This window comes from Pelodiscus sinensis, chromosome 1 (genome assembly GCF_052426305.1).
Source record: "Pelodiscus sinensis isolate ZL-2025 chromosome 1, ASM5242630v1, whole genome shotgun sequence".
Classification (NCBI taxonomy): domain Eukaryota; kingdom Metazoa; phylum Chordata; order Testudines; family Trionychidae; genus Pelodiscus; species Pelodiscus sinensis.
The window spans coordinates 270,025,226-270,096,816 of NC_143052.1; the positions used below are offsets into that span (position 1 = coordinate 270,025,226).

General features: G+C 44.5%; 2 protein-coding genes across 3 annotated transcripts in view; both read left to right on the forward strand.

Moving 5' to 3' along the window:
* Positions 1-17,778: 17,778 nt before the first annotated feature.
* Positions 17,779-56,580, forward strand: OBI1 (ORC ubiquitin ligase 1). Of its 2 annotated transcripts, none has more exons than XM_075918838.2 (6): positions 17,779-18,206; positions 33,172-33,307; positions 34,161-34,252; positions 36,490-36,738; positions 40,020-40,108; positions 54,179-56,580. In XM_075918838.2, exons 1-6 carry the CDS (start codon positions 18,135-18,137, stop codon positions 55,734-55,736), a joined length of 2,196 nt encoding a protein of 731 aa, XP_075774953.1. In that variant the 5' UTR covers positions 17,779-18,134; the 3' UTR covers positions 55,737-56,580. The 2 variants fall into 2 exon arrangements, with proteins under 2 accessions (XP_075774953.1, XP_075774954.1); XM_075918839.2 differs by lacking the exon at positions 17,779-18,206 and adding an exon at positions 18,365-18,630.
* Positions 56,581-67,797: 11,217 nt separating this feature from the next.
* Positions 67,798-71,591, forward strand: part of POU4F1 (POU class 4 homeobox 1) — a 5,363-nt gene continuing 1,569 nt past the window's right edge. Inside the window, exons 1-2 of the mRNA XM_075918840.2 lie at positions 67,798-68,240; positions 69,060-71,591. The exon at positions 69,060-71,591 is cut by the window's right edge and continues 1,569 nt beyond it. Of these exons, the coding sequence (XP_075774955.2) occupies positions 68,118-68,240; positions 69,060-70,085 (1,149 nt within the window). The 5' untranslated portion in view covers positions 67,798-68,117 and the 3' untranslated portion in view covers positions 70,086-71,591. The remainder of the gene's footprint in view (positions 68,241-69,059) is intronic.

Sequence of the window (71,591 nt, forward strand, 5' to 3'; positions counted from 1 at the left end):
GGGACTGTTTGTTTGTTTTGCTGCCCTGCCCTGGACCAGAGCCTGCGCTACCAATTCTGCAACTGTTTGTTTGGGCTTCTGTGACTGTTTATTTGCTGCCCTGTCCTGAACCAGGGCTAGGGGCATTAACTGTCTGACTGTGTTTGCCATCCAGTCCTGAACCAGGGCCTGGGCCTTTCTAATTGACTCTTTGTTTACCGCCCACTCTGACCCCAAGCCGAAGCCTTTTAGATTTGGACTGTTGGCTCGGCCTGAGCATCAGCCCAAACCTGGGACTAAAGACTGCCAGCCCTGAAGAGGGCAACTGATTTATCAACCCCCTGTTCTGTTCTGCTCTGAGTATAGGCATGAGACTAAAGGTATGTCTACACTACAAAGTTAGTGTGAACTAACAGACGTTAGTTCGAACTAACTTTCATAGGTGCTACACTAGCGCTCCATTAGTTCGAATTTAATTCGAACTAACGGAGCGCTTAGTTTGAACTAGGTAATCCTCATTCCACGAGGATTAAGCCTAGTTCAAACATACTAGTTCGAATTAAGGGCTGTGTAGACCCTTAATTCGAACTAGTGGGAGGCTAGCCCTCCCCAGCTTTCCCTGATGGCCACTCTGGCCAACACCAGGGAAACTCGTCTGCCCCCCTCCCGGCCCCGGAGCCCTTAAAGGGCCACGGGCTGGCTACACAGTTTGTGCCAGTTGCAAGGCTGCCAGCACCCGTGCCAGCACACCCAGCAGCTGACACCCCATGAGCCAGCCACCCAATGACACCCAGCCCTCCCCCTCTTCCCGGGACCAGCCTGGCGGCTCCCAGGAGCCTGCCAGGGGCCACAAGAGGCGGGCGCCCGCGTGATCTAGTGCGGAGATCGTGGACCTCATCGAGGTTTGGGGGGAAGCCTCCAATGTCCATGATCTCCGCACTAGCCACAGGAACGCAGCCGTCTACGGCCGCATGGCTGCCAGCCTGGCCGCCAGTGGCCACCAGTGCAGCCGGGAGCAGGTGCGCTGCAAAATCAAGGACCTGTGGCAGTCCTACTCCCAGGCCTGCCTGCCAGGGCCCGACCCGGAGGTGTGCCCCCACTTCCAGGCTCTGGACCGCCTCCTGGGGGCTCATGCTGTCCCTGCCCCCCGGGACGTGATAGACCCCGGGGCAGAGGGACCGCTCCCAGAGATGGAGATGGAGGAGGAGGGCTCCGAGAGCCAGGAGCCTGCCAGCAGCCTGCCCAGGACCCGGGACCCCCGAGGCACCCCACAGAGCCGCTCGCCTGTGTCATCCGAGGCCGGGGAGGCGTCCACATGTGAGTACCATCGTGCTCCCCTTATGTGTACGGGAGGCTGGGGCGAGAGGGAGCCCAAGGAACGTGCGCCTGGGCCTTGCCCACCACGGAGCAGCAGCTGGGGATCCTGCAGGGGCCCTGGCCTTGCAGAGGGGAGCTGGGTTTCACACACCTGTGCCCCTGGGGTAATTGACCGCTGTTCTTGTTTCACCACAGCCGCAGAACCTGGGACTGCAGGGCGCACCACCCCGCCTGCAGCAGCCGTCCGCGTCCGGGCCAGCAGGAGAGCCAGGAACCAGGAGAAGTACCAGAGGCGGCACCTCCGGTTCCTAGAGCAACAGCTCCGTCTCCAGGACCACTGGGTCCACGAGGACCTGAGGCTGCGCCGGAGGAGCTTGGAGGCACTGGAGGAGCAGGGCCGTGCCCTGCGAGGCCACCTCCAGAGCTTGCTCGACCACTTCCCAATTCCTCCTGCTTCCCCTCCTGCTCCCGCTCCTGCTTCCCCTCCTGCTCCCGCTCCTGCTTCCCCTCCTGCTCCTGCTTCCTCCACACCCCCCGTCCCTCCTGCCCCACCCTCCACAACCATTCCCCACCAACGCCCCCAGACCCGCAGTGTTGAGAGACGGGAGAGGCAGCCAGATCCCCACCCCTGAGCTTTCCTTTCCCTTCCTCCCTTCCCTCCCCTTCCAGCTCCCTCGTCCCAGGTTTCCCCCTCCCCTCTCCCACCCTCCTTCCTCCCTCCCCCCACCCCAGTTATGTTAAATAAAAAGACGTTTTTGTTTGAAAAACAGGTGTCTTTATTTGACAGTAGGTAGGGAGGGGAAAGCAGAAGGGGGTAGGGTGGAAGAAGACCCCAGTGGGGCATGCAGGGAGAAGTCAGTACTCCTCCTCCACCAGGAAGCTCTCCCGCAGGGCTTCCCGGATCCGAACGGCCCCGCCCTGGGCTTCCAGGATGGCGGCAGTGCGGGGCTGACCGTAGTGGTCAGCCATGCGGTCAGCCTCAGCCATCCAGGCTGGCAGGAAAGCCTCCCCCTTTCACTCACATAAATTGTGGAGCACACAACATGCTGCCACCACGGGAGGGATGTTGTGCTCGGCCAGGTCCAGGCGGGTGAGGAGGCATCGAAAGTGGGCTTTCAGTCGCCCAAAGGCCCCCTCCACCACGATGCGGGCCCTGTTCAGCCTGGCATTGAAGGCATGGCGGGAGGGATTGAGGTGCCCTGTGTAGGGCTTCATCAGCCACGGCTGCAGTGGGTAGGCGGCATCCCACACCAGGCACACGGGCATGTCCGCGTCCCCGACCCTGATGTGGCGGTCGGGGAAGAAGGTCCCGTCCTGCAGCCGCTGGCACATGGAGGAGTTGCGGTACACCCGGGCGTCATGTGCTTTGCCGGACCAGCCCACATTAATGTCCGTGAACTGTCCCCGGTGGTCACACACGGCCTGCAGGAGGATGGAGAAGTACCCCTGGCGGTTCACGTAATGGGATGCCTGGTGTTCCGGGGCACGGATGGGGATGTGCGTCCCGTCGATGCCCACCTTCCCCCCGCAGTTGGGCGTCCGGGTCGGCGAGGCGGACCACCCTGCGGAGCAGCACCCGGTTGATGGCCTTGACCACCTGTGGAGAGAGACACAGCAAAGCACCAATCGGTGGGGCGCCCGGGTGTCTGGGAGCATTCGTGCCCTGGCAGTGCCCCGCGCCCTACTCCCGGAAGCAACCCCCCTGGCGGCATGTAGTACGGCCGGGACAGACCGACTCCTCCGGTGCGGGGCGCTTTCGCCTCCTCCCTCCCCCCCTTTGTCCCTGGGGCGGCCCATCCCCTCCTTGCAGCCCCCCTCCCCCCTCCCGGCGCAGTGGCCGACGAGTGCCATACCTGCATGAGCACTGCTCCGACGGTGGATCTCCCCACGCCGAACTGGTTCCCGACGGATCAGTAGCTGTCCGGAGGGCGATGGCCACCCACTTCTGGAGGGGGATGGCGGGCCTCATGCGAGTGTCCCTTCTGAGCAGAGCAGGGGCGAGCCACTCGCAGAGCTCCAGGAAGGTGTCCCTCCTCATCCTGAAGTTCTGGGTCCACTGTCAGTCTTCCCAGCGCTCCAGGACGATGCGGTCCCACCAGTCGCTGCTGGTGTCCAGACACCAGATGCGGCAGGGCACGCCGGTGCCGGGGCGCCGCCGCGGCTCCTCCACGGCCCCCAGGGCGGCCAGGTGGAGAGGAAGGGGGCTGACGTGCACCAGGTGGTGCCAGGCAGCCTCGAGCCATTGCTGGCAGGCTTGCAGCAGCAAGTCCAGAAAGTGCACCAGAAGGTGCAGGGCGAGCTGTGGCTCCATGTTGCCACCTGCGGCGGCGGCCCCGAAGGGAAGCACCGACACAGACGGGCACAGAGACCAACGCTTTGCTGTCCCTCTGCGAGGTTGGCAAGCGAGCAGGAAAAGCTGAGAACCGGCTGTCCGGGGGGGGGGTCCCTTTAAGCACGAGCCTCAGATAGCCTCAGACAGCAGCCACACAAAGCAACTACCGACCTGATGCCCTGCCAGAACCGGTTTCAGCCGCCCTTAAATGTGCCCCTGCGTCCAATCAGTGTGGACGCGCTAGTTCGAATTAGCAAAACGCTAATTCGAACTAGTTTTTAGTTCTAGATGCGTTAGTTCGAATTAGCTTAGTTCGAATTAACTAATTCGAACTGTTAGTTTGAATTAGTGCTGTAGTGTAGACATACCCTACAGGGACTCACATGGGCTTAGGCAGAGTGGCCGCCCATTGACTTGGATGAGGAAGAACCCCTCCACGAGCCCTAATGGGAACAGGTACTTCTTGAAACAACATGGAGAAACTAGTTCCCTTTGGCTATGTCTACACTACCAGGTTATTTTGAAATAAGTTATTTTGAAATAACGACTCCTGAAAAAACTATTGCAAAATAAGCTTATTCCTCTTCACAAGCAGGAAGATACTTTGAAATAACAAGCCCGTTATTTTGAAATAACAGGCTTAGTAGTGTGGATGCTTGCCTTGTTATTTTGGCAAGCCCTTTAAGATTAAGCTCTATCCATGGCAGTGTTTAGGGAAAAAACCCAAGTCTGAGCTCTACTGTAGCAGTGGTCTTCAACTTTTTGTTTTAAAAAATCAGGATTGCCATTATGCTGAATTTAGAAAGTTCTGCAGAGGCTTTTGGACAACATTTTAGAAACACAAATTTTAATCAGAAAATGATTCATTCTCTGTATTACACCCACCATTGCCACTGAGTAGTCTGTGACCCACTTTTATATTAAACAATGTGTGGGGCTCTAGGACAGATAGCATTTCAAATATTCTGCAATCTTAGTTTTTCTGGACAGAGGTTTGTGTCAAAATAAATATATCTTAATGTCATCAATGGGTAACTGATCTTTATTTCAGGTAATGTATGCAAGCCTAGTAATTTTTCAGAGATACAGAAGTGAAAGTCACTGCATGCTCAAGCTAATTTGTATTCACTGTTCAAGTCAGATTTCACAGAATCATGATTTGGTAGAATCTCATATTTTTAGATTCAAATAGATCATTAGGAATGATGGTCAGAAAGAACCATTATGATCATCTAGTGTGACCTTTTGTACAACACAGATCACACAATTTCCTCATAATAATTCCTAGAGCAGATCTTTTAGAAAAACATCCAACTACAGAGGATAAGAGCCAACCATACCAGGTAAGGGGTCTCAAATTCTCATCCATAAGTTTGGGGCTAGGACAGTATCCTCACTAGCTTGACACAAAACATGTGGTCTGTGACAGAAGATATAGATAAGAGTCCAGGCCAACAGGTACAGAGCTCAAATTGGTACCCTTCTATGGCCTTCAACCGACTTCTGTCCCAACTCTTTTAAGGTTTATTAAATTATGGTTAATCAACAACATACAAGGTGATTTAAATGCAATTGCTTGTGTTGCACCATCACTAAGAACTAGGAAGATATGCTATCAGCTGGCAATTTCACACTTTTTGCTAAAATATCTCTTCTCCTTATTGACGTGTAATCAATGGATAAAATAACAAAATAGCTCAACTGCCAGCTGTAAATTTAGACCCCCATATTTATGTGTATATTCCTTACCAATGCAAATATTGCATACACAAGCAGTGGGATCATTCACATGACGCAGGGCTGTAGGCTCAGACCCTACTTCTTTCACCTGAGAACAGTGTGATGAGAGCAGTCTCCGGTTTCTCATAAAATAGGCTCAGCCAGATTATAGGCTTCAGTTTCTTAACCTGATCAATCGAAATGGTGGCCAAGCATCTCTCAGGATTGGGTCAGAAGTCTGCCACAAGGTGGCACAGGGTAGTCTGACTGCATGACTGGCTAGCTACTCAAATTAATTTTAATAGAACTTTTAAAAATAATTTGAAGCATAAACCACAATGCATTGGAGTGAGTGTAAATTAATAGAAAACTGTCTTTCGGGAATGAAAAATAAATGTAAGCTGAGATCAATATTTATGAAGCTGTGATTAACTGACTGATGACCAAATGATTAGAAACATCTGTCTGAAACATCTACTCAAATGTATTAGCTTTGATGAAAAAACAGAAAAAATACAAACTGGGTCAATGAAAGAATGCATTCCTAATCAATTTTTAATAGCACTTAAGATTTTATGATTTTTTAAACTTTCCTTTTAATAATTAATCCAAAAAATGAATCTAATTTAAACAAGGTAGCAGAAGGTGTTCTGTATCTATTTGATGGTGTCCTTAATGAAGAAAATCAATTAGGGTTGGCTTTTCATTATAAAACTGCTTGGTTAGATGGAGCATTCTGATTGGCTGACAGACATTTGAGACAGCCCAAATAAGTGAGGTGAACCACATAGCAGGGCACAACGGTCTCTTTAAGATTCTATGCTGCTAACTTCACCCTCCTGTAGCTCGAAAAATGCACATGTTCTTCCTAACTTCTGCAGAAGTTTTCTGAGTGTCATGGTGCTTTGTCTTCTTCCTCAGTAAATCCTGAGGGGCAGACCTTCAGCTGCTGAAAAATGGCAACGCTTTATTGACTTCAGTAGAGGTCTGACAAGGTATTTCATGATAATCCTATATTCTCTAGGCTGAATTCTGATGCTCATACTCAGAAGCTATGTCTACACTGGCGGGTTCTTGCGCAAGACCATCTTGACCAACTTGCACAAAAACACGTCCACACTGCCATGTGCTTTTGCGCAAGAGCATCCATAGCAATGTGGACGCTCTCTTGCAAAAGAAAGCTCTGATGGCCATTTTCGCCATAGGGCTTTCTTGTGCAAGAAACCTCTGCTGCGCGTCCACACTGCTCTCTTCCGCAAGAGAGCTTACACTTGTTAGAAAAGAGCATAGCTCTTGCTCAAAAAGCCCTCTCTTACCATGCTTTACTGATAGCAAGGGTAAAAAACCAGGATGGGGAAGAGAGGAAAGATAAGAAGGTCCTATAGAAAACAAAGCCCCTAATATCAGGACAGTCCTGCTAAAATCAAGATGTCTGCTTACTCTATTGAGTAGATCCATTTTCTTTATATTGGTCTATTTCCTGCAAAATAATGGCCCCATCACTTGTAATTATTTCTGGGTCTTCCTTCTAATTACATAAGGATCTTATATCTCTCCTTTTAATGTAACATCTGCATCTAGGGAAGTGTTTGACATCTGTACAACACCAGATCTGATTAAAAAAACCAATTATTTGCCCCTTCATATTTTTAAAAAGCAGAAAAGAAAAAGAAATGCACTTGCAGCATTGGTTTGAGCTCTGACATCCACACATAGTCCAACTGACTTCACTCATAATCTTGTATCTTTTATTTTTTCTTGTTAAGCTACAATCTTATTTATAAGCAAGAAAAATGAAAATACATCACAAAGAGAAAAATCAAAATATCTAAAGGTCATAAAATGTAATCTAATTTGCATTTGTTTCCCTACTTTTTTTTCTCTTGCAGCTTCGGGTGAAATGCACCAAAACATACACACTATTACCAATCCTCAGCATGATCAACTCACATGTCAGTCCCCTCAAAAAAATGACAGGTTCTTATGGTCTTATTGTGGTCAGAAGTTGGCAGTGTGTGTTCTCTCTGTGTGCTTCGCTTACTTCAGACAGATAGCCTGTACAGTATCCAATCAACAGGCCAATTATCACAGTCTCACTCTGTAGTGGGTTTTAAGGGTGCGAGCTCCACACCCCGGATCCCCCGGGCTGGGCCAGCGGGGTGGGGTGGGGCTCCGCGAACCCACCGCCTTCGGAATGCCCAGTTGCCCTGCCCTCCGGGGTTCACGGGCGAGTCCGGGCCCGGGTGCGATCACCCCTCGCCCCGAGTAGGGCGAGGGGGCTCGGCGGACCCGGGCCGGTAACTTCCCGGGCGGCCCCCGGCCAGGGCCCAACCGGGGCTCTTGAGCCGTCCCTCTGGTCTTTGCCCCCTTGCCTTGCTGTCCCTCTCCGCGGGGAAGGGGAGGGATGGTGTGTGCGACCGTCGCCGCCTTGTGGACCTACACTGAGGTCGGGGCATGGGGGAGTGGGGGACCCGGGCCCGCCCTCACCACAGGGTCCCAGCCCGAGGCCCTAAGTGGGATGGGTGCTTTAAAGCGCTCCCCCCACGGCAGGCGGGGCAGCCGCCCGAAACTCGCCTGCCCACGGGCGCCAGAACGGTCCCGCTTCGGGCTCCTTCCACTCCCGCTGCGCCGATCCCTCGGGCCGGTGCAGAGTCAAATCACTTACCCCATCACAAACGCCGGGCTCGTCCCAAGGCAAGTCTCCAGTTGCCGGGGTCGTCCCCTTTCGTCGCCCGGAAGGCCGGGTGCTTGGGGTGCCGGGAAGCCAGGGTGGCTGCCCGCTCGCTTCCCCCTGCCTGGGCGTCTCGGAGCCCCTGTTATGGGCGCGGGCGGGTGACGTCAGGGGCATCAGCCCCGCCCCCTCCCGGGGGTTCCCGCGCGGCTCTCGCCGGAGCGCGCCCGCGGCTTCCACCCTGGGCGCAAACCGGGGCGCCCTCGCCAGACGTCTCCCGGGCTCCCGGGGCTTCCCCTGTTTCCTCCGGCGCGCGCCTGTCCCCGCCTTTGGCCGTGGCGAAGCCGGCGGCGCCGCGCCGAGCGGCTTCTGGCCGTCCCTGGCCGCCGCTTTCCGCTGAGGAGGGGGGGCCTCCCCCGCTCCTAGTGCGGACCCTGCTGGGTCCGTCACACACTCCATAGCAAAGGAACGTGGTCAGGTTTATTGTCAATGAAGCTTAGTACTGTTGCCTTATTCTCACTATAAGTACACTCAATGCATGTATGCCCGTGACAATGGACACAGGACTTTCCTCTATCCCCTTAGCTGGTTAAAGACATTCCAGCTTTGTACACCAATACAAACCAGTTGACTGTGTCTAGACTGGCCAGTTTTTCCAGAAAATCAGCCGCTTTTCCGGAAAAACTTGCCAGCTGTCTACACTGGCCGCTTGAATTTGTGCAAGAACACTGACGATCTAATGTAAGATTGTCAGTGTTCTTGAGCAAATACTATGCTGCTCCCGCTCGGGAAAAAGCCCTCTTGCGCAAATGTATTTGCGCAAGAGGGGCAGTGTAGACAGCTAAAAACTGTTTTGTGCAAAAAAGCCCCGATGGCAAAAATAGCAATTGGGGCTTTCTTGCGCAAAACCGCATTTAGATTGGCATGGACGCTTTTCCGCAAAAAGTGCTTTTGCACAAAAGCATCCGTGCCAATCTAGACGCTCTTTTCCGCAAATGCTTTTAACGGAAAAACTTTTCCGTTAAAAGCATATGCGGAAAATCATGCCAGTCTAGACGCAGCCATTATGTATTGCTCCCTGACATGATTAAGTGCTGCCCTTTGATGTATGTGGGTGCCATCCATTGCCTTGTGCCTGCTGGTTTAATGAAAACATCTCTATCTTTTATGCTGTCGTCCTGATCTTATCTTTAAAGTGGATTGACGTGTTCCTGTTAGCTTTGGGGAATGTACCAGTATCAAGGTGTTCTGATACCATTCTTTTGGAATGTGTTTGCATGTCTATTCCTGTACTTAGCACTACTTAGGACTATGTGTTTCTGTTCTTGCCAGATTCTGTAAGCGGGGCCTGGCTCTTGAGTGCAACTTAACTTTGTTTTAATAACAGCAAAACATACCCCAAGTATCAGGCCTGACAAGAGGCCTTTGCTACAAGGTCTTATGTCTTGAGTCTTCTTCCTACTACACTTATAAGATTTAAATAATAATGTGCTCAGGGACCTTTTTATTTGCCTGTTGGTGATTCAACATTTAGAGTTTATATTTTCAAGCGCTTCTCCATAGCAATAAAGTCTAGAAATCATAGAATATTTGAACTGGAAGAGAATTCAAGAAATCATCAAGTTCAATTCCCTGCCCTCATTACAGGACCAAGCACGGTCTAGAAGATCATCCCTAATAGATGTCTGTCTAACCTGCTCTTAAATATCTCCAGTGATGGAGATTCCATAACCTCCCTAGGCAATTTATTCCAGTGTTTAACCACCCTGACAGTTAGGAACTTTTTCCTCGTGTTCAACCTAAACCTCCCTTGCTGCAATTTAAGCCCATTGCTTCTTGTCCTATCATTTGAGGCCAAAGAAAACAATGTCCCCCCTCCTCCCTGTGTCACCCTTTTAGATACCTGAAAATCGCTATCGAATCCCCTCTCAGTCTTCTCTTTTCCAAACTAAACAAGCCCAATTCCTTCAGCCTTGCCTCATAGCTCATGTTTTCTAGACCTTTAATCATTTTTGTTGCTTGTCTCTGGACCTCCAATTTCTCCACATCTTTCTTGAAATGTGGTGCCCAGAACTGGACACAATACTCCAACTGTGGCCTAACCAGTGCAGAGTAGAGCAGAAGAATGACTTCTCGTGTCTTGCTCACAACACTCCTGTTAATGCATCCCAGAATCATGTTGGCTTTTTTTGCCACAATGTCACACTGTTGACTCATATTTAGTTTGTGGTCCACTATGACCCTTAGATCCTTTTCTGCCGTACTCTTTTCTAGACAGCCACTTCCCATTCTGTATGTGTGACACAGATTGTTCCTTCCTAAGTGGAGTATTCTGCATTTGTCTAGGATGTTAAATTTTGATGAATTAATTAATCGAATAGTCAATGGGATTTCCATCAACCATTTGATTAGTCGATAAGGACTAGTGCATTCCACCTTTGAAATGCACAAGAGCCCTAGCGGAGGCTCCATGCAGGCACTTCCACTTTGAAATGTAAAAGAGCCCCAGTAGGGTACATTTTTAAAAAGAAGCTGATAATTACAGGTAATAATCTTATCCCAGGAGCTATGTCTTTAAGAAAAACGCCGAAGAGTGTGAGATGCATGACCAAATCATAAGAGGTGGCAACACTACTGAGTTACATGCTATGTTTATGAAGGTAAGGACAAATTCTAAAGTCCTGACTTTTGGGCTTTGTGCTCACCTGTGACCATGGAAAAAGAAGTTCCACCTCCATAGACCTGGAAGAGGGAGGAACAGGAGGAATTGGGGCTCAGGAGATAGCAGGAGTCCTCTCATTTATCTCTGCCAAAAAAAAAAAAATTGTGAAAGAGACTATCACAAATAACCAAACCTGATACAAGCATCTCATGTTTATATGGCCCTAGGATTTGTCCATGTGTATTGATTCCCCCACCACGCTGCGGATCCCCCATTCATGGGCAGCTAGGAAGCTAACATAGCCAGGTGAACCACTGGATACTTGCTTTACAAATGGAAAATTAAAGACTCTCCAGTGTGTGTGACTTAGCCATCTGAAGGTAAAATTATAATTGTTGCTTTACATCTCCATGTGAAGAAATGAATTTAGTCATTTCTAGCAGTGCACAGTAATAAATCAATATCTGGCCACCACTTTGCACAGGTGTCAGGGCAGTGGATAATTAGGCCCTCTGTGTTGGGAAGCAGTCTTCTCATTCCAGGAGCCCTATCTTTGAAATACACTCGCTTTGGTGGCCCCTGAGAGCCTGACCCTAAACAGCTCTTAGGGCAGAAGACAAGATATATCTTTTTTGCTTAGTATTTGAATAATTGTTTCTGTTTTGATCCTGTTTTGTGTTTCAGTCTTCTGAAGCTAAGTGCCTGGCTATTACAGCAAGAAGCATGACAGAAAGAAATATTTAAAAAAAATCCTTGTAGAAAGCTGTGGCTGCTTAAGAGCTACAGATTCTACCAACTGAATTTGTCTAATTGCCTTGCACTTCTTAATTACCTCAATGTGAAAAGATTTAGTTGTTCCCACCTGAATGGCTGATAAGCACTTCTTTTCCTATCCTGACTTTTCTTAGAGCTTTCAACCCAAGAGGTAGGAATCATGGAATAAATAATACTTTTGACATTGTTGGGGAACGTGCCAAAAAGGCTTCTGGGACTCCAACTGCATGAAGTAAGTGATAAAATTAACAAGTAAGGCCCCAGTCCTGCAAGCTGATCCTTGCTTTTTTGATAACCCTCCTGCTTCATTTTTTAGCTGTAGGTTAATTAATGCCACTCTCTGAATCACATGAACTTTCATAGTATTCCTGAGTGTGTTTTCAACACCCAGAGTTCGCAAGCTGGAGTATTTCAAACATTCCTAGAACTTCTGTTTTCCTTCTTGCTGACCCTGTGCTCACTAACAAATCATTGTTCCAACCCCATTGATCCATGTTAACCAACTCTTCTGGATTTGGACTCTTTACATTCTTGTCACCTCCTGTAGTAGCACTATATTTCTCATCTCCCCTTTGCAGCGGCTGATTGTGAACCCTCCAGCTTCCTTCTTCTTTTCACTCTCTCACACTACAGAATTAAATATTTCCCATGCCCCAATAGAGTTGGTAACATCATCCATCCAATACATCTGAACTAAACCTCAGGCACTATGAGATCACAAATAATTTTTGAAGTATTTGTTCACTGTGTAAGCTTCCAACTGCAGCAGAAATCTGCTAACCAAATAACTTTAACCTCTTTGCACAGAAAATGTATTCATTTTAGCAGGCATTCAGAAAGAATAGCTTGCTTATTTTAGGAGCTATTTTTGGTTTAAAGATATGATTTTCATCTTAAAACTTAGATTAACTGATCAGTTTCCTCTTACATATATGTTTTGAAAGTGGAGGAATTTTATTCCTTTGAAAGATTTGTTGCATTATCAGGTATTCTTAAAAGGCTCTCGCATGTCAGTTGTAAGACATGGTTCTTTATATTTGATTTCATTTTCATAAATTTTGCACTTTTTGTTCTGTGTCATGTGTTAGCACTTTCACTAAGAAAAAAATATAAAAAATAAAAATATATAAATTTCACTGGTGGTCTGCATTTTTGTTTGGTACATGGTGAATTCAGTAATTTAACAGATCTCTTATTTTGTCTAAAACAACGAGTCCTATTGCAACTTAGGGTGTGTCTAGACTACATGGCTCCGTCGACGGAGCCATGTAAATTCGTTTATTCAGCATAGTCAAAGAAGCGGGGATTTAAATAATCCCCACTTCATTAAAATAAACATGGCCACCATGCTGTGCCGATGATCAGCTGATCCGGAACAGCGCGGCAGTCTAGACGCAGCGCGGTCGACAAAGGAAGCCTCCATTCACAAGGCTTACCGGAGCGGTCAACAAAGGCTTCCTTTGTCAACCGTGCCACTTCTAGACTGCCGCGCTGTTCCGGATCAGTTGATCATCGGCACAGCGTGGTGGCCATGTTTATTTGAATGAAGCGGGGATTATTTAAATCCCCGCTTCTTTGACTATGCTGAATAAACTAATTTACATGGCTCTGTCGATGGAGCCATGTAGTCTAGACACACCCTTAAAGACTAACAGATTTATTTGAGCATAAGCTTTTGTGAGTAAATGGTTTTTACCCACAAAAGCTTATGTCCAAATAAATCTGTTAGGGCACATCTACACAGCAGGGCTAAAGTCCAATTAAGCTACACAGCTTCAGTTATGTCAATTGTGCAGCTGAAATCAAAATAGCTTACTTCAGCTTTTGGCGCTGTTTACACAGTGGGAAGTCAAAGGAAGAACACTCTTCCTTTGACTTCCTTTACTCTTCGAGAAATGAGTTGAAGTAAGAAGTCCTCCAGTTCGACATTATTTCAAAATAATGGCTTGCTGTGTAGATGCACACTCTTATTATTTCAGAAAAGTTAGATGTCTGCAAGTCACCAGGGCCTGATGAAGTGCATCCTAGAATACTCAAGGAGCTGATAGAGGAGGTATCTGAGCCTTTAGCTATCATCTTTGGAAAATCATGGAAGATAGGAGAGATTCCAGAAGACTGGAAAAGGGGAAATATAGAGCCTATCTATAAAAAGGGAAATAAGAACAACCCAGGAAACTACAGACCAGTAAGTTTAACTTCTGTGCCAGGAAAAATAATGGAGCAAGTAATTAAGGAAATCATCTGTAAACACTTGGAAGACAATAAGGTGATAGGGAACAGCCAGCATATATTTGTAAAGAACAAATCATGTCAAACAAATCTGATATGTTTCTTTGATAGGACAACGAGTCTTGTGCATAAGGGAGAAGCAGTGGACATGGGATACCTAGACTTTAGTAAGGCATTTGATACAGTCTCACATGATATTCTTATCAATAAAATAGGCAAATACAGTTTAGATGGGGCTACCATAAGGTGGGTGCATAATTGGCTGGATAACCGTTCTCAGAGAATAGTTATTAATGGTTCACAATCCTGCTGGAAAGGTATAAAAAGTGGGGTTCTGCAGGGGTCTGTTTTGGAACTGGTTCTGTTCAATATCTTCATCAACGATTTAAATATTGACATAGAGATTACGCTTATTAAGTTTGCAGATCATATGATGCTGGGAGGGGTTGCAACTGCTTTGGAGGACAGGGTCACAATTCAAAATGATCTGGACAAATTGGAAAAATGGTCTGAGATAAACAGGACGAAGTTTAATAAGGACAAATGCAAAGTGCTCCACTTAGGAAGGAACAATCAGTTTCACACATACAGAATGGGAAGTGACTGTCTAGGAAGGAGTATGGCAGAAAGGGGTTTAGGGGTTATAGTGGACCACAAGCTAAATATGAGTCAACAGTGTGATGCTGTTGCAAAAAAAGCAAACATGATTCTAGGATGCATTAACGGGTGTGTTGTGAGCAAGACATGAGAAGTCATTCTTCTGTTCAATTCTGTGCTGATTGGGCCTCAGTTGGGCTACATCTAGACTGGCATGATTTTCTGCAAATGCTTTTAATGGAAAAGTTTTCCATTAAAATCATTTGCGGAAAAGAGCGTCTAGATTGGCATGGACGCTTTTCCGCAAAAGCACTTTTTGTGGAAAAGCGTCCAAGCCAATCTAGACACGCTTTTGCGCAAAAAAGCCCTGATTGCCATTTTTGCAATCGGGGCTTTTTTGCACAAAACAAATCTGAGCTGTCTACACTGGCCCTTTTGCGCAAAAGCTTTGCGCAAAAGGACTTTTGCCCGAACGGGAGCAGCATAGTATTTCCGCAAGAAGCACTGATTTCAGATAGTAGGAAGTCAGTGTTCTTGCAGAAATTAAAGTGGCCAGTGTAGACAGCTGGCAAGTTTTTCCGCAAAAGCAACTGCTTTTGCGGAAAAACTTGCCAGTCTAGACGCATCCTTGGAGTATATCTCCAGTTCTGGGTACCACATTTCAAGAAAGATGTGGAGAAATTGGAAAAGGTCCAGAGAAGAGCAACCAGAATAAGTAAAGGTCTAGAGAACATGACCTATGAAGGAAGACTGAAAGAACTGGGCTTGTTTAGTTTGGAAAAGAGAAGATTGAGAGAGGACATGATAGCAGTTTTCAGGTTTCTAAAAGGGTGTCACAAGGAAAAGGGAAAGAAATTGTTCTTCCTGGCCTCTAAGGATAGAACAAGAAGCAATGGAGGTTTAGGTTGGACATTAGCAAAACGTTCTTAACTGTCAGGGTGGTTAAACACTGGAATAAATTTTCTAGGGAGGTTGTGGAATCTCTATCTCTGGAGATATTTAAGAGTAGGTTAGATAAATATCTATCAGGGATGGTCTAGATAGTACTAGGTCCTGCCATGAGGGCAGGGGACTGGACTTGATGACCTTTCGAGGTCCCTTCTGGTCGTAGTATTCTATGATTCTAACATAAGTTATTCCAAAATAATGCTGCTGCATAAACGTACCCTTAGTTTTTAAAAGTGCCACAGGACTCCTCATTGTTTTTGAAGATACACGCTATCACAGCTTCCCATCAGAGACTTATTTTGGCTGTTACACTTAAAGCTGGTTTAATTGTAAAAATAATCTTTAGGTTGGCATAGTCTGTGTTATGATGATTATCAGAGACTTTCCCTTTTCCCCCCCAGGTCTTGGGTGTTCATGCCAGGGATAGCAGCAGTGTATTCTCCTAGAAGACAGCAACCTGCCTCAGTTAGTTATAATTAGAGATAAACTTACTCCAAAAAAAACCCTCACTTCTCAATAGCTGGGGAAAGTTTACATATAGATATGAAATTTATGGCTTGGCATATATATCTAGTAATGGGCCCAAAAAAGAACCCAAATCCAAGCAACCCTACTGCTGGAGGAAGTTGAGATTTTGTTCTGAACTTTGTTTCATAGGTCATTCTTCCTCTTTTGCAGAGTTGCTCCTACACTTTTTCTGGGAGGGAATCTGTATTTTGGAGATTGCGGGAAATATCTCTGAGTCCAGCTGTGCTGCACTTGAAGTAGAAACTGGCAGAGGAGGAATGTTGCTCTAGGCTACCCTTCTGTTCCTCTGATCCAGAAGCTGGCTGAGAGATGATTCATCCCCAAATGGAATTTAGAAGAGCCTAAGATTATTTCACCTTAATTTAGAGCATCCTGAAGTATGCTGGCATTAACAGTCCCATACACACCCTTAGATACCAAGGATCACCAGAGCACATGAAGCCCTGGCCACATTGCTGCTGCTCTTCGAAGCACACATCTTTTATTAGAGTGTGGACCCCAAATGGATAGTTTAGAACAGAGGTCTCCAATCTTTTTAAGCACAAGATCACTTTTTGAATTTAAGTTAGTCCAGGATCTACCTCAAAACCAAGTACGGTACCCCTGCTCCACCCCTTCACCGAGGTCCCACCCTCCTCACTCTGTGAAAATGGGGTACAGGGAAGGGGGACAGTGTGACATCAGTACTCCCCTGCCTCTGTGTCCCTAAATCTGCACAACAAGCAGGAGGCTCCCAGGAGGCAGCTCTGGGCAGAAGCAGCTGGACTGTGGGAGGAGGGGCAACTGAAGGGCAGGCACTTGATAGCCTCTCAGCCAAATCAGTCAGGATCACTTGTCAGAGGCTCCAAGATCTACTGGTAGATACTGATCTACTGGCTGGTGACCACTGGTTTAGAACCACCTGTGTTGACTCTGTGACACCTGGGGATTCTCTTTGGCCAGGAAACTTCCCTATTAAAGAAGCTTTCAAGGGAGCACCCCACTGAGCATTGCAAAATAACCACATACATGTGTGGGGGGGGGGGGGGATATCAAGAATCTGGCCCTGTTCATTTCTCTAAGGTCTAGTCTTGCATACACATATAGTAGTCATTACTGTTTACTAGTTTAAGGTCTGTTCTACACACAATATTTGTACCAGTATTCAATTGGGGGGGGGGGTGTCTTTATCAAAAAAGCTATATCAATACAAATTATAGTGTGGATGCAATTATAAAGGTGCCATATTTCAGTAGAACTTATTTCCCTTTCTGATGGGAATAGCTATACCAGCATAAAAAACCTCTATATTAATAGCTACACTGGTGTAAAGCATTTGTATTGCACACATAAGGATCGGTGAGGAGTGTAAAAAGAGAACCTGTACAAGTTTAATTTAACTAACCTTTTGTGTGTACACAAACCCTAAATTACCCCACTGATTATTCTTGGTAATATTTGTCAGATCAGATCCTTAAACTGTAAACCTTTCAGGGCAGGGATCATGTCCTCTTTTGTACCTTTCACAAAGCAGAGCAATCCCTGAGCAATTAATATTGATAACGAAAACAAAACAATAGTTGTTTAATACTATTATTACACTAATAATAGCAATAACAAAAAAGCATTGAATAACGATAGGGTGAAATGGGTCCTGTGCTACATTGCAACACTGTTCATTGGCTACAATCTTCATAGTCTTCTTGATCTTGGTTGTTCCACCTTCTGAGTTTTATGGAAATGAGGGGAAGGAACCTTTTGGAAAAGTTCATTACTTCAGCTCACCTCAAATAATAGGTTAAAGCCAGGCACTTTAGAGCTCACCACAGCAGAGTTCTGAGAGTGGGCCAGGAATGAGGTATGTACTTGGGAGGGCGGAAACTTCTCCTTCTCACTACCCTTCTGTGGGATTGGAAAGAGACTGGTGCCTCGCTCAATGTGTCTAATGCTCTGACTTTCTATACAGGCCTTGGCCAGGGGGCCAAGATACTGAGAGACTCCTGCACAGACAAAGCAAACATGCTTAAAAAACAATAAAGAGAAATGGATCCTCCCTAAGGGAAAGGAGAACAATGATCAGTGAATGCTGCTACGTTAACAGGTGGGACCTGCCTACAGCTTCCTAGCCCAATATACCAGCCCTAGTTTAAAGCTGCAGGAAGGGAGCTAACCCTCGGGACAGCAGCAACATGCAGCTGCGTGCGCGCAGAAGGCCCGAGTCCCCTACTCCGCCTCCCGGCCTCCTGCAGGGGAACATTTCAAAAGCGCGATTTCGGTTTCCTATTTTGCGTTGAGGATTGGACTCTTTGGCTTGCCGTACGCAGAGTAGAGCGTGGAGGGCTGCCGCTTGCTGTTACCGCTGGTGGAACTTCCGCGCTCGCGGGATTCGAAACGCCACAATGGCTCAGAACGTTCAGAATGTAACATTGTCTCTGACGCTGCCCATCACCTGCCACATTTGCCTGGGAAAGGTAATGGAGCTGCTGCTGCTACTGCTACTAAGCAGAGCGAGCGGGGGTAAGAGGAGCCGGCTTGTACCTCCTCCCGCGAATGTGCACGGGGGCTGGAGTGGGGAGGTTCATGGGGCGGAGGGGGGGTTGCTGCTCTAAGAAGCCTGGCAAGTGCAGCCATGATTAGGGATTGGGATTATGTGCCTGGATTTAGTGTTGTCCTTTTAAACAGGCTGTAGCTGTTAAAGTGGCGCCGGGGAAAGAGAGAGAAAAGTTGGGGATGGGTGATCAATGCAAGGCCAGGGGAAGGACCCACGCTCGGTGGTGATTGCCGAGCTGGGATCGTGACCAGTGGTGTTTTACTGCCAGCAAGTTTTTTTGCCATATTTCGGATTATGGGAAACGTGCGATGCGCTCCTTAAAAGAAATCTCTCCAGCGTTTCGGGTGAGTGCCCCCCAGAGGCTTTATTTCCCCCTTCCCCTTTATCCGTTGTTTCCGGATAAAGAGGCTTTTTTCCTGCATGCTTGTTGAGGTACTAGGGCACTTTCGAGTGGTGACTAGTAATGTGTTCGTTGAGGCTCGGTAGGAACTCTGTGCTAGCGAATGGCTGAACAAACATTTCAAATGCTGGGTGTGGGACAGAGTAGATCAGACAATATGAAGCCAAATTCTAGTCCATGCAGCAGAAAATAGTTCCATTTTCCTAACTCAAGTTTTCTTGAGACATCATCTCTTCTGTTGGAGGCTGGGGAAAGCTACCAAAAGCTGGTATATTTCTTCAAGAACCCATCTTTTCAAATTCCTTTTCTTTTCTGTCTTTTTCTCCCTTTTCCCTTCTCCCCCTCCACAACCCAATAGATTCTGTGAATAGAGACGACCACTAGGAAATAGCCTTTGTGCTAAGGACTCTGACACTTGTTCGAATTGACAGTGAGGTTTGGGGATAGGATTTCCAAGGGATCAGGAGATGCCTGACATACAAAGTAGATACAGCATGGGGCAGTAGTCTCCAACCTTTGGAAGCCAAAGATAATTTTTGGGGGGGATTAAGGGTAACCTGGATATACCCTGCCCCTTCTCCAAGCCCTAACCATTCTCCATTTTTCTAATGCTTGCTTTTTCCCCACTCTCACTCACTTTTACCAGATTGGGGTTTGGGAGGGATTGCAGGCTCTAGCCTGGAAAAGAGGGAACTTGGGGTACAGGAGTGGGTAATTGAGTGCAGGAGGGGGCTCTGGACAGGGGCCAAGTGGGGGGGAGGTAAGGGAGGGGCTATGGGGTTTCTGTCAGTCTGGAGGAGGGCTGAGGGTTGGGTTGTGGCCTCCTACCAGGCAGCACCCAGTTGCCAGCTCAGTGAGACTAAAGAAGGTTCACTGACTATCCCAGGCCCATGCTGCTCCCACAATCAGTGGAACTGGAATAGGTTTTGAGTGGGGGTGCTTAACTGCACCCCTCACCATGCTCTAGACCTGGGCCGGCAGCCAGGTAGGATCCCAGTGCTGGCAGTGGAGCCCCTGGGTGTGTGGCTGGACAGGACTGTCGGACCAGCAGCTGGGTGGGATCCTAGGCTTGTATGGCGACATACACTGCTACACCAGTAGTGGAGCTCCTGGGCCGGCAACAGGACCAGTGGGCAGGGCTCCTGCATGCAGGACCAGCGGTCATGACCCTGGGGCCAGCAGTGGAGCCCTGGGGCCTGTAGCCAAGTGGGATCCCAGGCACACAGAGAAGCCACTAGACAGCAGCTGGCCTGGTGGCTGGGACACTGGGTGGCCAAGATGCAGAGCTGGGACTTGAGATGCCAAACATGGGGGTTCTGCAGCACTCCCTGTGCTATTACTTTCTGTGTCCAGCCTTTTCCTGGTATAATGTGCCTCTGTGTCCTCTAGAGGAGGGGAGCAGGGAGCACATGATACTGTGTGCTGCCCCTTTCTGCATACAACATCCTCTCACCTCCCATTGGCCACAATTTCCTGTTTCTGGCCGATGGATGCTGCAAGAAGTAGTTCTTGCAGGCAGGATGAGTGCCAAGACATGCTGTGCATGCACATATGAGGGGCTGCATTGGATACTTCTGGGAACAGGCCAGCAGCATGTGCAGGAAAGAAGCCTGCCTTATTAGTAATCTAGCTCCACCATCGTAGATTGCAATCAACTGGAGACTCCCTAGGATCTACCAGTCAATCACGATTGACCAGTTAGTGACCATTGGCATGGGAGATGACCATACTCCAGCGGCTTGCAGTTTAATGTCTCAATTCTGGCCTAGGGGAGAGAGAGAGTAGTTCATTGACAGTGTGGCTATATTTACTGGGAGATCAGCATTGTGGTGATTGATCCCTTGGCGGTCGATATAGGGGGTCTAATGAAGACCCAATACATCAACCACTGATTGCTCTCTTGTTGACTGCGGAATTCCACTTTAAAGAGAAGAGTAAGGGAGTGGAGACCCTGCAGCAATTCAACCAAAGGTATGTTGATTCAGTAGTCACATAGCTGGAGTTGAGTAAATCAGATTGATGTTGCCCCATAATCTAGACCTGCCCTCAGTGTTCATAGCTATTCATTTCTCGGCCTTTCTGCTAGGACTCAACAAAGATGACAAATTATGGGTTTGTTTTTGATTCTATAGATACTTGCTTGCCATTAACTGGAGGAGACCATCAAAAAATCTGTAGCCATGGTACAGAATGGCTTTTCTCCAAAAATCTGTACTTTGCTCTTTAGAAACTTTCCTCAATTTTTTAAAATTCTGTACATCTTACATCAAGATCAATGTGCTGACATTTTCAATGGACCTGGTAGTCACACCGGTTGAGAACGCTTGACATTTGAGGTCATCTACAGTTGTTTGTAACTTTACCTAACTTTAGCCATTCTGGATGAAACTTTCTGTACTAAATCTTTCCTCCCAGCTGAAATTTTTTGGAAAGTTTTCAAGAAAAACAGTTCAAAACCAGGAACCAAGTTTAAGGAGAAAATATTTTTTGGCGAAGATAGAACAAATTGTTACAGCAGGTTGTTTTTGTTTTTGTTTCTGAAAAGTTCTGGTGCCTGCCTGCTTTTGAGCATGTGCTTGAAATTTCACAGGAGAGTCATTCAGGGGTCAGAATGGTTCTTTTTGCTGTCCAATGAAAATGAGTTCAAGATTTGGGTGGTATGTGGTAAATAAGGGTACATCCACACAGCAGCGTTATTTTGGAATAACGTCTGTTCTGAAATACCTATGTGAGTGTCTACACAGCTAGTCTGTTACTTTGAAATAATTTCAAAATAATGGGCAGCTTACTTTGGCCTTTGTAAACCTCATTCTACGAGGAATAATTCCTCTTCCGAAATAGCTATTTCGGAATAGCAATAGTGTGGATGCTTCATTGCTGCTATTTCAAAATACTCCTCCCCAGGCCATTCAGAGTAATTACTCCCCAGTGCTTCCAGGGGCTCTAAATTGAGGTAGCATGTCTTGGACTAATTTCCAGGCTTCCTTGTAGTGTAGATGCGCTATTTTGAAATAAGCTATTTTGGAGTATTTCTTCTGGAACACGTTATTCCAAAATAAGTGTGCAGTGTAAACGTAGCCTAAGACATGTAGCCACACATTTAGTGCTGAGGGTAAATTATATCTGTTGAATAGCTAACCATTAACAGAACTCCATCTGTCCTCTGCATAAGTGAAGCTGAAGTCCTGTGAGGAAATAGAATGTGACCAAGTAATTAAAGATTGAATCATAATATATATGCACAAGAGTTGGGTAGGAAACGAATTAAAGTTGTATGGCCTACCTTAACTCTAGAATTTCATCACTTTTAAATGCCTGACATTGCAACCTTGATGTTATAGCTCTTTGGGTCTCTTTGTTCTTTGTTTGTACCATGCCTCATGTAATGGGGAGTTAGGGCTCTTAGGTGCTACAGTCTAATGTATATTGGTGGTTCTTACATGTATTGTCAGCTGTCTGATTTTAGCTTTTTAAGACTTCCTACTGTTTTCTTAACCATCCTTTGTTTTTTTTTCAAAATGTCCAAACACACTCTGCTTTCTTACAGCAACACTGTAAGACAAACCTTAAACAAGCAACTACATAACTGATTACCTGTATGGTTTTCTTAAGATTCATTTTATTTCTGATAGCTTTAAGAAAAGAACCATTGCATTTAGTTTCACAAAGTTTTGTTAAATAACCTTAATAAAAACAACTAACAGGATATTTAAAAAATTGTATTTGACTATGACTTAGGTAACAAAAGCTAAAAATTTGGTGGCTCTGAACAATTCACATTTTCAAGATCAAATCACAATAGAAAATAACAATCACTAGCTTGAAAAGATGACTTTGTTTAGATTTTTGATTGAGTTCCTTAGATCGGAGCCTTATCTGTGCCGTTTGGTTATCAACGCTGATGTTGCTAATACCAGAGAAGAATGGTGGAGGACAATCCAAAGATAAAGCATAAGGCAGTTTGGTCAGTCACTTATAGGCCAATTCACCAACATCTCCTTCCCAACCCAACCGATCTGTAGTGGGCAACTACTTTCCCACCAATTATATTAGCCTTGGAATCTGACTAACCCTTCTAACTGTCCTGCATTTATAAACCGAGTGCTGTGTAAAAAGTTTGTATGCTTGGTCTGTTTATGTTGGTATGAAAAGATTAACTATTGTAGACACTTGAAGAGTATTCTGCAATCTCCGTTAACAAACTTGTTGAGATTGAAAGATACTCTACGAGTATCTTGACTGGAACCTGTTGCAAAAAAAGGACACACATGCTGTAACCCTGTGACAATCTTTAGAATACCTACACAAACATGTACTCTTTCTTACTAATTAGGTTTCCAGTTTCAGGAAGTAGTCAATTGATTTTGCTCATAAACCAAGAAAAAAAATCTGTGGGCTGCTTATCGCCAAATCTTTGCTGTGACCTCAGCTGTCAGCTCAGTTATTGTTCACAGTGGAAGATGCTGCTGCAAAGGCAGGTGAAGTACAGCAGTGGTTCCCAACCTTTTTCGTACCAAGGATCGGCAAACTCATTGAAAAACTGTTGACAAACTAGCACTGAACTATTTGTATATTCATTGTGGCAATGAATTTATTTGCATATTTGAGTATTCATTATGATAATTTTAAGAGGTTACATGTTGTTTTGAATTGCATCTGTATGCACACAATATGTGTCATTGTAACCAAGACTGTGGCTGTAAGTCACTGCCACAAGTGGCAGGGATGTGGATAAAACAGCCTTGTGAAGTTTCTGTTACGGATGTAAGAGACTGCTCAACTATTCGATCAGCTTTTGCTTATCGGATAGTCAACTAGTGATGCAACTAGTCGCTCTCCTCCTCCTCCCTTCCCTTGCTGCCTATCAGAGAGAGGCATCAAAGGGGGGAGCAGGAGCCAGTACTGGGAGGAGCGGGCTTAAAAGCCAGTTCCCTCCAGCACCATCTCTGTGAGAGGCAGGGAAGATAGAGGCACAGCAGGAAATGGTGCAAGTGGGGACTGAAGCCGTCTCTGCTTGCACTATTTCTGCTGCGATTCTGCTTTCGAAATCTACAAGAACCCCAGCTAGGCTCTTGTACATTTCAAAAAGCAGAACTCCTGGAGGAAGCACGGTCCCTGCACTCCCTGCGGGACTTCCTTTTGAAATGCACAAGAGCCCCCACCCCAGGGCTCGATGCTGCAGCAGAGCAAGTGATTCCGGCTGGCCTGCACTCCCTGAGTGGCTTCTGTTTTTGAAACGTACAAGAGCCCCACTGGGGCTTTTGCACATTTCAAAGGCTGAGCCACCACAGGGACTGCCCCGCTGGTCTAATTGAATAATCAGGGGAAATCTCTTCGATTATTCAATTTGTTAATTAATCTAAATGTAACATCCCTAGTTTCTGTGTTGGAAGCAGAAATGATGGGCATGATTAGCCATCCAGATCTTTGTAACTCAAGATTATCTTCAATTAATATGGTTTGATGAGTGAAATCAGAGGGGAAGATTACGTTCAGGAAAAAGATGTTTTCTTTTGAGATGAGAGGCTCAATGGGCCATGCTTTCAATTTTTTAGGCCCTATTTAGTTACCTGAGACCTCCTGCTGCCTCTTACCCATCATGTGGCTTCTGCAGGGGCTCAGGGCTTCTCATGGCTTCCTCTCCCCTCCCCCGCCCTGTGCAGCTACTTCTGGGACCAGGGCAGCTGCTGTACACACAATGTTTGGCCCCACTGGCTGGGCCGCGTACATCCTCACCATGGTCCTGGCTCTAGCCACAGTATACCCAGCTACCAGCTGCCCCACTCACCCTGTTGCTCCATGAGGTGAGGTAGGGAATTCCCTGGGAATCACAGGGGGTGGAACTAAATAAATGCTGGAGGTGTGGCCTGGCAACGCGTAGCAGCCTGTCAGGAGTTCGTGGCCTGCTGTCAGTCCACAGACCAGAAGTTGGGAACTGCTGAAGTACAGGCTGGACCCAGCTGTAGTCTTTTGCTCACACCGTGGAGGACAACCCAAATTATTAGAAAACAAAAAGTCAGTTATCCAAAACCATTACTTGATGTCACCAGAGGGTACCCATGTGGCCAGTGCAGGGTCTCCATCATCTCCATATTCAGCTTTTGGGAGGCAGTGTACTGCAGGAGATGGCCTTTTTCTCCCATTTCTGCTGGATGGTTCAGCTTGGTTCCTTTTCTTGGAAATGCTGCATGGACCAGGTGGATGTCGATCCTTTCCTCTGGACATTTTGAACCAAAATGGGAGAAATCCTCTTTTACTGTATAGTCCTCCTCTTTTGAATCATTGTAGCTGAAGCTGAAATTGTTCAGTCTCTTTGTACAGCACTTTTCACACAAGCTTGTGCAAGACAAGTTAGGCCAAAGCTGTTGCTACAATCATCTTGAGACATACTGTGAAATATCACCTAGATTGTTCCGGTCAGCAACTTACCTCTGTAAATTGCTTTTTCTGGGCCTATCTGCCTTCTGTGCATCCCTTGACCACCTTTGCAGTTATGCTTGTGCTAGTTGAAGGCTACATCAGTGCTCTACTAACTGCTCAAATGTTTTCTTTAAAGCTCCTATACAAAGAGTTTCCATATTGTTTAATGCTCTTTAAATTTGTTTTAACAGTCCCTTGCATAATGCAAAATCACTTCCAGAACTGTTGTTTTCCATCAGGCCAAAACAGTTGCATACATTTTCCATTTCTGTTCTTGTTTGAACATCAATGGTGGGATCTTTTTCATATGAATGAAATGACACCTGCAATATTAATCATTTAAGTTTCTGATAATTCCGCTCTGTGATCAAGTGTACTTATCAACACAATTTTTTGTCAGTTCTTTTTATTTGCTCCCTCATTCAGGGTGTGTATATTTCGCTAACTTGATAGCATAAAAATGCTTGAGCAGAGATATTAGCCTTTCTTGTTCACTTTGTCACTCAGTTTAGAAATCAGTACGAGTGCAACCTCTTTTTGAACAATTTGGGTTGTCCGGTAGGGTGCTAGAATTGCTCATGAGATAAACCCTATCATTACAGATTTGGGCAAAATATTGTAATCTTTATCCCTTATGGTCAACTTCCCTTTATGTGTATAATTTCTTTTTAATCATATTGGATTCCATCAGGTTCCCTGATTTTCATCTCAGTTATCTGGCAGCATTGTATGCATCTGATATTTTAATGTTTTGTATTAATTTTTGGTTCATTCACAGATCGCGGGGGGGAAGAGATCAGTTGGGGGGAATGTTTCAGTTGCATCAAGTAGGTTCTTGTGTAAAGCTGCAGCGACTCTGTTTCTTCAGGCAGTTTGAAGAAATCATGCCCATTAGACATGGATTTTTTTTTTTTTTTACTGATCCCTTTGTCCTGTTTCTTCTAAACAACCTTGTTGCCTGAGCAATTCATAGTAGTGACTCAGTTTGGGGTCTTAATTACTACGCTAGTTTCAGAGTGCCATGAATGTGCACAGGAGTCCAGTTTGCTGGGCAAAAAGCCTGTCTGATCGTATAATCCAGTGGTTCCCAACGTTTCTTATACTCTGGACCGGCAAGCCCATTCACAAACTTTTGGTGGACTGGTAATGTTTTACTTGCATATTCATTATGCAAACAATGGATATGCAAATATGTAAATAAATGTTACTGGTCCACCAGAAGCCCTGGTCCCTAGAGCCACCACGAACAGCCGGCTTCAGCTCCAGCAGTCACCACATGGCAGGCAGCTTCCGCAGCTGACGGCTGTTTGAGGCAGCTCTGGGGGTCAGGGCTGGGGTATACCCCAGCCTCTTGAGCCCCCTAACTACTAGAGCCCTCCCACCCATCCATTATCCCCCAGCCATCCATTATCCCCCAGAGTCACCTGCACCTGAGCCCCCCAGTGCCAGCCCTCCATCCCAAACCCCTCAATACCAGACCCCCTGTGCCAGCCTCCTGTTTCCAGAGCCCCAATATTAGCCCTGTCCCCAGTGCCCCCCAATGCCAGCCCCACTCCTAGATTCCCCCGCAGTGTTAGCTCCCCACCCTGGATACCTCAGTGTCAGCCCTCCACCTCTTAGAGCTCTCCACCCCTTAAAGCAGGGGTCTCCAACCTTTTTAAGCACAGATCACTTTTTGAATGCAATCCAGGATCTACCTCAGACCCAAATACCCTTGCCTTGCTTCCTTCTGGGTCCCTATCCCTGCTCACTCCCTCATTCTCTCTCCCTTTCATCAGGCAGGGGCAGGGACACAGGCTTTGGTCTTTGGCTAAGGGATTTAGAGTATGAGAGGGGCTCTAAGCTGAGCCTGGGGCAGGGAGTTGGGGTGCAGGAGGGGATTCAGGGTACAGGCTCTATAAGGGAGTGTGGGTCCAGAGGGCTCAGGACTAGGGCAGCGGTTTGGAGTGCAAGAGGGGGTTCATGACTGGGGCAGGGATTTAGGATTCTGGCTCCAGCTAGACACTGCTTACCTCAGGTGGCTCCTGGGTGGTGGTGCAGTTGGGCTAAAGCAGGCTTACCCCAGCCCTGAGCATGCACCATTCTCAAAAGCAGCCAGCAAACTCGCTCCATCCCAAGCCCTGTGCCCCCCGCATCCATTCTGTGGAGATAGAATACAGGGTGGGAGGGGGCATGCTGACATCAGCATCCCCTCCTCCCCCTTCCCTGCTCTGCATAGCAAACAGGAGGCTCCTGGTGGGGGGGAGGGGGGGGACTGCAGGGGCAACCTCTTGGCCAAACCAGTCAGGATCACCTGTCAGAGGCACCAAGATCTACCAGTAGATCCCGATTGACTGGTTGATGACCATGGCCTTAGCGCTCCCCAGTACTAGCCCTGTCCCCAGAGCCCCCAAGTATTGGTTTTGCCCCAGAACACCCTGTGCCAGCCTCCCACCCCAAGAGCCCCCCCAGCACTAACCCCACCCCCGGTGTCCCTAGTGCCTGCCCTGCCTCCCTCACCTAGCCCTGTGCTGCCTTCCAGCTGCCAGCTGAACACTGCTGCCTGGGTCCTGGCTGCTCTAAGGCTGCCATGTCAGGTTCCGCATGGCCCTACTGCCGCGCAGCTAACCTCTCTTCCATGTCCGGGAAGAGACCCCAACCCTGCCCAGCCCTGGTTGGCTGAGAGGCGGGGCAGGACATTCCTCTCTCAAAGCCGTGGCAGGATCGGAGGCACTGGGCAGTATATGCTAGCCCTGGCCCCCAGGCCTGCTGTGGCCTGGCAGCCAGTGGTTTGTGGACCATCGCCAGTCTGCAGACCAGCAGTTGAGAACCGCTGGTGTAATCCACACACGTTTTTCATGAAAGACAGGTAGGATCATCTAGCGCTCTCTCCTACCCAAGTATGCTTTATTTTAAAAGATCACTAGTACAGACTGAGGAACTGGACCTCTCCCTATCAAAGTTTAAGTTGCAAATTGTGTTTGAATGATACACTTTAGAAGGATCAGATAATGTTTTTAGATAACTGATCTACATATTGTAATGGACCTTTTATAGCACTTTGTTTAGATACCAAAATACTTCAAAATAAAACCCTAACTGGAAGCCATGTATATAAGGAGCACAATGCCCTAGATGATGCTAAATGTAATTTGCTATTTTGTTTAAGATGATGTGATTGTTCATTCTTTATAAGTGTGTTCCCCTTTCAGGTGTTTTGGTAACCTGAAGTCTTGAAATTGAATTTTGTTGTATGTAAGACGCAGGAGATCATTGTCCTGCTCTACTTGGCACTGGTGAGGCCTCAGCTGGAGTACTAAGTTCTAGGCACCACATGAAAGGAGAGGTGTGGATAAGTTAGGCTATGTCCACATTGGCAATTGAGCAACAAAGCTTTTGTCATTCACAGGTGTTTGTCTTTGGAGGAGAAGTGTCAAAGCCTTGCCATGGCAAGTACTAGTGTAAACAGTGCTTTGTCAGTAGCACTCTCCTGCTGACAAAGCTAACGCTGCTCATAGGGGATGCAGGTTTTTTGTTGGAAAAAGTGCCAACAAACAGTGTTTACGCTCCCTGACAAAGCTGTGTAGTGTAGACATATCCTTAGAGAGAGTCCAAAAGAGAGCAACACAACAAGTTTAGAATATCTGACCTTCCAGGAAAGCTTTTTGATTTTTTTTTTTTTTTAACATAAACTAGGCATATTTGGTCCTGAGAGAAGATGATTGAGGGTGAACCTGTTAAATCTTCAAATATGTTGTGAGCTGTTATAAAGAAGACTGTGATCAGTTGTTCTCTTTGTCCATGGAGTTAGGACAAGAAGTAATGGCCTAAGTATTACAAAAAGAAATTTTAGGATAGATAGTAGGAAAAACTTTCCAAGGGTAGTTTAGATCTGGAATAGGCTTCCAGGTTGTGGAAGCCCCATTATTGGCAGTTTTTAAGAATGGGTTGAATATACACCTCCCAGGGTTAATCTAGGGTTATTTGGTCTTGCCTCAATGCAAGGGACTAGAGATGATGTTGTTTTGCAGTCTTATGTTCCATGAGTCTATGAATGGGGGGGGGGGACCCCCAAACTCTTTTTCTGGCTGATGTGCGGGGAACTGAGGGATAACTGTTTGTAAAGAAAATATAGGGCTATGTAGCACTTTAAAGACTAACAAGATGGTTTATTAGATGATGAGCTTTCGTGGGCCAGACCCACCTCCTCAGATCAAATAGTGGAAGAAAATAGTCACAGCCATATATACCAAAGGATACAATTAAAAAAAATGAACACATATGAAAAGGACAAATCACATTTCAGAACAGAAGGGGGATGCGGGGGGGGGGGGGGGGGGAAGGAAGGTGAATGCCTGTGAGTTAATATTAGAGGTGGGGAAGGGTAGATGTCTGTGAGTTAATAGTATTAGAGGTGATAATTGGGGAAGAGACTACTCAGGAACCAGAGTACTTTAAGATTAAGTTCATTGATTTGAGAACTTCTGTTGTAAGGGAGTCCTAGGGTTAGTTTAAATACCGACTGGAAACAAAATAACTAAATTTGTTTGAAGACACAAGGTGGGTTAGGTAATAGAGATTGTGACTGATCTAGTTTTGGGCGCGAGCGCATAACCCTCTCCGCGGGGTCATAGCCCAGCGACCCCGCAATCTGGTTCATACGAATTCAATATTTTGATGGGTGCGAGCTCCCGACGCCCCCTGGGGGGGCGAAACGGGGCCCAGCGAGCCCGGCACTCCTGGTTCACCTCCCAGGCGCCTCAGTCCTTCCCCACGGTTCTTGGGGTGACGGGGCCTCCCATCTCCTTCTTACTCCCTTTTCGCCCGTGTTGTGCTGAACGGAGGAATCCAGGGGACTAGGGGGACCCGGGCCCACCCTCTCCACCAGGTCCCAGCCCGGTGCCCTAAGGGTTTGGGGCTGGCCCTTACCTGGCTGATGGGGTCCCACCCCGTAACGCGTCAGCCCACGAGCGCCAGAAGGGCCCTGCCCCGGGCTGCTTCCTAGCTGCCCTTGGGTCCGCGGTTCCCGCATCTGAGCTGCCGGTCCTTACCTCTTCGTTGGATGTACGCAGGATTCTGCCCTGCAGTTCCCCCAGTGTTCCGCCTTTCCGTCTCCACCGGGGGGAGGGATCGTCTCCCTGGCATCCTCCCCCGTGTCCTGGCTCGCGGCTGGCTTTTAAACCTCCCACCGGAGGTCACGTCGGCTCCCTTGGCTCCACCCCCGACATCGCTGGCGTTCCCTACGTCGGGACGCAGGGGGTGGAGTTGCTCCCCGGCATCCTCCGCCAGGGCCGTGCACATCCAGCCCGGCCCGCCAGCCAGCCCTGTTCCCCGTGGCCGCAGGGCTCCGCTCCTTGCAGCGTTCAGCAGGCGCATCCTCCCAGCGGCACACTGGCGAGGCAGCCCCTCCCGGGCACTCTGCCGGGGCCAGGGCTGCTGCCCGCCCCGTTCTAGTGTGGGCCGCTGCCGGCCTGTCACAGGGATGTTAGCGTATAGTTGTGTAAATGATTAACCAAAAAGCTTGGGCTTATCGGTGCATCCTAATGACTACTCCTCCCTCCTAGTGCGGAGAGTGAAGGGGGCAGGTGGGAGCCGGTAGGTGTGGGAAGCCAGCTGTCAAACCAGTTCACTGTGCAGTGCTGGCTCCTTGGAGCTACCTGCCTTCTCCCCCTTGCTGCCTCCCAGCGAGGCAGCAATGGGTTTGGGGGAGGCAGGCAGGAGCCAGTGCTCACAAGCACTGGTTTTGCAGAGCTGCCTCCCTCACCCCTGCCTGCTGTTGCCTCTGTATCAGAGGCAGTATCATGGGGGGGAGAAGCGATGAGGAGTCCTGTGGCACCTTATAGACTAACTGAAGTGTAGGAGCATAAGCTTTCGTGGGCAAAGACCCACTTCGACATGCATCTGACGAAGTGGGTCTTTGCCCACGAAAGCTTATGCTCAGTTAGTCTATAAGGTGCCACAGGACTCCTCATCGCTTCTGCAGATTCAGACTAACACGGCTACCCCTCTGATACATGGGGGGGAGAGAGGACTAGAGGCTGTGCCAGCATCCAGCCTGTCTGTGGTGGGCCTGGGCTAGCTGCAGACAGAAGCTGCTCTGTGAGATGGTGGAGCAGCCTCTGTCTGCGGGTAACTCAGGCCCCCCATGGACAGGCTGCTGCCATCCCACGCTGCTGCCTCTGTATCAGAGACAGCAGCACAGAGTGGCAGGGGGCTCCCCAGGAATAATGCCGGGAGCTCACTGTGGCAGCTGCCCCCAGGGACCATTGAATAATAACCGATAAGATTTGGTGCAGTTACACGATCATTCAATTAAACAGTATCTAGCATCCCTTTTAGGTAATATCTTAAATTGGACCAAATTCATTTGGAGACAGAGGCAGGCTTTTAAGCTATACAGAGCTCTTGTTTAGTCCTGAGCTAATAAATTGGTCTAATGGAAAAATATTTATCCCTCACCCATTTTGTGTCTCTAATAGCCTGTGACCAATATGACTACAACAGCACCGAAAACATTGGATTAAATCAGTTGATCACTTCTTAGGTATATTGGTGCAAGTGAGGATGGACACACAAATCAAATAATTCATTTTGAAATAACTTATACTCATTATTCAGTTAAGTTAGGTTAAATGGCCCAAGGATCCTATTAATTTGTAATCTTTAAAGTTGTAAATTAAAATAGATTTAAATATTTGGATTCCACTTTGTTTATAGACAGAGTTTTCAGGAATGACATTTTGGAAATTCTTAAGCCAATGTTGTCCTCCTATACAGTAGGGACATGGGAGGTAAATTGATGGATGGGGCTCACTGTAGTGGGTCTTGATTCTATTCCATCTGTGTTCCTTCTTGAAACACCCATTATTTTCCATTTGTGCAGGACTGAGTTTGTAAGTATGATTCCTACAAAACATTTAGAGTAGCTTTCAGATAAATTACTTGCTCTCCTCGTCATTCTTTTTTCTTTGCATTCCTGCCCTCTCATTTCTGTCTTTATGAATTGCTTCTTAATACGGCAAAAGAAAAATCTTGCAAATGAACAATTTATTTTATAAAGCTGCCATGGATTCTTAAATACTTGTTTTGTTTGACCTTTGGTTTTAATTATTTCCTACCTGTGCTTTAGGTACTAACGTGCAATCTCTTGTGGTATTTGTCTATTTCCAATGTAGATATTTTGGATGGAGAAAGAGGCTGATTTTATTTTATTCATGTTTACTGTTATGTGAGCTGAAAGTCTCAGAAGCCTAGGTATCAGGGTTAGGGTTTAAGAGTTTTGAGAGCATGAATTAATTTTTGAAATATAGCCCAAACAGAAGTTTCAGTAACAAGTAAATTATCATAATGAAGTGCAGAATCTTTCTAGTATGGTTAGTTTTGAATCCTGATCATGTTGGGAAATAAAGAGAACTTAATTGAACAGAGAAAGAGAGCGTGAAAAACATTTAGTAATATTTCTAAACACTTATTTCAGTAAACCTGGTACTTTGTTGCTTTGGAAGGGAAAACATAAACATCTTGTTGAACTCTATCCAAGAATTTAAGTGAAATTTTGTACATAAATGTTCATGGTGTATGGGTTTTCAGTTAGTCACCCTGAGCTACTTTGCAGTATCTTACACACTGGTTTCACATCTTTAGTAAGAGGAATGGATTAGTGATCTCTGGAACCATGACTTTAAATCCCCGCTGGGTAGATTCAGCTCCTTATCCTTGAAGTCTGTTTCCTGGCAGTTTGTTGACTGGGGGTGAGCCCTTAATCCTAGATACTCCAGTGACAATTCTTGCAAGAACAGAGATTGGACTTCTGCTAAAAACCTTTCCTGATCTTTCCTTGTGTGAATCAATTGCTTCCCGTCTCAAGGTGGTCCTTGCCTAGATGTGAGTGCATTTTAACACAGTTATCTGTATATTAGTTTATGAATTCTTTGGGAGTCACTTTGAATGAAAGGTACTATGAAAAATGCCCTTTGATCCATTTTTATCGTTAAATCCAAATACCTACTGAATGACAGTAGTAATAGACTGAAACCACAAACTTAAATTAGCTTTTAAATATTTGACAATCTCTTTTTTGAAAAAGGTCCGCCATCCGGTCATCTGTGTCAACAACCACGTATTCTGTTCCATTTGTATTGATGTGTGGCTGAAGAACAATAGCCAGTGTCCGGCTTGCAGGATCCCTATCACCTCTGACAATCCCTGCAAGGAGATTATAGGTAAGGGCCAGTTAGCCACTAAAATAACATGCCTGTGACTGACTGCCACCCTGTGCTTTATGTAATTGACTTACGAATACCAATACGCATAACTAGAAGATGCTTTAGACAAAATACCTCATGTAACTTGTCAGTTTTATTGTCTTAATCTGTTGGATCTGTATATCTTATTTTGGTGTGTGTATCATTCTAGTATGTAGAGCTAGGACTATGGAGCATGGAATGGTTTATAGTTTTAAATGTGCAAATGAAAGTCATCGGGGTGTTTCCGTCAATGTCTGGGTGATCGCCTGTAAACAGCCCCTTTTGTCCTTTAAGGCTTAGCAGTGGTTGAGTTTAGGAAGTCATGTGACCTCCCTAACTGGTAGGGGCTGACCAGGTAACTTTCCATGGAGGGGGAGAATGTAAAACAGAAAATTCTCTCCTGAAAGGGAGGCTATTTAAGATGCAGAGTTTTTTAGTTCTTGGTTTGTGGCTGGTATGTCACTCTCAAGAGAATGAACCAGAAACCCCAGGGGAAAAAGGAACTTCCCTGATATGGAGGCTTAATTGGAACATTTTAGGGTAAGTTCATAATAAGTATTACAACTAGCTATGCATTTTTGTTGTTGTTTTAAATTTGTAAAACAACAAAAACGTAGGCTTGAATACTAACTTCCTCTCAAAATGAGCCATCTTTCTAGATAAATGTAGAATTGATTTCCCTTCTGCAGTGGATTATAGCAGTACAGTTTTCTTTATCATCAAAAAAAGAATCTAATGTCACATTGAGAAGATGGTGTATTTTACTAACTTTGAATTTGGATTGAAAAACAAACCCAGTAATAATACTGTTTATCTTGCATTGCTGTAGGAGGAACAAGTGAAAGTGATCCCATATTTAGTCCTACAGTAAGAAAACATCTTCGTAAAACCAGACTTGAACTGCTCCACAAAGAATATGAGGTAACAGCAAAGATAATTTCCAGATGAACAACTTTTACTTGTTACATATGACTTTTTGTTGTAATTTTTACACTTTCCTCTTAAGAAGAGTTTCATTGTGAATCCATACTGAAACTCAAACTTCTCTCCTAATCTGATTTTGAGTTTCAGTGGAGATTTAAGATTAGGACAGGATTTGAATTTGTGTGGATTCATCTCCCAATCTAGACTTTGCATTTTCATATGGACCACGTTTATTGAAAAATATCCAGGGTTCTTCTAAAATGACAAAATACTCAACAGGTTTTTTTTTCTGCTCCCCTGCTGCCATGAAAGACCTCCTGTGAACAGGGGGAGAATCAGCAGATCTGAGCGCAACACCAGGTATGCCTGGCCTACTCGTTCTCTGCCCACCACTGTTCACATGTTTGCCTACAACCTTCTCTTCAGATTTTGTGAACCTGATAGGAGCAGCATAGAGAGAAATGTTCCATATTTTAAACTCTTCCCTGATACCTGTGGTGGTGTCCTAGTGAAGAAGTTAAAGGAGGTGGAAGCAGGTCTCCTTCATCTACTCTTGAGGTCTTTGGAAGAGCCGTGCAAGGGCTCTCTGTGGAGGAGCCCTGCAGGTGATGACACTCGACTACAAGCGTTGAGTCTGAGACCAGCAGAGAAAGAGCTGGGCCCTCTCAGGTCAGGTCACTTCTCCTTCTGCTGCCCCTGGGGTCAGCACAGGAGTAACAGCATGCCCTTGCTCCTGCCAGCTACCACCATCTTTCTGCAGTGCAGGTGCTGTTACCTGGAGGCAGTCTTCAAGTGTTGTGGAGTGGCAAGGTGTCTCACTTTGCAGCGCACAGGGGCCAGCCACCAGCAGATACACAGCTGCTGCTGTGCTGACCCCAAGCAAGAAGTGGCAGCACCTACTCAGGTTTGGAGGAAAGGGTCAGAGGCAGGTTTGGTCAGAAAGTGACATCATATCCTTGGATCAGGTTGACTTGGATCTGGGTAAAGCCTAAAAATTGGGCCCTGGCACATCTCTAGCCAGAGGGATCCCTAATAAGCCTGTTGGATCACCTTCAAATGTGATTACACTTAAAAACTGAAGGGGATAAATCTCTAAAAATGAATGAATACTTTCTGTCTAAAATATGGTGGATCCAGTGCAGAAGATCTGGTTATGTTGCAGGTTTTTTTGCAATTATGAGGCAATGAAAGACCTAGATTTTTGAAAGTGTGCGTCTTCCTGAAGTCTTACCTTAGATAGCAGTTAAGCCATGTGAGCATGTGTGCAGTCAGCCATAGAGAGAGCACTTGAACAGTTTTTGTCAAGGTCTGAGGCTTTTCCATAACCATTTTCCTTTCCACAACCCTATTCGTTTTTGGCATTTTATAGAAGTCTACAGGTTTTTCCCTACGTTGTTTCCAAATGTGCAGCTCAAGGCCTTTTTCTAGACCCAGGCTTTTTGTGGGATCTCTTCCCCTTTTCTCGTTCTCTAACAGTAGCAAATGAGGCAGCAGACAGTCCATGTGAGCATACTATGTAGAAATTGGCCTCCCACGATGTGCACTAAAATTGATAATGCTTCACTGTGTCCACATACAGTCTTATGCACTTGCCGTATGTAGTCAGAGGGAATTCCTCTGACCATAGCTGAAACCCTCAACTACAATCCAGAATTCAGCCTTCCAAAATAGGGATGAAAAATCCCTTTTAATTAGTTAACTGTAAAGTTTAACTGCTTAACTGATTTAAAAAGGGGTGGGCTACAGTTGTGTTCCATTTCCCTAGCTGCTGCTTCCGGCCCTGCATGAGACTGCCGATTCTGAGCCCACATGGGCTGGGAGCCAGTAGCCCCATGGGGCTGGAGCAGCCCTCTGCATATGTTGGACCGTGGACAGGGGGCTGATCTTGGGTAATAGTACTATATGTAAAGTACTTGGCTCTGGTCTACACTAGTGCTTTATTTTGAAATTAGCCTCCCTCTCCAAGGTCAAATTTATAAGCGAGAGTCCAAGGTAGCGTGTCTACATTAACGGAGCCTGCCTTGGACAGATTTTGAGACTTTCCAATAATGTGGATACGCTATTTCAAATTTGTTAAATTGGGAGTTATTTCATCAAATTTAGTAATTTCGAAATTACTTTCCTAGAGTAGATATGGCATTAGAGAATTAAATTCAGAGGTAATAGCAGTTAATTTTTATATCTTTTTCTGGTTTGTTGCATACCTGTGCTTCCTGGGTTTGTAACACTTTCAGGATGAAATAGAATCCTTGCAGAAAGAAGTGGAAGAGCTAAGAGGTAAAAATCTTGGCTTGGAAGCACAGCTAAAAACAGTTTTGGATCCTGGAGCCTTGCGTCTTGGTAGCACCAATGAAGAAAGTCATCAGCCTACAGATGAGGAGCACCACGCTGGCCCAGAAACAGTGGAAGAATGGACCAAGAAACTTAAAGCTGCTAATGATCTGTATGAGAAAGTGAAAGATGATGTGGAAAAGCTAAAGGAGGTAACAGATGCCTGCCTCTCTAATTGCATAACAGTGACATTTTTCATGTTATTGAAGGGGGATGAGGGTTAATATGATCTTTAGAGTAATTCATAGCTCCAAAAGGAAAAGGAAGAAAAGTTGAATTCCTGTGACTATTGTTGGATCATAGTGTTTCTATATAGCGGGTGCCTGATATTAGTGATTGTTCTAGTCAGTCTCGCATGTGACTTTCAACTTGCCTGTTATCCCATGGCTGAGTTATTGGATCATACTATCTCTTGTTTTTTATATTGAAGACCAGAGTCTTTTGGCCTGCTGCAATCTATAGAATATGTCTATTTTACCCAGAGCAGCCCAGTTGCTTTAAGCAGGTTTTGCGCTATTGCCCTCCTTGGTTGCTTATATTTTTGGTTCACTTCTCTGAAACAGAGTAACTTGACCCTTTTATGTGAAGATCTGAAAAAGATCTCTGTGTAGCTGGAATGTTTGTCTCTTTCGCCAGCAGATGTTGGTTCAATAAAAGATATGGCTTCACCCACACTGAGCCTTTGACTTAACATAGAAAAACCTTAGCACATTTAGGAGAAGAAGATCCTCTAGTTGAAAATTTTAAACTTACTCTGCACTTCCTGGAGCATCTGAGACCTACTTTGTTGATGCTTTTTAGGTTTATTCACTACAGTATAAAACAAAACGTGATTTAGAGGGGAAGAGAGACCAAAAACCAGGTGAAAACATGCTTGAATATTGAAATCTTGTAAAACACATTTAAGGATAAGGAGAACTGTTTGAATAAGAATGAAATTTCAAAGTGAACTTGAGAGACAAAGGAAACATAATTTGCATTTGTTACTTTTTAATCTTGGATTGCCTCCTGGAAACTGAAGTTGTAGCATATTTAATACACATTATCATTTTATAGTATTAATACTAAGGATGTTAACTAATGTGTTATTGAGTAAATGTGTAACCATTTGAATTTTTAGTGGTTACACTTTTACACGGGGTGGAGGAAGGCAGAAGAGAGCTGGTGCTCACAGGGAGCTGGCTCCCCAGGAGCCATCTGCCTCCCAGCCCTGCACTACTGCCTCTGTATCAAAAGTAGCAGCCCAGGGGAAGGTTGCTCCATGGGAGCCAACACGCGCAGAGAGCTGGCTTGAAAGTTAATTCCCTTCATGTACCAGCTCCAGCCTGCTTTTCTCCCTCCCCCTCCCCATGCTGCTGCCTTGTGGGAGACAGTAGGGCAAGGCATGGGAGCCATCTTAAAAGCCAGTTCCCCAGCTCCTACCTCATCCTCCCCACCCCCCCTTGCTGCCTCTAATACAGAGGCAGCAAGGGGTGGGAGGTGTAGTCATTAGGAGTAACTGATAAGCCTGGTTTTATCCATTAATCCTGTCTGTTAATCATTTAACAACTAGGGATATTAGCGTGTAATTAATACTAAGGATTTATACCTTCTGAGTGCTATGAAGAATCTCAGGGCCAAATTTTGCTATTATACCTTTATAAATCCAGGACAGTTCCATTGCCATTGATGGAGTTTGTTCTGGTTTTGATCAGTGTCATTGAAAGCGTATTTAATCAGAGCCAAATTCTGCATTCAGTTACGCTTATGGAAATCCAAAACCACTTCATTAATGACAATGGAACTGCCTTGTAGTCAAATTGGTATAACAGCAGGATTTGGTGTGTTGGAATTTTTGCAGTATTTAGAAGTTATAAGTGCTTAGTATTAACTCTGAAAATAAAGAAGGAAAAAGAAATACAGGTTGAACCTCTCTAGTCTGGCATTCTCTGGTCTTGGGATGTAAAATTCCATGTAATTGACTAACCAGTTAAACATGCAGTTGTGGCCGGGCTGGAGCAGTTCAGACAGGGGCTGCTGCAACATGCCCAAGCCTGTCGCAGACAGAGTCTGCCCTGGACATCCAGAGCATGTCCCTACCTTTCCGTGGTAGGGCCTTTGAAGCTAGAGCAGCCTCTTGCCCACGGTGAGTGGGAGCTGCTCCATCTGTGCTGGTTATCCAGAACCAGTGAGCATCACCATTAAGGTTGATGCTTACTGGTTAACCAGTTAACCTTTCACATCGCTACTCTGGTCCAGCAAAAATCCACGGTTCAGCATGATTTTAGTTAGCCAGTGTCCACTTACCATGGGTGTGACCACGTTTCCCGCAGTCCCATAAAGTTCTGGCTTTTAGTGTTCTGTGCTATATATTATTTAGCTCTTAGAAGATATTGAGGGGGTAAACAAGAGCCCATTAAGCTGTAGAAGTGTTGGTAATGCTGCAAGACAATACTGATCTCTGACAGTCCAGCAAAATCCCTAGTTCAGCACCAGTCAGGTCCTGAGGATGCCCGACTAGAGGTGTCCAATCTGTAGAAGACTGTTCAGAGTCCGGTGCATAACTCGAGGCAGAAGGGTTTTGATCACTGAACTTACTGATTTTTTTTGGGGGGAGGGGAATTATATCATTCTACAATTGTGGATTTAAACTGTGAACATTCATGCCTCTAAGATTATGAATCATAAGTCTACTGGATCATCAACATACTTTTCAGATTTCAAGGAGTTTCTTCTCCCTCTTTTTAGGCCTTAGTATTAGTTAAGAGACTTGGAAAAAAATGTACTTGCTCTAAAAACATTGCAGCAGGAAAACTTCTTTTGACATGAAGTATCTTGTTAACAAGACTGTCCACTGAACTGAGAAGGAGAAATTGACCTCAATTCAAAGAGCGAGCGATGCAGTAAATCAAGAGTCTTAATCCTAACATCATGGAAGCTATGCTGAAGGAAGATGGCAAATAGTTTGTCATAGAAGATTCACATCCATAGGATAGCTAAGCTTTTTTTATTTTATTTTATTTAGACCCAGAGTAATCTTACTCTAGTTTGGAGGGGAGAAAAGCTGTTCAACATTAGTTTTGCTGATACCTGCACATTGTAATGTTAATGTACTTAAGTATTTAGTCATGTGAAAAAAAACATGGAATTGCCATTAGTACATCCCCTTAATGACTCTCTCTACTAACGAACATAGCTCTGCTTATTTCCCTAGATAGGAGCCTTCCAGTATATTTTGGGGATATAAATAAAAAATGTCTGTTCTCTATTCAGTTTTGCAAGCCATTTCCCAGGGTAATTTTTAAGTGGTGTCCCTGTCTGAGGGTTGTTTCCTAGTTACAGTTTTCTAATGCTGTCTCTTTAAAAAGCGCAAACAGCTTGGCTTATAAATATTATAAGCCTGTTCTGTTTCACTGTATACTTAATTATTTTTTACCTTTTTTTTTTTCCTTAGGCAAATAAGAAACTCAGACTGGAAAATGGTGGCCTTTTGAGAGAGAATTTGCGACTGAAAGCTGAAGTTGATAGTAGATCACCGCAAAAGTAGGTAAACATTTTAAAAGTGAAAATATTTTATTCAGAGATCATGTTTACCTATTGTAGAACTTTATCTTAAAATTACACTGAAGTGTTTGAGTGCTTGAATATGGATTAGGAGTTTCCCTGTCCGCAGAACTCTCTGTTTACTGTAAATGAATGTATTGTCCAATGTCTGTAGTATTGTCGTTGCATTACCTGGGCAGTACAGAAGGACTAAATTTAAGCTTTTGTTTTCAAGGCATTTCATTTCTTTCAACCTAGCATCAGACTGTGTTTGGCAGAGTAAATGGGATTATTGCCAGGCAAACTGCAGCAACAGATAGTTTCTTTCCTTTTTTATAGTATGTGCCTGAGCTCTTTGTTCAGTAAAAACTCTGCAAGTCAATGAAGGCTCTCCCTGTGAGTAAATAGCACCGTACTAGACCTCTTAAGTACCAACTTGTCACTACCAGAACTGACCATTTAAAAAAGAACTTTGAGGACAATAACATCAAAAGGCAGAGATTGTCATGCTCACTGTGCTTCCCTACTGAAGTGTCTGTCTCGTGCACATTCCAGAGGCAGTACTGGAAGTGTTTCTTTCAGTTCTGATTTTTTTTTTTTATTCTTTAAGTCTTTCAGACAAATTTTACACCAGTCTAACTCCATTAAGTGCAGTGAAGCTATTCCTGATTTCTTGGTCAGGGTAACTAAGAAGAATCAGGCCTGAGGCATTTTTACAACTTTTTTGTTTGTTTGTTTTACTGGCTTTGTGGTGTTATAAGAGAGTAAGCTGCATTCCATTCTGGCTCATATATCAACTAAATTATTCACCAAGATAAAATCCTCCTCTAGGTGGAGAGCCAGCACAAAACCTGTGGGTCATTAAAGATGAGAATGGAGATTCTGCATACACAAATGTGAATTTTGGCTAAAAGTCTGATAATGTACAGGGCACAGCATACAGTTTGTGCGGTGGGTGGGGGGTTATTTTGTTTCAAAAAGTCTTCTCTTTTAAAATCTGCCACTCTCCTCCCTACTTAATAACATCTCAAGATAAATTTGCAGGGCTAGACGTTAGTTGCAATTAAAAATACGGTTTTCTGAGCAACTCTTGGAGAAATAATCGAGACTGTAAACCTGAACCCCACAATGCTACTTCAGAAAGGGTTTTTTTGTTTGTTTTTTTTTGTGTCTGCCCAGAAAAATCATTGGGCTGATTACTTTCAGTGTGTACGTAGTTTTTGCGTACAAAATCAGCCAGCTATTGTCTGTTATGGTGTTTCATTCCAGTCTAAACTAATAGTCTGCTTGAATCTATTCCTAATGTAGCATTATTACTGTTATTTCTCTTTAAATCACACTTTCTAGTGAGCTGATGGAAGCAAAGCATGAAACTTAAATGTTTATGCAGTTAATACTCTTATTGTTAATTTGCTTACAAAAAAAGTCAGTATTCCATAGTTGCATTACCCCAAAGTAGAAGTCACCTTGTGCCTCTCTTGCTAATGAGAGTTTGTCTTTATATTGCAACCAAAATCATCTGAACAGGCTTAAGTTTTTCAGCAAAGGAAACATTGATGGCAGCTGCAAACAAGATCTTTTTTTGAAAGATCCATTTGTTATAGGCACAAAGTCAGCATTACTTTATAGGAAACACAATCTGCCTGTTTGTTGGTTAATATAAATAATTTCTTGTACCGATATTGTTGTTTTCCTTCTTCACTGGTAAAGCCCCAAGGATCTAAAAGTTATTCTTGGGAGAAAATTCATCTTGACAGTATTTACTTTTCACCCAAAGTGAGAGATGGAGCTGTCCTATGTACCCAGAGAATTGTGTATTTTTATGACTAGTAGATTCAGATTTGTTTTAAACAGCTGTATATAAGCTTATTTTGTATCCTAAATACTGAATATTTAATACTTTCCCTCCCAGTTAAAATTTCAGTCTGAGAAGCTCTTGATAGCATCCAGAAGACAGTGATTTTTTTTTTCTGTCCACTTTTATCTTACGTTTCTTATCTTCCTAATTATATTTTTAAAATTTCAGGCATTGTAATCTCTGAGCTGTAACTGGGTATTAAATACTATTTTATTTAACTCTAAAACAAATTTTGTTCACTATTTCCTAAATATATGTATAATCCAAACCTGGAGATGCTTTTGTTTATAATAAATCAAGTAAAACTCGTTTGAGGTTTTTTGTTGTGTTTTTTTTAAGGTGAGTTGGATTCCCACAGAACCATTATGAAGTTACACCTGCAATGTGGGAGCAAGGGTCTTGGTATGTCCTGTAGAAAAATTCAAAATAGTTCATTGTTGTTGGAGTTAACATTCCAACTTTTCTAAACAAATTTCAGGGGAACTTCAAAGTGATCCTTGCTCTGGCTACTTGGGTAAAGAAGGAAACGTGTGTGTGCAGTGGACTCTCTTCCCCCACCCTTCCTCCCTTCAGTGGTAGGAATTTGTCTTCAGATACAGCAAGTGTGACCCCTACTTTTGTAAATTCTCCCCCATAGATGCCCCTGTAGCATCCTATCTCCTCTCCCACTCACCTCCCCAAAATAAAGTTGGAAAAGGAAACACTGTTTTCCTAATTCAGTTGCTGGAGAACCAAATGACCTTGTGAACTAATGGAATGCCCCCAGTAATAGGAAGCATGACAAGTCTGGAGTATGCACAGTGTGTAATAGAGAACACGTGTCCTTGCTATAGTTTAAAGATTGGATGCTTATCTCCCAGACTTCTACTGCAAGAGTACTCTGAGACTAACCGCTATCCATTTCCAGGAAAGATACCCTTCCTCAACAGACTTGAGAGCAGCCGTGCCCAGTATAATTATCTCCTGAGCTACTGTATTGTGGAACATCTATTCCTTATTGTGATGGCTGTTGGAAAGATGATCTCCTGTATGGTGATCACCTTTTCAGAACCCCCTGTGGTGAGGTAGCAAAAATGTAAATTCCTTATAGACAGTTACTAGCTTCCTTCTCCTCACTTAGTCAGTCATACACAAGCTACATATATCACTCTTTAAAAATATTTCCTGGTAAATCAGTTCATGGAGCCTTCTGTATTTTGTTGCCACTCTTACCAAAGCTCCCTCCAATTTCTTAAGCTCTTGCTGTGTTCCAAAAATGGTTGCACCATTCTGTAGAAGCCATTAGCTCCCTGCTCCATGATGAGGGCTACCTCTGTATGTAGCCCAGTCTTGCAGTGACTTTTTTCACTTCCTTATTGCACTGTGTGCACCTCTTATTTTGCTGTCCACTATTATTAAAAATAGTTTTTTGGGTTCCCCCCCTCCCCCAAACTGAATCTTTTTTTAAAAACCCTGTTTTCGGCCTGTTTTTTTTAAATTTAGTCTCTTAGTATTTCTCTTACAGCTGGTGTTGTGCTGCTACTTGCAATGTGGTACCTGCTGTAAATTTCATATCACTCTAGGATCAGAATGGCACTCTCAGAAGTTGTAATACAATTCCTCCTGGGCATCCTGGGACTACGGCCTATAATGGCAAGGAGAAAGGAGGGTCAGGGCACAACAGGGAGGCAAGATCAAATCAGTATCTTAGATGCCTATACACAAATGTGAGAAGTATGGGTAATAAGCAGGAAGAACTGGAATTGCTAACAAATAAATACAACTATGATATCATTGGTATTACAGAAACCTGGTGGGATGGGACGCACGTTTGGAATGTCGGTATGGAAGGGTACGGCTTGCTCAGGAAGGACAGACGGAAAAAAGGGAGGAGGGGTTGCCTTGTATATTAAAAATGTACACACTTGGACTGAAGTGGAGATGAACGTAGGAGATAGCTGTGTCGAGAGTCTCTGGGTTAAGCTAAAAGGAGTAAAAAATGAGGGTGATGTCATGCTAGGAGTCTACTACAGTCCACCTAGCCAGGTGGAAGAGGTGGATGAGGTCTTTTTTAAACAATTAACAAAACTATCCAAAGCCCAAGATTTGGTGGTGATGGGGGACTTGAACTATCCAGACATATGTTGAGAAACGAACACAGCGGGGCACAGGCTATCCAATAAGTTTCTGGACTGCATTGAAGACAACTTTGTTTCAGAAGGTTGAAAAAGCTACCAGAGAAGCTGTTCTGGATTTGATTTTAACAAATAGGGAGGAACTAGTTGAGAATTTGAAAGTGGAAGACATTATGGGGGACAGTGATCATGAAATAATAGAGGTCATGATCTTAAGGAAAGATAGAAGGGAGACCAGCACAATTGAGGTAATGGATTTCAGGAAGGCAGATTTTGATAAGCTCAGAGAACTTGTAGGTAAGGTCCCATGGGAAGCAAGACTGAAGGGGAAAAACAACTGAGGAGAGTTGGAAGAATTTCAAAGGGACGTTGTTAAGGGCCCAAAAACAAACAATTCCGCTGTGTAGGAAAGATAGAAAATATGGCAAAAGACCAGCTTGGCTTAACAAGGAGATCTTGCATGATCTCAAAATAAAAAAGGAGTCCTATAAAAAATGGAAACTAGGACAAATAACAAAGGATGAATATAGGCAAGCAACACGGGAATGCAGGGGCAAGATTAGAAAGTCAAAGGCACAAAATGAGATCAAACTAGCTACAGGCATAAAGGGAAACAAGAAGACCTTTTATAAATACATTAGAAGCAAGAGGAAGACCAAGGACAGGGTAGGCCCACTGCTCAGTGAGGAGGGAGAAGCAGTAACAGGAAACTTGGAAATGGCGGAGATGCTCAATGACTTTTTTGTTTCGGTCTTCACCGAGAAGTCTGGAGGTGTGCCTAACGTAGTGAATACAAGCAGAGAGAGGGTAAGTTTAGAAGATAGGATACACAAAGAACAAGTTAAAAATCACTTAGGAAAGTTAGATGTCAGCAAGTCACTAGGTCCTGATGAAATGCATCCCAGGATACTCAAGGAGCTGATAGAGGAGGTATCTGAGCCTTTAGCTATGATCTTTGAAAAATCATGGCAGACAGGGGAGATACCAGAAGACTGGAAAAGGGCAAATATTGTGCCCATCTATAAAAAGGGGAATAAGAACAACCCAGGAAACAACAGACCAGTCAGTTTAATGTCTGTCCCAGGGAAGATAATGGAGCAGGTAATTAAGGAAATCATATGCAAACACTTGGAAGGTAATAAAGTGATAGGGAATAGCCAGCATAGGTTTGTGAAGAACAAGTCATGCCAAACTAATCTGATAGCTTTCTTTGATAGGATAACGAGCCTTGTGGATAAGGGAGAAGCGGTGGATGTCATATACCTAGACTTTAGTAAGGCATTTGATACGGTCTCGCATGATATTCTTATTGATAAACTAGGCAAATATAACTTAGATAGGGCCACGATAAGGTGGGTGCATAATTGGCTGGATAACCGTAGTCAGAGAGTTGTTGTTAACAGTTCTAAATCCTGCTGGAAAGGGATAACAAGTGGAGTTCCGCAAGGGTCTGTTTTGGGACCTGTACTGTTGAATATCTTCATCAATGATGTATATATTAGGATAGAGAGTAAGCTTATTAAGTTTTCAGATGATACCAAACTGAGTGGGGTTGCAACTTCTTTGGAGGATAGGGACATAATTCAAAATGACCTTAGCAAGTTAGAGAAATGGTCAGAGGTAAACAGGATGAAGTTTAATAAAGAGAAATGCAAAGTGCTCCACTTAGGAAGGAACAATCAGTTCCATACATACAAGATGGGAAGCGACTGTCTAGGAAGGAGCATGGAGGAAAGGGATCTAGGGGTCATAGTGGACCACAAGTTGAATATGAGTCAACAGTGTGAGGCTGTTGCAAAAAAAGCAAATATGATTCTAGGTTGTATCAACAGGTGTGTTGTAAGCAAAACTCATGAAGTCATTCTGCCGCTCTACTCTGCACTAGTTAGGCCTCAACTGGAGTAGTGTGTCCAGTTCCGGGCGCCACATTTCAAGAAAGATGTGGAGAAATTGGAAAGGGTACAGAGAAGAGCGACAAGAATGATTAAAGGTTTAGAGAACATGACCTATGAAGCCAGGCTTCATGAACTGGGTTTGTTTAGTTTGGAAAAAAGAAGATTAAGGGGGAACATGATAGCGGTTTTCAAATATCTAAAAGGGTGTCACAAGGAGGAAGGAGAAAATTTGTTCCTCTTGGTTTCTGAGGTCAGGACAAGGAGTAATGGGCTTAAAGTGCAGCAAGGGAGGTTTAGATTGGACATTAGGAAAAAATTCCTAACTGTCAGGGTGGTCAAATATTGGAATAAATTGCCAAGGGAGGTGGTGGAATCTCCCTCTCTGGAGATATTTAAGAACAGGTTAGATACACCATCCCTGACAGATGTCTAGACGGAGCTTGGTCCTGCCTTGAGGGTGGGGGGGCTGGACTCGATGGCCTCTCGAGGTCCCTTCCAGTTCTATGATTCTATGATCATTAGGGATTACTTTTATACTATCAACAGTAGGCTGAGAGATACTCCCAAGTATGGTCCTTGCTTCAGACAATAATAATGTATTGCTGCTTTTGGTCACTGGAGCCTATATGCTGCTGTTGCCTATTATCTTTCCTCTGTTCTAATTCTTTTTCCTTCCTGCTTACGGATTCCCAGTAGTCATCTATGCTGATGGAATATCCATGCATGAAAAGTTTCCTACTGCAAACTCTCCTTTTGCCAATATACTTCTAATATGCTCTCAGGATGTGAACAGCTAACTAGTTACCAGGTAAGCTTCACCCTTACCAGGTGATGTTTACCGTATAATGGCTAACTGGTTCCCCAGGAGCAACCCCTCATCTCCGCCCCTTCCCTCCCCCCAGCCTGGCTCAAGAGGAGGGTTGCTCCATGCCCCCACTTGGCCAACCCCAGATGGCTGGGGCCAGGAGCTGGCAGCCAGCCCCATGTGGGACTTGAGAGCAAGAATCCCACAGGCTGGGAGCTGCTTCAGCTGGGCTGGAGCGATCCTCCACTTGGGATCCTGCTTAGTCAGTTAACCTAACATTTAACTGGTTAATTTAACATTTAACCAGTTGATGGATTAATCAGGATTTTACATCCCTAAAATGCTCAGCCCCTGCATTGAAGATCCTCCCTAAAAAGTGAACATTCTTATTGTTCAGTTTCAAACCTTGGACATTCCTCTGGGAAACCAAAATTCCTTTTCCCTGTTCTCCAGTCCTCTGACAGCAAATCATTCCATTGCCCAAAAACATTCAGCCAGAGCTGGCGTAGCTTAATCTAATTAATAACAAAACGTGTTCTGTAACCAGCCAGAAGGGTTTCAGGAGTGAGTAAGGAGACTACCCTTGAACAATATTTTGGTCCCATTTTTCACCTTCATGTTTTAAAACGGGTGGGGAACCTTTTTTTGGGTTGGGGCTGCTGACCCACAGAAAAATCAGTCAGGGGCCGCACACAAATGAAAAGGGGGAAAAAAATCCTCACTCATGTGGCCCCCGACTTAGAAGGAGAAAGACACTTCCCACATTCCCCTCTTACACCAGAGCCTAGGAGAGCCCAGGCTATAGATTTTGTGTGGTCCTGCCCGATGAGGGGACTGCAGAAGGATTGGAGTGCCAGCACGGGCTCTGCAATGCTGGGAGAAGCCCCAAGCCTCAGGGACTGGATCCACGCAAGCCGGGGCCGCATCCAGTCCCCAGGCCTTAGGTTCCCCACCCCTGTATTGAAATGTCACTGCACAGGTATTAATGACTGGTCCATGCAGTACACTAACCTTGCTTTCAAGTAGCCTCCATTCCATTTGGTCCTCTGAGGCTCAAAGGAGGTCCTATTCTTTCAAAAGCAGTGTCCCTTTTCCTCTCATTCTGTATATTCCATGTTCATTCTTCTTTCCATTGCATCCCCTTGCTTACTTCCTGATACACCCTGTGGGTCATGAGTTCTTCAGCGCCTTCTGCCACCCATATTCTGTATTTTCCCCTCTGGATTCCAGTGCCTCTCTGCTTACTTCCCCCCTCCTTTCTGTCCCTTCCTCTCTCCCAGGGGCAGAAGAGGCACTGCTGCTGTCTAGCACTATGGCGATGTAGCCGTCCATCTTTGGGGAGATGGTGCTGCTTCTGAGATGAGGGGGATCATGTTGCGTCTCTTTGTGCCCTGCCTCCAGACCTGCTTCCTGCCACAGTGCAGCTCTTCTCCTCTCTCTCGTGCCCTTCTCGTGCCCCTCTATGGCAAGAGGGCACTTTAGCAGAAAAGCTGTTTCACACAGATAGTTCACAGCAGCCCATTTAAGCCTTTTCTCCTCCCCTCCCCCTTGAACCATGATTCCTTCCACCGACCCCTGCAAAATCTAGGAGCCCACAGGCTTCAGAGGCCCTGATAGCTAGCCCCCGAACAGCTGCTGTGATATTAATAATTCCAGTGTGGTTTAAGTCTATTGTCATGGGCTTTGCAGGGTTTTGTTCCATATGCACCACATCCCCTCCCTCACCCCCACAGGATGTGTGAGATCCGTCTTTAACATGTGTGTATGCTAGATAGCGCTGGGATGAGTTGCTATTTTGATGTTAAATTTCCTGGCTTGTCACTTTGGAAATCAATGCAAAGGCTTGTTTGGTTTAGTAGTTTATTATACCTACGCTGTTATAGAAGTGTAAGCCATCACACATGGAGCTGAGGGTGTAATTCAGCTTCAAGAAATATTATTACTTATGGTGATGTGAGAAGGAAAGCCTCTAAGCTGAGTTTGCTGAGCTGGTAGTTGGAAAACAACACATTTATTGATTTGAAACTGAACAGACTTGATCTGTAGTTCGTGATAGACAATGAGAGATTGAACTGCCTTTAGTTTTACTTTGTCACTTTTTGGAGTAGGAACACACTGCTGAATCTGATTTTTAATTTTAATATGAAGAGGTGATTGAAGCATAACTTGCAGTTATATCCACGCAGAAATGTCAGTTCTTGTTACACATCAGAAATACTCATAGCTGATAACTTTTTTGCAGAGGTAGATGAGGACCTGGATGTTCATTGCTGGCTTTGACTTGAAATGTTTTTATGGATAAAACGTGACTGAGGAGAGGACTTGGGAGACAGTGACTATGTATTTCTGTTGTGTGGGGCCATGCACGTGGGCCTCATTAGGCTGTCAGTCTTCTGTGATTGTTGGAGGTTAAAGGAAGAGATTTAGGAATAAACTACATACAGCCTTTTACAAAAAAAAATCTGGTACTAGAGTTGCCAGATGGTTTTGTTGAGCAAAAAAAAAAAAAGTGCCTGGGAAATCAGGGCTGAAATGGGGTCGTGGCCCCTTTAATTGCTGTGTGTCCTGAGCGGGCTTCCGTCCGCCATGGCACAAGTGCTCCCAGAGCCAGCTGGGGGCTGTGCCAGAGGAAAGTGGCAAGTGCTCCCAAAAAAAAAAGGTGACCACACACCAGTATGTGTACCATTGTCACAAAAAAAGCACTGGTCCTATCTATACACTTGGCATGCTGACTCGGATGTCAAACAGACTGTTTTTGTTTTTATCTTCATATCATAGCTTCCTTCTTAAGATTGGACAATGAGTGGACAGTCACTAGAACCATATAGAATCCATGGTGGAATTTACTTAAACATTTGAACTCCTATGGTTAGCTGGAGAAGATAAAATAGTATGGAAGCCTTGAAAATTTGGATTTTAATTGAACTTAAGTCTCAAAGAAGGGATGGAAAATTGCTCTGCTACTTTGCTTCATTGCAGATGTAACTATTTGGAAGTAGTCTGTATGATGCTCCATTTTCTAAAACCACAAATTCCCAGATGCATCTCCCTGCAACAATTAACATATTAGCAATGCTGCTTAGTTTTGAATGACACACTTCTTTTTTCTTTTTTTTTTCTTGAGGACAGTTCTAAAACTTGCACTTGAGAATACAATGCTTCCTCTTGCTAAGCAAATCTGAAGTTGTCACTAATGCTATTTACATTAAATAAACATATTACATAGTTCTTCCATTAAAAAAATGCCAGGTGTGCATATAAAACATGCTTAATTTTTATGTTAAAGTGTCTGTTACAACAGTCTCTGGAAAATTTTGCTTACACTGCGTAAGCATTTTAATTTCTCTCTGGTGATTACACTTAGCTTTTCAGCTAATCATGATTTCAGATTGTGTGTCTGTCTGTGTGTGTGTCTGTGTGTGTGTGTCTGTGTGGTGTTTGCCATATCAGATAAGACACTGCATCTACTGTTCTACTTTATACACTGGCCTATACCAAAGTCTTCAGAGGAGGTAAAAATAAATTCAGCAGAGTGCCTCTGGCCTGGGAATCAGGAGAAAATCTTTGTTGATCGTACAATGTTCAGATAACTTACTATAGCATATTTGAAACAAATAGTCCTGTGGCACCTTAGAGACTAACTAAAATATTTAGAATCATGAGCTTTTGTGGGTAAAACCCATTTCATCAGATGAATTGAAGTGGAAATAACAAAAACCAGGATAGATATGGATATAGATATAGCAGAAGAAGTATCTATCTATTGTAAGTTAAGTTAATGCCTATTACGCCTGCTGGTGTGTAGGGCAGCAACGAAGGTTCTCCACTTTTGTTTCCTTCGGCCATTTTCTCCAGTGTGTCCCAGTTGTAGTTCATTCTCTTCATATCTGCTTCAACAGTACACCGCTATGTTGTCTTGGGCCTCCCACGTTTCCATCGTCCTTCGGGCGTCCAGTGAAGTGCTACCTTTACAATGGCGTCTGCCTCCCTTCTCATCACGTGCCCTATCCATCTCCAGTGTCTTCTCATAATGATAGTGGTCATGTCCTCCTGGTGGCATCCCAGGAGCAGGTCGTGGTTGGAAATTGTTTTCGGCCAAAAGATGTGAAGTATCTTATGAAGGCTGGTTGTGTGAAAGGATGAGAGCTTGGCATGGTCTCACTCTGTCATCCGCCAGCACGCTGAGCCGTATAGTAGTGTTAATATGACACAGCTCTGGTACAGCTTAAGCTTGAAGTGAACACTGTACTGTGTAGATCTCCATACATTGTTCAGACCCCAGAGGACATTTCTGGCCTTACTTAGCCTGCTCTGGATGTCATTCTTGGTTCCTCCGTTATGGTGGATGATGCTGCCTAAGTACATTAAGCTGTCTGTGCTGGGTAAGTCTGCATCATCTATCTTGAGAATCATAATCTCTGTTTTCTTCTAGCCAATTCTTAGTCCCACCTGGCATCCAAACTTGCATAGGCATTGTCTTTTCCTGCATATGTTGATGGGTATGGGAAAGCAACTCAAGGTTGTCCGCTAAGTCAGGGTCTTCCAATGTGGAAAAAAGGTGTCCATCTGATACCCCTTGATGCATCTGCTGCTGTTCTCTGCATCACCCAGTCAATCACCATGTTGAAGAGTAGTGCAGACATGACACATCCCTGTCTGACCCCAGTCTTCACTTCAAAAGACAGATCGCAATATACCAAATATACCACTCTACCTGTGAAGTTGGTGTAAAAACTCTTAATGAGCTGGACCACTTGTAGAGGGATTCTGTAGTCTCTCAGAATGTGCCAAAGGCTTTCTCTGTGTATGCTGTCAAAAACCTTCTCAGAGTCAACAAAGTTTATGTACAACTGTCTTTGTCACTCTGTGCACTGCTCTATGATGTTTCTCAGGGTGAAAATCTGGTCTATACATCCTCTTCCCTTGTGAAATTCAGCTTGTTCTTTCCTCAGAGACTTATCGACAGCATCTGAGATCCGCTGGATGATGACCTTGGCTAGGATCTTGCTGGGTATGAAGAGAAGGGTGATCCCGCGCCAATTGTTGCAGTCCTCCTTTCTTAGGAATCTTGATGATGACTCCTTTGGTCCAGTCCTTGGGTATCTGTTGTCCTTCCCAAATTGCTACAAACAGTGGTTGGAGAATGATGGCTGCAAGTTCTGGGTCTGCTTTAAACAACTCCGCATCCAGGTTGTCAGGTTCTGGAGCTTTGCCATTTTTCAGGGATCTGATGGCTGAACTGATTTGTAAGACTGTCTATTATAAGACCCGTGTTAATTAGGCTAATTAAGTGGGCTAGATGTGTCCCGTACATAGCTTTTGATGTGGAAATGCAGATGTTAATGGTGAGAGAAATTGGCTTTGTAATTTGCCAACCAGTTAATATCTTTGTTCAAGCCCAGGGTAATGGTGTCAAATCTGTAGATGAATTCCAGTTCCACAGCATAACTCAGTAATTGATTAGTGAAATTATTTTGTAGAAGAATGGCTACTTTTAAATAGCATATTTGATTTATTGCTGTTGAGCTTAAAATTAAGGGAGAAAACAAGATCTGTCCTACAAATGTCAACATAAGTATTTAATGGAACATAGTGAACTTTAAATCTAGTCTGTTTAAAAAGTGAATGAAAAGTGGCATGCAGTACTCCACCTATCTGAGTCCCTTGCCATCATAATAGACTTACAATCTGTGTTATTTCTTTTAAAAAACATTTTCCCTCCCATACTGCTATATATGAAAAACGCACATCCTGGGGAGGAACTGACTAATTATACTGTGGAAAATGGTGAAAGTGACTACAGATAAAATTTTAAAAAATCAGAAATTGTGTTTATTTTAGGTTGAAATTATTCCTTATTTACAAAGCAATGCATACCTAAATATGGAATCTTGACTTGTACGGTTTTGTCATTTTGAGCTGTAAATGATGAGATTTGTAAGCCAATGCCATGGGTGGGAAAACCACTGTTTCTTCCCTCTTGTAGCACCATTGAAGTTAATGCTGTCTCCAACTTTTTCATGGTTCTAGGCACCCTGATCTTCCATTGGCTTCCATTGTAATTGTTAGTGTATTCCACCTCTGAAAAAACAGTCAGCTATTGTTCAGGGATCATAATTCAAAAATCAAAATCTGACTCAGCCCTTTGCTGGCAACACACTTGTTCCTCTGTAGCAATGCCTCTGGCAGTTTCAGGGATGATATTCACAGGCTAGATATGCACCTGTATTCAGACCTCATGGGCTTGAGAGCTGTGATGCGTAGGACTTGGAAATGAAAGTTGTGGAGATGGGAAAGAAGTTCCTTGTGGCGCCAAAGAGAACCTTACATGGCGAGTCTCTGTGCCTTGTAATTGTCTGTTTGCACAAGCACTGATTTACTTTCCCTCTTACATAGGGAGAAAAGCAAGTAGCCTGATATAAATAAATGTGATTTTTTTTTAAGTGGCTGAAGGTTTTTCTCTCCTCATAATATCAGGATTTTAACTTTGTTTTTGTTTTGTAAATTGAAAATCTTGTATGGAGCAGGAGATTCCCTCATGCTTAACTATCACAGGCAGGTTAAATTTGGGTAAGGCATATAGATGATCTTCCCCAGAGCGTAGGTGATGGTTTCAAGTCTGGGAGGGTGCATGGGGACAACACTGTTTCTTCTGGACCTTTGCAAATGAAAATATGCTCTAGCTAGAAATCCTGCAAACACATTATGTGCAATTCTTGCAATCACAAATGCCATTTTAATTATTTTGTGGATTAGAATATATAAGATTGCCATTACAATGATAAAACCAAGTAGCACTAAGTTAAAGTACATGGGAAGCCCAAGGAGAAACTGTACATCTAAAAGCAATTTAATTTGAAATGGTTCAAATGGGTATTTAAAGCCACCTCTAAGGATTGTTACAATTTCTGAATTTCATATTGGCATTTTTATATTTGACAAGGTGACATTGTGTAAGAAATGTATTGTAAAACACTGCTGTACTGTAGAAAAATGATTGAATGTAAATATTTCAAGATGTGGACCACCGTTCAAATGTTCCCATAAATCTTTGCCATTGTTTTAGGGGATAATTCTTCATGCATATTTGAGTTCAATTGATAGATCCAGCCCCTGGAAGGGTAATCTTCTGCTTGTTATTGCTTTACTGTAACTTTGAGTGGTAGATTTGTTTCATGCATTCACCTCCACCTATGCAATATAATTTTTTTCATTACTAGTCTATAACTGCAATCCTGCATAGGGCTATATTTTTACTTTTGAATTAACATGATGTTTGTTCAAAGCGTTGTCTCTTTTTGAAACTGGTTTAGAAAACTTATTTGAGAATGATTTGAAAAAGGTGAAACAAATAAAATTCTTTCAACTTAATATTTTTTCTCTCCATATTTCTTGCAGGTTTGGTAGGTTTACAGTAGCTGCGCTTCAGTCCAAAGTAGAACAGTGTGAACGTGAAACGAACCGTCTGAAAAAAGCACTGGAAAGAAGTGACAAGTACATAGAAGAACTGGAATGTCAGATTACGCAGATGAAAGGATCGAGTGGAGAAACCCAAAATGTGAGTACTGTTAGTGAGAGAGCACTTTTCACAGATAATAAAGGAAGCGAAAGCAGTGAAGAAGATGTTTCATCATTAGAAACCCAAGAAGAAAGACTAGAGAAAAAGACTCCAACTACCAGCCAAAGTCCCAACAGTCTTGAGCAACTGACAAGTAATGGACTCTTAAATGGTGATGGCGCTTGCTCAAATTCTGCTAGTCAAGACAGTTCAAATGAGCCAGACACACACTGTTGTCCGACAAACAAAGAACTATTTTCAGGGTGTCAGGAAGTTCTCCTGGATATAGCTGCTACAAATATGGATGCCTGCTTAGAACAACAGTGGGATAAAGCTGAGGATTGTGCACCATATAAAGATGAAGAACTTTATGAGCTTCCAGCACCGTGTACACCTTCTTTGTCACTGAGTTGTCTCCAATTGAACACCCCTGATATCAAAGACAGTCCTCTCACAAAACAAGAGAATACAGGGAAGCCTTCTGCCTTTCTAAGGAAACTGGAATTTGATGATTTTTGTGACACTTCAGATGATTGCAACAAAGATTCTCCAGAACATAATACAAGCTCCTGCAACAGCCAGAAGAAGTTGACTTGTTTTACTTCGGCAAAGCCAGTGTTTTGGAATAGCTGCTCAACAAACTATGCTGATAACTTAGATTTTGAAGGTTCAGAGCAAAATGCAATCACTAGTCATTCAGGCGAGCCATCGGCAAAGTCCAGCGATAAGCATGAACTTCTTTTATCTAAAAGATTACATACTATCCGCTCTTCAGAAATGAACCGCACGAGAACATCTAGTGAAGCATCCATGGATGCTGCTTACCTTGATAAAATTTCTGAGTTGGACTCCATGATGTCCGAATCTGACAATAGCAAGAGTCCCTACTACAACTTTAAGACCTCTGACCTTGATAATGCTTCTAAGGCAACACAATGTTCTGAACTCCTGAATGAATCAGATAAGAAGCTGGAAGAAAGGAACAAACAAAACTGTGTAAAATGCCCTGAGTCAAGTGACCAATTGGTAGATTGGAAACCTGCTACATTTTCAATCCTCTCTCCATCTGAAGTAGACATGAATGAACACTTCCCATTGTTTTCAGGCCGAAATTCAGAAACTAGTGAAATCAAACCTCAGAACTGTTTATTTCAAAGAGAGTTTTCCCAAAATTTTCTTTTCAGTAATTCACAAAGGCTATTTGAAGAACATAAGTTTGGTTCCTCCTTTTTTAAGATGTCGTCATCTGAGATGCATAATCTTCACAACCAACTTCAGTCTCCTTGGGCTTCTTCCTTTATTCCTGACAAGAAACAGAAGAGTGTCAATCAGTCGACCAAAAGAAAAATTCAAAGCAGCCTTTCTAATGCTAGTCCCTCAAAAACTACTAAAAACTAACTCCTGTTGAAATTAGTAGTCTTAGTGTGCCAACATGAGAACATTTAAAAGTGCCCAAGCTAACTTGCTTTCTGGTGAGTTCTATGTGACCTGATTCTGTTTCCCTGTGACCAACTGAGATCTGAATGTTCTCTCAGCACCGCAAACTGTTACACTTAGAGAAGAACCATTCTGAGATTTCTTCTTTGACAGAACTGTTTGTTTTGTTTTGTAATTCCTTACTTTTTTTAATTGTCAGGTTATGTGATGTTCTGTTTGCGCAGCAGTTATGTCATTCTTGAATATGACCGATTTTTTAAATGTTCTTGTTAAACCAACCTTTTACATGGGAAATAACTTGCTTTTTAAAGTTTAATTTCCTATGCTACAAGGTAATGGTAACTTTTTGTAACGCTGCTACTGGTAATATTGTTCACTTGCCATAAAACAATGTAAATTCTTGTTGTAAAACTTTGCTTCCAAAGGAAACTGCTGCTGCTGCTTAGACTATTTGCATGGCACTATTCTATACTGAAACTGTAGTTAGAGTGTGTATATATTGTAGCAGACTCTCATTTCAGTGTTTCTACATTTCAGTTAGAAAACATCTCTTCCTTTAACACTGAAAACATGGCATTTTGGGGAGGGTGGGGGAGTTGAGCACAATTTTTAATTTTGTTTCCACAAAGCATTGTTGTCCAGAACATGTTCAGTATGCCTATGTAGACCATAAAAATGGGTTTGTATGCTAATGACTTGTTTACCTAATGTGCACTGAACATTTTACATTAATACTGTACTGTTTTACATTAATACTGCATGCTTTTCTATGTGAATTGAATAAAAGATGTCATAAGCACTGTAATCTTTGATGTTGCCTCAAATATTGAACTAGCACAAGAAGAAATGGGAGAGTTTTTGTTTCTTTATATATATAAAATTTTGAAAATTGTATAAAACTTTTGTAAGATGTAGGTTACAATTTTTGAATAAATTCACATTATCTTCCCCCTCCCTATTAGATGTATTGCCATTCTCGTGTTCATATCAGTGCATTTGATGAAAATGGGTTTCAGCCTTTTTGGAGGTGACTTTTCCATTAAGTATTGAATAGGTCAACATGATCTAATGGACTGCTACGGATAAGTATCAGAAAATTAGACGTGTTTTTCTGTATCCTCAAAAACAACAAGGAACCCTTTGGCACCTTAAAGACTAGCAGATTTATGTAAGCATAAGCTTTCATAGGCAAAACCCCACCTTGTCAGCGTTTGTAAGGTGCCACAGGACTTCTTGTTGTTTCTTCTACAAAAAGAAGCCCCAATTATGCAGCAGCAAAGCAAGTTTAGTATCTTTGCATTATGGTGTACTCTGTGTTCAAAAATTAAATATTCTTTTTAACTTAGACGTGAAATTTGTCATTCTAAATGGACTCCATGATGGCATTTCTCACAAATAGGCAGATCATGTCTATTGATTTCTTGAGGACAAAAAATCCATGAACTGCCATTAGCCCACCTTTAGAAGAGTGATATACAGCTGGAAACTCTGTGGACTAACACTTTAATAAAAATATATATGTAGTTCTGTCAACAATTGGACCTGGAATATATTTTGCATTTTCTATGTGTATGTTTAGAACAAGTGTTACTTTACTTTGGTACAAATGTCTGTTCCAAAATAATCACCAATGTCCCAAACACAGCCATCCCAGCTATGGCTACAAGCCTCCGTACTAGATGATAACCTATTCCTTAGCACCTCCTACTTTAGCTGATGTTGGTTCAATCTTGCAAGAAAATGAATGTTTGTCACTGTACATGCTTAGTTTATATTTATCAGAAGTCAAGGGGCCGTCCTATTCTGGACATTAATTCTAGTTATTCTTAATTATTTAAATCATAGGATTATTTCATGTTAGCACTTCTTTCCGAGTCTGTACTTACCTTTTTTGTTTAATTTACCATTACACTGATAGTAAATCATGCAAGAACACATGCAGTTGCCAAATGCTGGGAGTAATTTTTATTTTGGTCCTTTGTAGTTTTGTGGCCAAGCTCTGGGTCTTTGAAATGTAAATTATGCATGTTTTATACTTCATACGCATTCAGTTTGTTTTACACTATGTCGCTTTAAATTTCATTAGTAGGGTTTAGTGACAACATAATGACTGCTGGTGTCTTATTTAATATCAAGTCAGAATATATGAAAATATATATTTGGGTAATCCTGGAGGTTTTATTTTTTTAGAAGCATTTTTGTGTTTCACTTTAGTTGTGCAAATGGAAAAGAGTTAAGAACTTAATAAAAAAGTGGTAAATGGGCACAGGATTAAACTTGTGTCCCTTTCTTCCCTTCTCTAGCTCTGCATGGTACACTCTGCAAACTGTTAACTTTTAAGTAGCCACAGGGTAGGACTGCACTGCAATTAAACTTCCACTGCTGAGCTCTGTTTAATGGTGATGTAGATGTTTGGATTCAGGCTGAAACCTGGGCTCAGCCTGTCGTTTTCACCAATAGTCATTGGTCTAATAAAAGATATTACCTCACCCACCATGTCTGTGGAGAACACCTAATAGCATCAAGATGCTATATCAGTAAATAGTAAGAAGTAAGTCACTCATTTGGTTTATGGTTTACAGAAATGATTGGTGAAATATACAGCCTCTATGTTCTCTCTCATACACTTTTCAGTAGTAAAAAATAATAGTCTTAGGTTTTTGTGTTCTTCAGGCTTTTTATTGTTGCATTAATCTAATTTCTGGCTGTATTTCAAGTTTCACAAATACATATATTTAAAGACAAGGGAGTTTTGGTTAAACTGTTCTTGCATAATAGTTATTTATAACATGGAGACTTCATCTGTTTCATAAGATATAATATAAACTAAATGGATACAGGCTTTGATCTCACAATGACAAGATAGAGGGTCTGAAACTGACTGGGAAAATACTGTTCTTTTCAAGTTCTACAAAATTTTTAGTCAGTCTAGGGCAAGCTTCCTTAAACTCTTTAATTCGGCAGTGTGCAATGGCAGTCAGTACATAGAAAGTATATTTGTAAAATAACTGCCTATTTGGGCTGCCTTATTGCACAGGACATCATGTAACTATGAAATGTTAAATGGCAGTGATGGAAATAAAATGTTCCCTTTTCTCTTTGTGGCAATATGGTCTTCAGTGAAGAAATGGCCAGAGATCATCATTAGAACCCAATCCTCTTCCTAATCACTACAAGGAGCAACCTATTTCCTCACTATCTTTAAAACTGACTGTGACTTATACCATAAGGGAACCTGGTTCTGCTGCAACTCCTCACTAATTCAAGCTGGCCATTGACTCATGCAATTAACTGCTTGCAGCAGTGATGCAGACTGAGGCAGAGGAGCTGCATGTGGCTCTCTACACAGCAGGGCAAAAGTCAAATTAAGCTATGCAACTTGAGCTACGCCAATTGCGTAGCTTAAGTCGAAATAGCTTATTTTCAGCTTTTGGTGCTGTCTACACAGCAGGAAGTCAGAGGAAGAACACTCTTCCTTCCACTTCCCTTACTCCTCGTAAAATCAGGGTTACAGGAGTCAGAGTAAGAAGTCCTCCAGCTCGACACTATTTCTAAATAATGGATTGCAGTGTAGCTGTGCTCTTTGTTATTTGGGAATAACGTTAGTTATTCCCAAATAACACTGCTGTATGCATGTATCCTAACAGGTCTCCTGTGGCTCATTGCAGCATGTAATAGTAAAAATGGTGTGATTTTAATTAACTAACTTCACTTATTAACCAGTTACAATGCTTTTCTATGTTAACCAATTATCAATATACAGTTATTAACTTATTTGCTGTGAGAATTTATATATGCGCGCGCACACACTAAATATTTTATTTCCCTTGTCATACTGTTTAAATGAAACAACAGATTTACATTACTGTGGCTCTTCTGGCTAATGTAAATTGTGAATTTAGCTCTTGCACCACTGAGGCCTCAGTATCATTGGCTTACACCAGGAGTTGGGAACCTCCACTACACCAGCCCCATGTGATTCATCAGAGATAACAGTTGGTTGATCTGAGTGTAACTGGGGCACAAAGCCCGACAGCTCCTAGTGGCTGTGGTTTGCAGCTCGCAGCCAACGGGAGCAGTGGGAAGTGGTGCAGGTAGGGCCACTCTTCACACAGCTTCTATTGCCTGGGAGCAATGAACTGTGGCCAATAGGAGCTGCAGGCTTCTGTGCCTCCAGTCAGGTAAACAAACCATCTGGCTGCCAGTCAGCAATTAAGCCCAATGAACCATGTGTGATTGTACCCCACCGCAGCTTAGGCTACGTCATGCTATTGAGGAAAGTTCTCTCCCAAGTTACTTTTTGATAGTAGTGTTTAATTTTTCTTCAAGTGTTTGGCTTATAAAATATACAAGTATTTTGACTGGTACAAATTGGTAAAGAATGGCTGGTGTTGGTGGTGGATGAGAGTTGCCCAACCTGCTGCTGCAGTTATTGGGTTAAAAGTGCAGGCTTCCAATATCTGCAGTATGTCCCAAAGCTCTCTGGAACACCTCTTGGTGAAGCCCTGCCCAGTGTGATGTGTTAGAAACTTGGTGACTTAAACTCATGCAGGACTGTGACATCCATGTGAAAAAAAAACCCCAGAACTTCAAGGGCCAAGTTCTAATTCTCTCCTTCTCTTGGCCTACCTATTGTGATAGGCCTGTGCAGAAGAGTACACAGATATACAGTAAAAGTGATGCAATTCAGACACCTGACTTAATAAACTGTAGTATTTCTGTCCACTTTTCTGGTGCTTGTATCAAGCCTTTCACCTGAATACATTTTATAGCTTTTCAGATCGAGTTTTAGCAAAGGAAGGGAGCTAGCAGCTACCTGTGCCAGACAGTGGGTGGTGTAGGATGGGGAAGAGGAGAGGGAGCTGATGAGAGAAAACAACCCCAGAGAAGCAAATGAAGTTTCTTGGAATTATTTTCAGGATTCTGGTATTTGCTACTTTAACAGGGTCTCTTTGAGTACGTCTACACTGCTGCTGTTGTCAACCTTCCAGGGTTCGAATTAGGGGTCGAGTTAAGACTGCTAATTCGAAGTGAGAGTTACACTCCAGTTGATGTCAGTAACCCTGCTTTCACAAGGAGTAAGGGAAGTCAAAGGCAGAGTGTTCTTGCTTTGACTTCCTGCAGTGCAGACAGCGCCAAAAGCTGAATTAAGCTACTTTGATTTCAGCTACACAATTAACGTGGCTGAAATAGCAAATCTTAATTTAACTTTATTCTGCAGTTATAAAGTTAAAAAGTCAAATTAAGTGATGCAACGTTAGCTACCTCAATTGCATAGCTGAAATCAAAATAGCTTAATTTGGGTTTTGATGCTGTCTACACTGCAAGAAGTCAAGCAAGAACACTCTTCCTTTGACTTCTCTTACTCCTTGTGAAAGTAGGATTACTGTCAGAGTAAAAAATCCTCCCTCTGGACATTATTTCAAAATCAAGGCTTGTAGTGTAAATGCACTCTTTACTTGGGAATAACTTCAGTTATTCAAAAATAATGCTGCTGTGTAGACATCCTCCCTCTGGACATTATTTCAAAATAAAAAAATATCCATTTGTAGGAGAGGTTGAATCTTTCTGCTTTAGTCTAGTCTCTCACCCATACACAGCTGGTCTGGGTGTAGTCCTGGACAAGTCTGGAGTGAATTCTACTTTCATCTGCACTCACACAAATAGGAAGGAATTTCTGTGTCCCCCATCCCCAATCAGCAATGTCACTAAAGCCAGCTCAATTAGCTACACCTTATAGGCCTGGGATGTCTAGATATGGACTGAAAGTTCCTCTTCACCCCTGGTGTTTGCAGTAAACTTCCCTTGTTATGGTGCTTTCACTGACCTAGTAACACCTCAGTTCTTCCACCCTGGGTCCCCAACCTTTCCCAGCCTTATGAGCAAGCAGCACAGAAACCACCCCCCTCTCCCAACAAAACCTGGTGATTAAGACAGGAAACTAACAAAGAGTTTTTCTTCCACCTTAACCTTGCACACAAACCTTTAACAAATTAATTAATCCTAATGAATTAACACTTCATTTATTTAAACGCGCTCCAGTTCATGAATTAAATTTTCATGCAGTGATTAAAGGCTGTTAAAATATGCATGATTTCGTTAAAATTTTATAATAAATCAGGGCAATGTGTTACATGACAAGGCAACTCTTTCCCAGCCCCTCGGAACGTGCTTTGATTCGGGCGGAGACGGGGAGGCGAGCGCATCGCTCCGGATTTTGACAACCGAACAGATCTCAGAGCTCCTTTCGATTTAACTTTTGATCGACCCTCTCCCCCGTTACCAGCCCCTCTCTCTGGGGCGCTGCTTACGTAAGGAAGCCAGCAGCTAGCGGCTAGACACTGTAGCATGCTGTAAGGGAGCGTAATCAAAGGGCGATGAAGCAGCGTTCAATTCTCAGTGTGTACGATAAATGGATATGCAATATACCCCTTCAAAGCCAACAATACATCTACCGCTGGGGCTTAAATGGTTCTGATGTGATCTGGAGGGTCTTCAGGCTGCAGGCCCTTCCCAGATTGGTTTTTAATTAACCTATATCGCTTCAAAAGAGTAACAAGAAACTTTACCAGAGACAGCGAGGGCGGCTTTCTCTCCTGGACCTGGAAGTAACTCCTCCAGCCCCCGTTGTTCTCCCGAAAGGGAGCGCTCTGAATTGCCTTGGGACCTGACTCACAATCAAGAGTTTCAATTTTTAATATAACAACATTCTACACTTTGGCTGCTAAAGCAATTATTGCAGCGTGTACATCAGTAATTAGCAGGTCTTTGCTGATGTAAGGAAAGTCCTCATTAGGACATGGAAATACTTTTTGTGCATTCACCCATAGGGGGAATTTTTTTTTCTCCTAAGGTAGGTTAGTTTAATCATCTAAAGGGAGAATAGCTTTTATACTAACTGGGATATTGACTTTCAGTACACTTTACCAACTATCAATATAGGCTTTCCTTTCGTGCTACCACCAAGTAGGAGGGAAATGTTGGGGCAGGGCAGATATAGCAAATAAAAAGGTTAGTCGAATTACCGAAGCAAAACTTCTATCAGAGATTAATACAAGCTGCTCTATACCCCCTACATGTTGTTCTTGAAAAAGTCAGACTGTACAAGCAAAGTATGACGAGACGTTAGAGCTTAATATACCAAGCTTTAGTATATTCATCTTTTGGGAATCCTAAAAAGGGAAATCAAATACAATGGGTTACAGTAATTAATTTATAAATCGTTTTACTGTGGGAATAAGGGGTTTACTTTATTAGCTCTCGAGACAGGCAGCGAAGTCAATTAAGGAAATCTGCCTATTTCTTACACTGTAACAGGAGAAAACTACTGAAGACAGTTAAATTATCACACACACACGTCCCTTTATCGAGTATGTTTGGCTATAAAAGCGCTACAGAATGGTCATCTCTCCAACGAACTCGGGGCTTGCAGGTTTATTGCCATCAGTATTCATGAGCATGGAAGTACCCACTAGGAATAGGAATAATAGAGAATATTAAAATGAAATAAAATATATGACCAGGCCCGTGAGATGCCTATACCTCTGCGAGCCGAGTTCCTGCAAAGCGAACGTGAGAGGGACTTTGTGTGAGGCTAGGTATGTGTATTTGCAGGTGTAGCTTTGGGACTGCATTTGGTGACTGTCAGAGAAGCTAGAAAACGAAGAAAGGAGGCGCACTGAGGCCTGAGCAACAACTCAACGCAGACGTATTTGCTCACAGAAACCAGCAGAGAGAGGGGCGTAAAATCTAAAGTGCACAACACAGTCGGCTGGATCCTGTGCCCATTGAAAGAATCGGTAGTAGTGCCATGATTTATCTCAGAGGAAGCAGGATCGGGCCCCTGATGGGCTTTCTCTTTTCATCAGTTTCTGAGTGCCCGGAAGGGGCTTGTGGTTTGAAATGGTCTCCCCCCCCCCCCCTCCACAAAAGTGTCCCAGGTGCCACGAATGAGGGTTGCTTTGATCTTTTCATGCAGCCATTTGTTTCAGTAGTACACCTGACGAGCCACGGAGGCTCCGATATTTGCGGAGACTAAAGCCAATGGGAAGGTCCTCTCCTGTCTGTGCCCGCCACTCCCGCTCTTGCCATCTGTGAGGAAGAGATCGGAGCAGAAAGAGTTGCTTGAGAATGAAACTTTGACGCGAAGTCCAATGCCTGAGGGCTCCAGTATAATAAAAGGAGGGCAGGACAAAAATCTGGCCACAGAACATTATCCAAAGTCATGTTACCCACGGTACCTTAGCAGGCAGGGCCGGGATATCAGCCCTAAGTCAGTTGGTTTTTACAGATACTGGAACCGTCAGTCTTGAGTGAATGGTCACTGGGGCGCTGTGTGGTAGTGGTGAGGGGGGGACACCTGAAATGGGTGAAGTTGACTACCTGAGAGAAGTATTAGAGGGGTAGCCCTGTTAGTCTGAAAGTGCATAAACAACTAGGAGTCCTGTGGCACCTTATAGACTAACCGATTTATTGGAGCATAAGCTTTCGTGGGCTAAGACCCACTTGGTCAGGTGCCTTGCATGTAGAATAGTGATAGAAATGTAGCCCTGTTAGTCTGGTGTAGCTGAAACAAAATACAGGACTATGTAGCACTTTAAAGACTAACAAGATGGTTTATTAGATGAAATGGGTCTGGCCCAGGAAAGCTCATCATCTAATAAACCATCTTGTCAGTCTTTAAAGTGCTACATAGTCCTGTATTTTTGTCTGGTGCATGAGGCTTTCGCACATAACACGCTCCCTCTCGCCTACTGGATGGGATTTTTGCACAATACATATGGCCCAGACTATGTGCAATAAAAAGGTGAACTGTGTTTAGCCTGCAATGCATGAGGGTACATCTGCAGTCAAGGAATAGGCGTGTACTTCCAATGGTGCTTGCCAAGGCCAGTAAACTAGCAGGCGTTGTATTGTACACACTGTCTTTTTCAACTTCTGCGCGAGGTTGCCCTGTTCCCTCGGGAACACAAACAAGCCAATGACTTTGAGCAGATGTTACCTGCGGTGATAGAAACAGTAGCTCCACAGCAGGTCCTCGCGTTAAACCCTTTCATAATATTCCTTCGGGGCTCAATCCCAGCGTGAGATGAAGTTGCAGAAAGAGACACAGGCTGAGAGTCCCGAAGTCAACGGAAATGAATGGACCAAAAGGAACATGGTCCACTTGGTACACCTTAAAACAAAAGCTGCCCCAAATCAACGTCTTCTGTTTGCTTTTTCACTCAGGGCAGATATGCCCAAGGCTACATTCTCTACTTAATACAAGTATTGGTTAGTGGCAACTCAAATTGGCCTGTCTACAATGGAAGCATCATCTAGAACCGGTGTAGTCCCTACCCTAGATCAGTATTTCCCAGCTGTCCAGCCCGAAGGTTTTATTAATGACATTTAAAGGTCTTTTGACTAAAGGTCGAAAGATCACAGAAGGCTGTTGCAGAGCTAAGAAGTTAAGAATTTACTGTCAAGGAGCCCAGGATCCGCAGTGTGATGAGCAGTCTGGAAATGTGTAGCCGAAGAGTAAACAGAAAGAAGAGAGTCTTGGCTCTGGCTCAGGTACAGATTTCATTATTTCTAGTGGCTCTCTCCTGGTATGGCAGTTCCTAACCGCCGCCACCACCTTCCTCGACTCACAGGTTCTCTTCTTTTGTCCTCACGCCCTTTAGAAAAGCCACAGTAGTGGCTGAGTATAAGAACTAAAACTTCTAAACACGTGTGTGTCAAACATGGCTGGCTCTATGTTTGTCACTAGTGAGCTATCTGTAGAACATATCACATGGCTTGGGGGTGAGGGAGTCAGATCATGGAATAATCAATAGACAAAATATTTCATTTTCTCGTGCTTTTATCATCACTTGAACAACTTTCATTTACCCTGAGCATTCCCTCTACTGTGTACACTGGTATGTTTACTTGGCCAGAGTTCTGGCTAACCAGATACATTTGTCTACCTCTGAGTATCTCCGTCTCCAGTGTCAGGTGAAAAGCCCATTGTTTTTGTCTGGCCTGATGGGTTTGCCGTTATATATATTCTATTAGCAAAGGAATGTGGGTTGCTTTGCATCAGGGTCTACCAGGCGTTTTCCACAAGCGTCTCACTTCAAAACAAAGTATCAAATACACCATTTCCCTATTTGCTGAGCCTCAATTTACAAAACATGGCAGCTCAAAAAGCTGGGTAAATCATGAATTGTTAATAAAAGCATGTTAGTTATTGTTTTGTTCCTCTTACACAATGATTTCGATACCCGCCCCGCCCCCCACCTCCACCCTTAAAACCAGAATGTGTCAGTTTCTAGTTCATCCCCCTCCTAGATAAAGTTGCATTCAGAAGTCCCTGGAGACACAATAATGGATGGAGACCAGCTCCCTCGCGCACTAGTAATTGAACATCATTCTTTCTCTCTTCTCGAGCTGAATGAGAAACTGGAGAAAGCCAAATGATGATAAATGTGGACTTTACCTGAGCTTTTTAATATGTACTTTGTACGTATGTGAAGAGTGGGTGTATGCCTATGCATGGTACATGGATATGTATATACGTACGTAGGCGATGCTCAGTGCATGAGAGACATAGCTATTGCAACACTCTTTAAGGCTGACACATGGCAGATCGGTTATCAGATCACTGCATCAAACAAATGCCCGACTGCTTTTTCCTGGTGTCTGTCTTGAGCACTCCTGCAGCAGACGTGAAAACATCTGGGCTATAACCTAGGGTTATCATTAGAGTGCCCCAGTGGACTGACTTCACCTGTATTCTTCCCTGCGGAATCAAATCAATCCCAGTTGTTGATGAGAAACGCGAGAGACAAATTTACAGGTTGGTTAATTAAAAGATTTTGCTGCCCCACTTTTAACGACATATAGTTAATTTGAGAATTCCACTATTAAAAAAAAAAGATCGGGCCATAACCCAAAATGTTAGTCATCAATATATTTGTGTATCATTACTCCATTATTTCTTCCTAACCTTTTCATTGAAATGCAACGGACAAAACTGGAGAGAAACACAAGACATAAAAAAAGAATTGCAACAATATTATTTTCCAGCCTTTTCCTCCTTTTCTTTTCTGCAGTAACGTCTATGAAGGCGATTCCGACTAGTTTCCCTGTGTTCTTTCTTGGTTAAAGGAACCCAACTACAGGTTGTTTAAAAAAAATAAAAAGGCTTTGTGATTATTTTATGCTTCAAGCCATGCCGGAGTGAAACGTGGGTTTTCACACGATTAAAGAAGAGGGATTTTACAGGCTGGGGGAAAAAAAGCACATTTTCATTTCAACAGTGTTTCCCAGGTAGAAGCACATGCTCCTTGTGGGGGCTAAGTGGCTGTAACTTGCGGTGCCTCACACAATAATATTTGCAACAAAACTAGATGAGGGAAATTAAATGATATGGAAATCAATAGACCCTGACTGCTTCGAACTAATGTCTGTCACAATGATTATTCTCAAGGAGCCTATTTAGAATTCTTAAAAGTAACGGGCTTACGCTGAAAAACTGTCACTTTCGGTGTTCAGAGTCCTGGAGACAGAGACACACACATCTCTCTGACGGACTGCACGGGAGCACAGGAAATTAACATCTCTTTCGCTCTTTCGACTCCAGTGATTATTTGCAAAAGTGATAACTATATGTAGTTAGGCATCATGGATAAGCCAAGTACAAAATCAGGTACCAGCCAAGTACAAAATCAGGTACCAGGACCAAGCATCCACAAACTCAGGGAGATCCACCTAGCCATACACACGGCACTGTACAGATGAGCTATGCATGTACACATATTACACGCAGATGCACATACATGCACAGAATACATAGGCGCGCAGGTGGGTGTCTCCGAGTCCGATCAGAAATGCGCATGTGTTGCAGCTACAGGTGTAGCACCTGCACTGTCCTTTCTGCTGGTCATTATAAGAGCAGCTCTCAAACTCCGGCACCGGCTAGACGTGCAAGCGCGCAAGGAGATGCAACAAGGCGAAGGGAGGGCGCGCGTGGGAGGGGGGAAGGAGGAGGCGGCGGCCGAGGGAGACAGCTGATGTCTGTCAAAGCCGGAGCTGCCAAGCTCTCGCGAGAGACTGCGGGTCCGTAGCCACGAGATGTGGGGCTCAGGTGTAAGCAGAGCGCATCTCAGCCCAGCGCTAGCATAGAGCAGACAGATAAGTGAGACCGAGAGGGCTGGAGGGAGGCTCACGGTGCGGTCCTAGGGAGCTCCAAGGAACAGCGGTACCAGCAGTGGGATCTGCCGCTGCAGCCTCGTCCCCAGCAGGAGGAGAGCGCCCGGAGAGCACTTTTCCCCTTACTTCAGGAGTGTTTGTGGATTTACATGCCAAGCCTGCAAGATGATGTCCATGAACAGCAAACAGCCACATTTTGCCATGCATCCCACCCTCCCTGAACACAAGTACCCCTCGCTGCACTCCAGCTCGGAAGCAATAAGAAGAGCCTGTCTACCAACTCCACCGGTAAGGGGCAAGCGGCTGCAGCTCTCTCCCGCTTTCTCTCCCCTCTCTCCCCCTCTCGCTCCCCTGTATACTGCATGTATGTGTATGTGCATTAATAAAAAAACCGCTGCGAGGCACATTTTGACAAGCGGCGCTTAATGTTTTTTTCATGTCCTCCTCTGCAATCATCTGAGCGCCTGTGATCTTTTTTGAAAGCGGTGTTCACACGAGTCTCCGACTTCCTCCACTTTCCGTATTAATTTTTATGACTCGGCCTCTGAAAGGAATGTTCTGTATGCGCGCTTGTGTTTGACACAATTCCCCAGCTGAGAGTTACATATCCATTTCTTCTTCTCCTTCTTCTCCCTTCCTTTCTTTTCATGTGACCCCCTCCTCTTCCCCTTCCCCCCTTTCTGATTCTCTCCTCTCCCTGTTCGCCTCCACCTCTTGCCCCGCTTCCTCCTCACCGTCTTCCCCCTTTCTTTATTTTCTCCTCCTTCCCCCCCCCCCCCCATCCCTGGCCTCTCCCTTTCATCCTCCTCTCTCTCGGCTCCCCCATTTCCTCGCTCCCCCTCTCCTGGGACTCCCTTGTGATTCCCTCTTCTCCTTCTCTCCCTACCTTGCTCCCCCCCCCCTTCCGTTCCTCCTGCCCGGTCTCCCCCACTCCACCCCCCATCGGTCCCTGCCTTCCCTATCGGATCACCTCCTCCCCAACTTTACTCTCTTCCCCAATTCACTTCCCCCTCTCCCCCTCGCTCGTTCCTCTGCCCCGCTCCCCTCCTCTCCGCTGCATCCCCCCTTTCCATCCTCCCTATGCTCCCCCTTTTGTGTCGATTGCAGTTGCAGAGCAATATCTTCGCCAGCCTGGATGAGACCCTGCTGGCCCGGGCCGAGGCTCTGGCTGCCGTCGACATCGCCGTGTCCCAGGGCAAGAGCCACCCCTTCAAGCCGGATGCCACCTACCACACCATGAACAGCGTGCCGTGCACCTCCACGTCCACCGTGCCGCTGGCGCACCACCACCACCACCACCACCATCACCACCAGGCGCTGGAGCCCGGGGACCTGCTGGAGCACATCACCTCCCCCTCGCTGGCGCTCATGGCCGGCGGCGGGGGGCACGAAGGGGCCGGCGGGGGCGGCGGAGGCGGCGGCGGCGGAGGAGGAGGGGGAGGCGGCGGCGGCGGCGGGGGGGGCTTGATCTCCACCTCGGCCCACCCCCACTCGCACATGCACGGCCTGGGCCACCTGTCGCACCCGGCCGCCATGAACATGCCCTCGGGCCTGCCCCACCCGGGGCTGGTGGCCGCGCACCACGGCGCGGCGGGGCAGGTGGCCTCGGCGGCGGCGGTGGTGGGGGCGGCCGGCCTGGCCTCCATCTGCGACTCGGACACGGACCCCCGCGAGCTGGAGGCCTTCGCCGAGCGCTTCAAGCAGCGGCGCATCAAGCTGGGCGTGACCCAGGCCGACGTGGGCTCGGCCCTGGCCAACCTGAAGATCCCGGGCGTGGGCTCGCTGAGCCAGAGCACCATCTGCCGCTTCGAGTCGCTCACCCTGTCCCACAACAACATGATCGCGCTCAAGCCCATCCTGCAGGCCTGGCTGGAGGAGGCCGAGGGCGCCCAGCGCGAGAAAATGAACAAGCCCGAGCTCTTCAACGGGGGCGAGAAGAAGCGCAAGCGGACTTCCATCGCCGCCCCGGAGAAGCGCTCCCTGGAGGCCTACTTCGCCGTGCAGCCCCGGCCCTCCTCCGAGAAGATCGCCGCCATCGCCGAGAAATTGGACCTGAAAAAGAACGTGGTGCGGGTTTGGTTTTGCAACCAGAGACAGAAGCAAAAAAGGATGAAATTTTCCGCCACCTACTAAGCGGAGGAACCCACCCCAGGCGCCAAGTTTCCATCCCCTGGAGTGTGGGCGAAGGAAGGAGGTGGAGGGGGGCAATGTGGGGCTGGGAGCGAAGGGAGGGAGATTGGGGTGTGCGAGTGGGAGTGGAGATTGTGGACCAGGCGAGGGGGAAGCCAGTGGACTTGTTGTTCGACCAGAGACACTCTCCAAAATCTCCTGGGGACCAAGGAACAGTGTAAGGGAGAAAACAAACAAACAAACTTCGTGAAGAAACTAGAACAACCAGAAGAGCAAAAGTAAATGCTCTGCAAATCCATGGGGGTCGCTTCTGCAGGCTGATCGCCCCCTTTTACAGGAAGAGAGAGCGAGACCAACTCAAGCGTAAACACACCGAGACACACACCAAACTTACAAATACATACGTTTAAAATAAACCCTTAAGTCACCAATTTAAAAAAAAACAGAGAGAGAAGAAACCCCACAATCCAGCAGCTGAAACTGTTGGTGATGATGCTCGTTGTTTCTGTTTGGGTCTCTTTTTGTTCTTTGCTTTTTAACTATGTGTTTTATGAGGCTTTGTGACGGTTCTTCTCTGTGTTGCTGGGGGGAGGGGGTTGGAGAGGGAGGCTTTTGCAGTTCCCACTTCGGTTCGGATGCGTGGGGAGAAGGGAGAGATGTTGGCCCTTGTTTCATAAACACTAACTAGGTACCAGCCGGGCGTGAATGCTCAGTCACAGGCTTTATTTATACTCTTGAGAAATTTTCCCTTTCTTCGGCCCTCACTCTGCCATGGAAGCCAGCCGTTTTTATAGCTAGCTGTATAAAAAGTTACTTGCTCCTTTGTTCCTTTTCCTCCCTGTGTGTGCTTTGTGTTTCTATCTAGAGAGAGATCCATATCTCAATAGAGATGCATCTAGCTAGAGATACAACGCATACGTGAGCTGATAGACTGCCCTGGCTGCCCCTGTTAACGTTAGAAGAAAACACGCTCTGAGTCATTAAGTCTCAGGGTTAAATGTGTCCTTCCCCTCTGACGTCTCTTCCAAATCTGTTGGAGAGGTTTAGAAGATCGCGGTGGTAGAAGGCTTCCTGTGAGTAACAGGGTTTATTTTACTGAGCAGGCAAGCGAAATCACCAATGTAAAGAGGCAGGATTGGAAACGACATTTGTTTCTGCGGGGTCTGCATGTGGAGGGGGAACACATGTGGGTTTAAAATCGTTTATTGTAAATAATAAACGTTAAGTAGAGGACTTGTTTTGTATGGTTACAATTTGCACTATCACAGTATCCCAAATTGGAAAGCAAAGCAACTATTCCGTGTTATTAAAGATAAAGGTTTATATCTCGGGGGATTGTAGGGGGAAAAGAGAGAAAGATGGCCAGAGTTCGTTGGATAAAAAAAACCAGCTGTGTACAAAAGACATTCATGGGAGCTGGTGTTATTGGAAAGGCTTTAAAGCCCAAGCATTTCTGAAAAAGAAAACACCCTGCTGTTTAAAACAAAGACTGGACTCATGCATGACCTG

What these genes read in the sequence shown, in the direction of transcription:
- OBI1 (XM_075918838.2), top strand. Translation starts at nt 18,135, where the DNA reads ATGGCTCAGAACGTTCAGAATGTAACATTGTCTCTGACGCTGCCCATC. An exon ending in GCCACATTTGCCTGGGAAAG is followed by an intron (nt 18,207 to 33,171) that starts GTAATGGAGCTG and finishes TTTTTGAAAAAG; the next exon opens with GTCCGCCATCCGGTCATCTG. An exon ending in ATGTGGAAAAGCTAAAGGAG is followed by an intron (nt 36,739 to 40,019) that starts GTAACAGATGCC and finishes TTTTTTCCTTAG; the next exon opens with GCAAATAAGAAACTCAGACT.